The sequence below is a fragment of the Muscardinus avellanarius genome, assembly GCF_963383645.1.
Source record: "Muscardinus avellanarius genome assembly, chromosome: 5".
In the NCBI taxonomy this organism is placed as follows: Eukaryota; Metazoa; Chordata; class Mammalia; order Rodentia; family Gliridae; genus Muscardinus; species Muscardinus avellanarius.
In genome coordinates, this window is record NC_137790.1 from 41345541 (window position 1) to 41417629 (window position 72089).

Sequence of the window (72089 nt, forward strand, 5' to 3'; positions counted from 1 at the left end):
AATTGGGTGGTATTACTTTTCCTAGGAATCTGTTGGAAATCATCTGAGAAAGGATTAATAGTACCTATGCCTAATGCAAGTCATATAGGTTAACATTTTAAAGACATCTATCAAGGATTCACATAGTAGCAAAAAATAGCATATTTATGTTGGTGGAAGCATATTATGATAGTGGAAAAGTAATCTACAACTGAAAACAGCACAAAGAATATTATTCAAGGCCAATGAATTATATTTTATTTCAAAATTTAGTCTCATAAATGATAGACAAAATGATATCCTTAAGCTGGGTTTGGTGGCACAAGCTTGTAATCCCAGTACATGGGAGGCTGAGAAAGGAGGATTGCAAGTTCATGGCCAGCCTTAGATACTTAGTGAGGCCCTCCACAACTTAGTGAGACCCTGTTTCCTAATAAAGAAATAAATAAAATAAGTTTGGGGTGTAGCTTGGAGGTAGAATCCCTCAGGGTTCAATCTCCAGAACTCAAAAAAAAAAAATGATATCCCTCAAAGATATCTACATCTTAATCCCCAGACCTTATGAATATACATTTCATTGCAAGGGAAAATTAAGGCTCCAGATAAAATTAAAGTTGCTAATTGAATATTTATTTTGTGTGTGGGGGGGGTACTGATGATTCTACCTCTGAGCTATACATTTATTTATTTATTTATTTATTTATTTATTTATTTATTTATTTTGGTGGTACTGGGGTTTCTGGAAACCCTTCTACCTCCGGGTTACACTCCCAGACCTATTTTTATATTTTTATTTGGAAACAGCGTCCCTTAAGCCAGTGGGGCTGTCTTCAAACCTGCGCGATCCTCCTGTCTCTGCCTCCCAACCTCAGGGATTACAAGCGTGCGCCACCATAACCGGCACCTATTTTTATATTTAAACAGGGGTCTCACTAGGTTGATGAGAATCTCACTACTTGCTGAGTCTGTTCTTGAACCTTCTATTCTCTTATCTCAACCTCCCACGTTCTGGAATTATAGGCATGCTCCAGTATGCCTGGCTTGGCGGACTTTAAATTAAGAATGTTATCTTGGAATATTTCTGGGGCTTCAGTGTAATCAGGCCGTCCTTAAATATGGAAGAAAGGCAGAAGAGTCAGAGTCAGAGAGAGACATGAAAATGCTACGCTGCTGGCATTGAAGAAAGGCAAGGCAGGAGGAGCCAAAGAATGTAGGTGGGCTCTAGATGTTGGAAAAGGCAAGCAGTAGATCAGCCCCATGACTTTCAGGAGCACAGCCTTAATGAAACCTTGAGTTTTGCTCACTAACACCCATTTTGTACTTTTGGCCTCCATACTTGTAAATATATATCTCTAGATCACTAAATGTGTGATAATTTGGTTTACCAGCTATAAAATTTAATAAAGCATTCTCTCAGTAGAAAACCAGAGGAAATCCAGGTATGGCTGCACACACCTATAATCCTAGTACTTGGGAGTCTGAGACAGGAAGATCTCAGAATCCCATCCAGGTTCAGCAACTTATTGAGGTTCTCCATAACTTAGACCTTGTTTCAAAATTAAAAAAAAAAAAAAATAGGGCTGGGAATGTAGTTCAAAGGCAAAGTGCCCCTTGGTGCAATCCCTAGTACCAAAACCAAAAATCAAACAAGAAAAATAAAGGAAGGAAGGAAGGAAGGAAGGAAGGAAGGAAGGGAAGGAAGAAAGGAGGAAGGGCAAGCAAAACCAGGGATAGATATTCAAGAAAGAGTTAGGAAAAAGAAAAAGAACTTCGGAACAGCTTCTCACATAAATCAATAACCTGTTTCAAATAAACTCAGAATTATACTCGATACCTTCCACATCTCCAAATTCAGGTGCTATTGTCCAGGAAAAAAAATATTTTATTTCATAAAGTCTGTTTTGGCTTGACAATTTAACTTTAACTTACTATTTTTTTAAATTTGTATTGTATTTTTTAATGTGTGGTACCAGGGATTGAACCCAAGACCATTCTACCTCCAAGATACACCCCCAACCTTAATTTTTAATTCTTTATTTTGAAGCAGGGTCTCACTAAGTTGCAGAGTACCTCACTAAATAGCTGAGGTTGGCTACAACCCTGAAATCCTCCTGTTCCATCCTTCCAAGTACTGGGATTATGAGCAAACGTAACCACACCGAGTTTAACTTGCTGTTTTAAACTACATTTTAATCTTTTTTATACTAATTATTTTGTTTGTATAACTATTTGTATAGCTATTTCAAAATAGATTCTTAATTTTGTAGAGACACTATCTTAATATTCTGTATACCTCTTTATGCCATGTATAAACTAGGCTACCACTAAATTTGAGTTTTGACTGTTATTACAAGAACCTCTTAAAAGATAGTCTCAGAGAGAAATACCACAACTGAATATAAATATATGTTATCAACAGTGTTGCAACAAACTAATGCTCAGATCTTTGCTTATTTGATTTCCTTTAAAATTTTCAAATACAGAAATCTTAACCTCAGTCACTTCTCAACTATGGCAAACTTGGATAAACATATAATTTCTTGGACAGTTAACATACAGACACACAAATTTTACTAAGAATCTGGGCCAACTCTTTGCATATTTGCCCCCTGAAATGAAAAATAATTTAGAATTAAAGCAGCATAAAAAGTTTTCTAATAGCCGGGCGTAGTGGCGCACGCTTGTAATCCCCACGCTTGGGAGGCAGAGACAGGAGAATGGCGCAGGTTCGAAGTCAACCGCGCTTGCTGGCTTAGGAGACCCTGTTTCCAAATAAAAATGTAAAAATAGGTCTGGGAGTGTAGCCCGGAGGTAGAAGGGCTTCCAGGAAGCCCAGTACCACCAAAAAAAAAAGTTTTCTAATATAAAAGTTGTATTCACATTTTAATATGTGTTTTGAAAATGATGGTTCACAGCCTAAATTGTAATTCTCACAAATAGAGTGACAATAAGAAATTTTCATGTTAAACTATGAAAATATATGGTATGCTCCCAGAATCTGAACATTAGTATGTTTAGATATTACTCACCATTAGTGTTGTGTCTATTATTAAGTTCAAGCTTTATACGTTTTATTTTTAATTAGTTTTATATATTTTAGGAACTCTTACATCTTTGAATTAAAAATACCTAAAATCATCTTCAAACTGCTTAATTTTTCTTCTGATAGTAGGCATCTTTGAGCTTCTGACTTACTTTCTAGAGCATATAAGAAAAATACAATTAAAAGGAGACATCTTAAAAAATCAAGAAACAAGGTACATTAATTATTGATTATTGTAAAGTTTTCCAAACAAAATTTGCACTCATACATTTGATTAATCTCATACTTCTGTGACCTCAAGTAGCATAGTCATCTATCATGTTCTGTCATGTAATTCCTCCAGTGTCTTTACTGAACTTTTAACTTCTGTGGAACAGAACCTATTACTAGCCATTTTTACATCCTCCATACTGTTTAGCGCTACACAGTTCACATAGCAGGTTCCATATAAGGATTTGTTACACGACTGAATAAAACAATGGAGATGAGGTTACTTAAATGTAGCTTGAAATGGGTATCATTATAAAAGGTCACCTTATTTGTATTTAGAAAATGCAGTGCCTTTGTTTTAGTAAATTATTCATACTTACTAATTTACTAAGATCTAACAGCCAATGCCCCTCTTAATTCCTATTTGTTTAGAATATAAAGTGTAATAGCTATTGCAGATTTATTTTATTGAAGAATGAAACCCATTACCCCCATGTTTAAGTTCATTTCTATTTTGTGTGATAGTAGTTTTGCACTCCAAAGTCTTCATTGAATTGAAGAGCAAATATATACATATGCTCTGTTGTGCCAGGGGGCACAAATTCTGTCTTGATTTACTCATGTGCAACTCCTATTAACTCTGAGAGGAATTCAGGGCAAAGTTTAGTTTATTTTTCAAGAAGGATCATGTTGTTACATACACGAAATAACACATGAAGTCTTTTAGACTATAAAACCAATGATGTGCAGCCACACACATTTAGAGCACTCATTTAGCTTTGCATTGAATAAGTGTCTCAATAGTCTGACTCATTCTTTATGGCATTTACTTTTTAAAAGCAAAATGCAACAAAGAAAGAAATGAAATAAATTACTCGAATTGTTAAAGCATGCAGGCAGAAAGCATGAAAAAAATCCCAAACTTTAAGGGTTGTATATTAAAACATGGAAAAATGTTGTGTATATTATTTCACTAAAGGCATAAAAATCCCATATGTGCGTAGCCTAATGTTGTTTGAGTTCTGTCCTTTGCTCAGGTAGAATAGTGTTGCTTACCTGCTTTAAATCCAGAGAAGCTGACAGAATGGCATCTAAGCACAGGTGTTGAGCTGTGGGAAAGGAATGGGACACAGGAAAGGGAAGTACACAGGGACTTCTTTTAGTTAATCATTCCCTGAAACCAAGCCTTGTTTTCATCTGTGAGTGAATATTGGATACAGCAACCTGATAGGCCCAAAGTCCTCCCGGTCCTGCTCCCTGAGCACATGTAACTAATACCGTTGTTCTATACACACTCCTGTAACAGGTAAACTCCTATTAAAAATGGGATTTTTATGGTTTGACTATAAAATGGCCCTTAGAAAAGTTCATGTGTTAACAATGCAAAAATATTGAGCTGAAATAATTGAATCAATTATCTAACCCATTGGATTAATAAATTGAATGGCAGGCTAGTAGCCTGTGGCTGGAGGAGGTGGGTCATCGGGTTACTTAGCCTTGGAGACTGTATCTGCCTGTCCCTGGCTCCTCCCATCTCTCTCTCTCTCTCTCTCTCTCTCTCTCTCTCTCTCTCTCTCTCTGCCTTAGGCCTCTGTGAGTTAAGCAACTGTTATAGGCCATATCATCTCAGCTTATTGTTTCTGCCTTGGAGGTGGCCAACCTTGGACTGAATCTCTGAAACTGTGAGCTAAATAAACTTTTCCTCCTCTGAGTTGTTTTTGTCAGGTATTTTGGTCCCTGTAACAACAACAACAACAACAACAACAACAACAACAACAACAACAAGCTAACTAAAACAAGGTTCAAGAACAATTAAAAACATTTTTTAAGGGGAAAGAAAAGAGATAATTTGGAGAGGGATCACGAAGAGTGCAGGTAATAGGCTTAGAATCAAAAAGCATAAATATTCAAACTATGTTTTCTCTGATAAAAAGAAGTGAATTTCAGAGTGAGGAGATAATAATGTACATGATATACATTCATAAACATATCAAAGTCAATCAGTAAGCCAAACATGAGAAGGAGGGAGGGGGGAAGGAATGGAATGGGAATTGGGGAAGGGCTAAATGAGTGATGTGTGCATGTATGCCTCTATCATCTTGAGCTCATTAAGATGTATCACTACAGTGCCCAAAAAACCTTAAAAGGCAAGAAAGCTGGGGAAAATAATGCATAAAATGAATATCTCCTTAGTACTTATTAAGTGCAAGTGTATGAATTTGTTGTTCAAAATTCATGTGGCAAAAGCTTTATTACCAATATAGTAATAGTAGAAGGTGGGGCCTTTAGAACACGATGGAGTCATGAGGGCAAAGTTAACAGGAATGGTGTTAGTGTTTTTAAAAGAGGTTTGAAAGAGGTTCCTCATTTTCTTAGTCCTTCTGTCCCTTCTACTATGTGAGGAAACAGCATTCTTTCCTTCTGAACAATGCAGTAACAAGTGGCTCTGGTTATAAGATTTTTTTTCTCATACTGAGTCACACCCTCTCTCTTTCTCATAGACACATGTATGAGAAAAATCAAAATCTGGTTGGAAGGTAGGAAAGAGAGGGAACTGTAATTGTTCCTTCACTGGTATATCCCCAACACATGGCATGGTCTGTATGTGTCAGTAGAAATTTAACAATTTTTGATTGTGGAGTTTGGATGAACAGTATTGGGTCATAAAGATATGACCATAGGTTGTTAATTTGTTATTTCCGAATGAGATTAAAAAGAACAAAATTAAAATGTTTTTTTTTCTATCTTCTATGCTTAGATGCCTGTCTTGTTAATTTGGCAAGTTTGTAGGTGACAATCAAGACTTTAAAGAAATGAGTAATAGTATTCTAGTTCACAGCTTCTTGGTGCCCCAAATCTCAGTTATATTCAAACATATCATGCCCTTCATATAAGAAATGATATACAAAATGTATATTAATTCAGTTTGGCTACCTATTAATCAGAATGAATGACAGCCAGGCTGGAGCATGTTGGCTGAATATCAAGCCTGCTTCAAATTGCAGGAGAATCAAGCTATTAGGATGCTGAGTGTAAAGAGTACGTATTTCTGTTTTATCTTTATTGTAATGAACAAGCCCTCTCTTTAGCTCCCGCTGTGCACTTTTGGAGGGTCTTCCATATGGTTGCTGCTAAGCATTTTGGCATTTTCCCAACTGTTACAATTGGGTCAGTAGGGGGGATCATGTAGAAGTAATAAAACAAGGGTGACTGCAGCAGGGAGGAGTATGATTCCTATGCACATAACAGCTTATTACCTCTCGAGCGTTCAAGCACAGCCCCATGCTATTCATTACGACAGGCAGCCAGGGCAAGCTGCCTTTTGCCACAGAGCTTACTCCAGGAAAAGGCTGGGCCTGGGGTGCAGTTTGTCTCCTGGGTTATATTTTCTCCTAATGTTTCCTTACTTCATCTTCCAACACTATCTTACTAACTTGAAGAGGAACAAGACAATTATACTTTGCATATTCTGGCATTCTGAGAAAGTTTTCTTGAGCAGACTGCTAAATTTTAGTAGCAACAGCAGGATTGTCAGTGACTATGAGGATTTTGATATCTTACAAGGGGGAAAAATTTGAGGAAAGCAAGATGATGGATCCTAAGTAATTAAAATTTCTTGAGATATGATTCACAAATCCAGAAGTGAATAATATTAATGTTACTGTAGTAAAATATGCTATTACTATTATCATTCTTTTGGTGCTGGGGTTGAACCCATTGCTTGGTGCGTCCTAGGCAAGTGCTCTACTAGTGATCTACATCCCCAGCCACAACTACTACTTTTCTACTACTTTTCTCCTGTGAAAGGCAGTGTTCCTAAGCAGTAGATTGGGAATAAATTTAGCTCGGAGCTTAATTTATTAAGATTCTAAATAGCAAACTAGTATATTTTAAAAAGATGTGTGTCCAGCACTGAACTCAGCCCTCCCACTGCCCAGTACTCATTCGCGTAAATAAAATAAATTTTAAAAAGCTGACAGCAATAAGCACGGTCATAAATCAACTCCCCGGGGCAAGGGCTAAAGCGCTGGGCAAGGCTGGTGAGGCCCCGTCAGTCCCACGCCGCGGTCACCCGCGTGTCCCCGCTGACTGCCACCGCCCCCCAAGACCCGGTGAGTGAGGGCAGCCGTGAGATGAGGGTAGCGGCTGCGGCTTCACTGGCACAGTGCGCATGCGCGCACACAACGCGCATGCGCCGTCCCGAAGTGACTTCTCCAAAAAGTGTCTTAGTTCCCGGTCACCTGAGCTCCAGGCGCCGCGGCTGCGTTCCTCCGGCGGACCCGCGCCCTCCGCGATTGCCGCCGGCGACCCTGCCACCTTCCTCCCGCCGACCGCCCCGCCTCCGCGCGCCCTCCCCAGGCCCGTCCTTTCCTTCCCGTCCTTTCCCAGTCTTGGGCCGGACCGGGCCGAGCCGAGCCGGGCCGGGCCGCCGGGGCGCGGTCCCTGACCATGGCGTCCCTCTTCAAGAAGAAAACTGTGGACGGTGAGTTCCCGGCTGGGCGCAGGGCCGGGTCTGCGGCTCCGGGGTCTCGGGGCTTCGGGCTGGCGGAGGCTCGGCCCCACAGGTGACCCAGGCTGCTCCGCTCTGCGACGCTGCCCACCTGGACCTCACCTGGACCTCACCTGGAGCTCACCTGCCAGCCCGAAGGCCCCGCCCCGCCTCAGTTTTTCTTTAGCGCGATTCTGAGCATTTGGGGGGAGGCGGAGGGTGCTGCTGGCCCTCGAGTGCCATTGGACTTGGTGATTTGATGAATTTCGTGTTGGTTTCTTCTGCTTTGTGTATTGCTCCTGGAGTTTGGAGACGACTTCTATGGCATCCAAACAGGAAACCCTGTGTTTATGGAGGAGGAGGGGAGCCAGCTGCGGTTACTACTTGAACTTGGGTCTGAGCCGCGGGTCCCTCTAAGGACACATCCGTAGAGATGTGGTACAGTGTTTCTTGGTTTGACTCTAGTAAGAAAAATAAACTAAACCCAAGAGAAGTGAGTGAGTTTTGTTTTCATAATTGATTTTTCTCCCAAGATTGCCTCTGCTAAAGTAAAGGAAGTGGTGAAGTGGTATTTGTATAAAAGTTTACATTTTAAAGACACTTGTTTCAGACGTTTAGCTCAGTCCTAAGAGGAAAGAATAAATACACTGGAATGTACAAGTTTTGTGTTCCTGTGCAGTGCCTGTAATGTTTATTTATACACCTCTGATTAGTCTTGCTTTTTCACTGACTGCTACCAGGTATTAAATTTATCCAAGCTATTTAAAAATTCTTTACTATTACATGTTGAGTCTAGGTTGTTGTTGGTTCAACCAAAGAATCACTTCTTTGTAAGGCTCTACTCCTGCTACAAAAGAAGCAGTGGTAGCTAGACAGTGATTGGTACAAACACAGTGCTCAGTCCTGACTTGGGGTAACTCCTTCATTCCTTTGTGTTGACTGTTCCAAAGCTAGCAAAATTATTTTGGAGAGGATATTTGAACAAAGACATTATCTTTACCCTACTCCTCTTGTCTTTGCTTTGAACACATAAGGTCACTTCACCCCTAATTTATCACAGCATAATACATTTATGTTTATTTTTGAAGGATTTGAAACATTTTTTTTTTTTAGTTTATTGACTTTTTACCAATTGAAGAGTGCCATTTACAGTACTTGGAATAGAGCTACTCATTTGTTTTATGATGTAATGCAATTTTGTGAAATGGGTTTATGTGTGTTATTTTTGAGAATGCTATTTAATCTTTAGTATGACACTATTTTTTTCAGTTCTTCAATGTTACAAATTGAATTAGTTTTTAATAATAAAACCTAAACATCCTAATTTTAACCTCTTGATATTTATTAAATAATTTCAGAGACATAAATTTTAGTCCAATGCTTTCTGATGCTTTTGGCAATCTAGTAGTGACTATTGTATTTAAAGTGTAGAGGAGAGGGGGAAGAAAACAATGAAATATGACTGCTTAACTGTATATTCATTTCTTAATCATCCTAAGTAATAATACTTTTGCTAAATAGACTTATTTGTGGGGAAAAATCTTAAGGACTTTTACTAAGAATTATACTAATAAAGAGTGATGTGTGAAATTTCTAAATGTAAATTTGGCCATCACATACATTTACCACAACTACCAAGCCACATACTTGACACCATTTACTCACACCTTAATTAGTGATTTGTGCTCTCATTATTTCAATATAGAGCTTTACTGATGTATTTGCTCCTTGTTTTCTTAAAAGGGGTTTTTGTTTTAAATGTGACAGCACTTTTCTTAACAGTAATGAGGCTGTATATTGTGAAATTTAATGTACTTTTATGCATTTCTTTTAAATTCTTGGGCATGTTCATTATTGATCATGAGCTCTACTATGTGCTGACGTTTAATCTATCCGGCAGTAATGAAATTCTGAAATATAAGAGAAATATGTAACTGCTGATAGATCTGGGAAATAATTGAATTTGTTTTAGTCTGTGATTTGGCTGGGAGAGTTATATACTATATCATTAAAGACTACTGCACCTGTAAATTAAAAAGGGAGACAACATTACAGCACTTATTACTATTCAGAGTTACTGAATTACTATTGCCATTGTTCATTTTTGACACAAAGATGAACAAATCACAGCACTATATACTTTGTTACAGAAAATAATGAGAGGTGTTTCTCAGTGCTGTTGAACAGAAGGATTTTTTCCTATATTGAAATTACAATTGAGTATTTGGTTTTACTGACTTGTAATATATATATATATATATATATATATATATATATAGAGAGAGAGAGAGAGAGAGAGAGAGAGATCTGTTTATTCTTTCTCTTCTGGTAGACCTGTTAATTGAAGCTAATTATGAACTGTAAATTAAAGGTGAAGTTCTCCCCACGCCACCCCACGCCACATAATTGTCAAAATGACCAATGTGGAAGCCAAGCAGAGAATCTTAAAGGCAACAAAAGCAAAGGGCCAAGTGACATTCAGAGGCAAACCAATTAGAATCACTCCAGACTTCCCAAACCAAGTCATGAGAGCCAGAAGGGCTTGGAGTAACATATTCCAAACTCTGAAAGAAAACAACTTCCAGCCAAAAATTTCCTACCCAGCAAAACTTTCTATCAAATTAGATGGAGAAATAAGAAGCTTCCATGACAAACAGAAATTGAAGGAATTTATGTCTTCAAAACCAGCACTAGAGAAAATACTCAAAGAGATTAACTACAAAGAAGAAATAGGTAACACACACCAGAACCAGAGAAACAAGATTTTCCATCCAACAGACAACTAAGATTGGTTATCTGTGGAGATTCATTATTTATGTTAGTCTTTTACCTATCTCTAAATGGTATTGTTTGCCTTTATTGTTGTTAATTTTTAGTATTTCTAGTTGGAATATTAATATACCTTCAGATATAGCAATTGGAAATATTTTATCCCATTCTATTAGTAACTGTTAACTCTGTTTACATTGTCTTTGGATATACAATATTTTTTTTTATTTTTTAGGAAGTTTGTATACTCCTCTGTTGCCTGTGCCATTGAAATCATAACCAAGAAATCACTGCCAATTTCAATGTTGTGAGGTTTTATGACCCAGATTTTCTCCTAAAAGTTTATAGTCTTAAGATTTATATTTAGGTCTATTATCTATTTTGAGTTAATATTTGTATATGGGATTAGGTAAGGGTCCAATTTTATTCTTTTCCATGTAATTATTATTTTTAACAATATTTAGTTAAAAGATTAATATTTCCACCACCAAATGTTCGTGGAAACCTTGTCAAAAATAACTTGACAGTATAGGGAAGAATTTAGCTCTAGGCTTGTACTTAACTCCAATGGTTTATATATCTGCCTTTAGAACAGTACTACACTGTTTCAATTATTGTAGCTTTATATGGTTTGAAATCAGAAAATATATATCTTCTAGCTTTGTTCTTTTTCAAGATTGTTTTGGGTATCTAGAATCCATATTCCACATTAGGATAGATTTTTTTCTGAAAAATAAATATATAAATATATAATAGTTTCACCTAAAAAATAGAAAAAAAAATATTCTCTGGTGAGAAAGAAAGCAAAAAGAAATATTGAAATGTTATCTTTAAGTCATCAAAAGCTTGGTATCAGACAAATGAAACTGTTATGTGAGATTATCATTTTTAATTTTAGATAAATTGCCATAATACTAGATGTCAACTACTAAGCCAAGCATGGGAGGGAGGGATAGGGAGAGAATGGGGTGGGGATCGGGTGGGGGCTGACTGGGTGATGTGTGCATGTATGTCTACAAAAGTATGTATCCTACTATGATGTATGAATACAGTGCACCAATTAAAAAAATAAAAAAATAAAAAATAAAAAATAAAAAATAAAATAAATAAATAAATAAAAAAAGGTGAAGTTCTGGGGCTGAGACTGTAGCTCAGGGGTAGAGTACTTGCCCCCTATGTGTGAGCCCCTGGGTTCAATTTCCAATACTGCAAAATTTTTTTAATAATTAAGTTCTTTAATGACTTTATAATTTTTATCTGGTATCCTCAATAAAGACAAACAAAGTCTTACTTTAAGCCATTATTCTGTTAATGTTTTTGCATACAGTATCTTAATTCTCATAAAGCCTCTGCAATAAGCAGGACTATTATCCACATTTTCTTGATGGAAAACCAAAATGAGAAGGACTAAGTGACTTGCCTCAGATCATAAAGCTAGTTAAATGACAAAGATAGGGCCTCATTCATGTACATGTATTTTTATTATTTTCTTATTAGAGATAGATCTCATAGCACCGATTAATTTGGTAGTCTCTGGAAGTTCATAGAATTCTCAACTTATTGTTTACCTTTTGTCTGCAAACCAGACTCTTAGGAACCAGTATTGGAGCTTTAATTTCTGTGGTGGAAAACTGGAAAGAATCACATTTACTCACCCCGCCGTAGACCCCAGCCTGAAAGCATGGTTCCATTTCTTGTTGTTTGCCATCTAAATCTTTTGATATATTCTATCTCCATTTCACTCCTCAGGTGTACCTCCTTCCTCCATTTTTCAGCAGTTTGCTTTGCATGTCATATAATGAGATCTTGTTTAAATCATCAGTGATTTTATAGATCACCAAAACCAATGGCTATTTTAATTTTTTATTGGTGCATTTTAGTCATACATCTTAATGGAGTACAAGATGGTGGAGACATACATGTACACATCACTCATTTAGCCCTTCCCCAGTTCCCCCTCATAGCCTCCCCCTCCCTCCTTCTCATCTTTGGCTCAGTGATTGACTTTGATGTGTTTGGGAATGGACATCATGTACATTAGGGAATTCCCCTCTCCCCTTCCCATCACCTCCAGTCAGGCCTCCTTATTTGCTCATCATTGTTTCTCCTTCATCTAGAGTTCCTCCTATGACCCATTTTCTCCCTTACTTTTGCTTATGAGGGAGAGCATTTGATTTCTTACTTTTTGTGACTAATATCACTTAGCATAATGTTCTCCAGTTCCATCCATTTCCCCGTAAATGATGTAATTTTGCTCTTTTTTGTGACTGAGTAAAATTTCATTTTGTACATATTTCATAGTTTGGAATCTATTCATCTCTTTCTCTCTCTCTCTTTTTTTTTTTTTTTTGCGGTACTGAGGATGGAACCCTGTGTCATTCTACCTCTGAGCAAACCCTCAGCCCTATTTTTTATTCTTTATTTTGAAACAGGATCTCACTGAGTTGCAAAGGGCCTCGCTAAGTAGCCATTCATCTCTTGATGGACATCTTGACTGGTTCCATAGTTTGGCAGTTGTGAACTGTGCAGCTATGAACATAGATATGCATGCATTAGTTTGGCATTTGTCTTTCCATTATTTTGGATAGATACCCCAAAGTGGTATTGATGGATCATATGGTATGTTTGTTCCCATTCTTCTGAGGATCCTCCATACTGTTTTCCAAAGTGGTTGCACCAGTTTGCATTCCCACCAAAAATATATTAGAGTTTTCATTTCTCCTTGCCAGCACTTGTTGTTGTTTGTATTTTTAATGATTGCCATTCTAGTTGGAGTTAGGTGAAATCTCAGGGTAGTTTTGATTTGCATCTCTTTGGTTGCTAATTTTTTCATACATTTATTGGCCATTTGAATTTCTTCTTTTGTGAAGTGTCTATTTACCAATGGCTTTATTTTTTAGTGATTATTTCTTGGGCTTATGCTTTATATTTGATCCTAATCATTATTCCTTCTTTGAAACTCTATCTTTTGACGTAGTGACTAAACACTCCTAATTTTCCTCAAAATCCTTTGGCCACTCTTTTTTTTCATACTTTTTCTTTTTATAGATATCTACATATAAATATCTCAGAGTACCTCAAATAGGAGATCCCAAAGAGAATTCATCATCTTCTTTAAGTCAGTTCCTTCCCAAAGTTTTCATCTTCTACTGTTGACATGTTGACAGCACTTTATTTTGCCCTCTACTTTCAATTACCAAGTCTGCTCTTTTTTTTTTTTTTTTTTGGTACTGGGAATTGAACCCAGGAGGTCATTCTACCCCTGATCTATACCCCCAGTTCTATTTTATTTTTTATGTTGAAACAGAGTCTCACCAAGATGCTGAAGGCCTTGCTGAATTACTGAGGCTAGCCTCAAACCTGTGATCTTCTTGTTTCAGACTCCCAAGTACTGTGATTACAGGTGTGTGCCACCATGCCTTAACTCTTAAATATTTGATACATGTGATCTGTGTGCACCTTACTTATCTTGAACTTTACTGTATCACCTTTCTGCTTTTCTTCCTTTCAGCATCATAGCCATTAAATCCTTCATCCAAAAAGTACATTTGGTATACTGAAACCTAAATCAGACTGCTGTTCCTCTATGTAAAACCTCTGTATTGAGTCTCTGGCACCAGTAGGGTTAAGTGTGAGCTCTTTAATTATGACATGCATGGATCTTGTTGATTTGGGTGCCTTTCTTCCTGGCCATGTCTCTGGACATTTTACTATCTAGCAATAACGTTTTTCAATTAATAAAAAAAAACGTATATTATTCTCTTTCTTACCCAGGCATAGTTTTATGATGCCCTTGTACTTACAATTCTCTTTTCCCCTTCTACTAGCTAATCTGTACTGTCTCTGGGTTTTGCCTTCTCCAGGAAATCATCTCTGATGTTGCCTCAAACTGTGTTAAGTACCACACTCATTGTGTTCTTATTGTTTAATGTCTGCTTTCTCACTTTTATTCACTGGAGCCAGAAGAATAGATTCTCCTGCTTTGGAAGTTGGGTTTTGCTTAGTCCAAATCTTTCATATATTACATTTTAGTTTTAAACTTTCTTCAACAGTATTAAAATATCTCCATAGTACTTTATAATTTAGAGACCATAACCTTAGACTAATAGCATTTATTGACCAAAGTAGTGTTTCTTGTATCTAGAGCTTACTAAAGGCTACATCTACATCATTACCACCCACTGTGAGACTTGGGGAGAGTTAAGGGATAATTTGAGGAATATTACATGCATGAAAGGAACAAATTTTGTTTTTTATCTCATTGGGGTAATAATCATGTATGCTAGTTGTCCAGAATTCTGTTTCTGCAGTTCGGACTAAATTGGAATAAATCTTCTATCAAGAAGTCAGTTGTATCATACTGCTGATAGTATAAGAGGAAATAAAATATACCATGTATGTAAACTGAATCCTCTTTGGTAACACTTTCTCCTTCCATAATAAAATACAGTATTCTCATGGTATTTGTTGTTATCTAGATCTCCCCTAGACATGGCATGTTCCCTTAGTGCTTGCCTTCTAAATATTTTAAAATTCACATTTTGTTTTCTGTCTGCCCCTTTATACCTGGCATACTAAAGGCAAACAATTGAATGTGCAATTTAGGAGCACAATATACTTGTCATAGCATTTTTCTTAGCAAAAGTTCTCCATACTTTTAGAACAGATCCTCTGTATCTCCCATCCCCATTTGACACCCAGGACCAAATGACACCCAAAGCTTTTGCAACATAGGCCAATCCTAAAACCTTTCTTCAGCTCTTGAAACTTTGCCATTTTAATAATATTAATAAATTTGTTGGAATGATATCTTCAGGACTTGAATGACTTTTGAGTTCTACTGGTAGAATAAAACAGCTTTCTTTTCCCTCTTATACTACCATTGGTCCTGACTCACCCATTTGTCTTTAGTATTCTACCTCTTTCTTTCCAGCAAGACCTGCTGTTTTTCACCGTCAGCCTATTTTAGAGTTGATTTGTTCCCTTGACCACATGTTTAGTACAACAGTTGTTGACATGCTCCTTCATTGTCCTGTTTCCCATAGTTCCATTTTGCTTTTGTTTTTTTCTTTATCACGTATTAAAACTTGTTAATTAAGCGGATAATATTTTCTGAACTTGTGTTGCAGTATTTCTAAAGCCTGAGAAACAATGTCATATTGCATAATTTGATATGGCATGCATATAAAATTTCAGTCCCTTCTCATTCACTCTCCCGCTGTCATGTTCCTTTTGTGTCTAAGTAAATCTGTTTTATTGAGCCAAAATTTCTCGGTACTATGCTTTAGTGCTTCTTTCTCATGCATTAGCTGTTGGGTTTACATCATTTCAGCACAGTTTTTATCTCATCAACACAAAAAACCCTTTCCACTTCATGGTTGAGCAGTAAGCTCAGTCCGCCTAGTTTGGCTGAACTCACATTCACTCAGAGCTTTCCTTCTGTCCCTACTTATAATTAGCATTTGCTTAATGCTAATACCAATGCCACCATACCCACCATTCCTACTTATACCAGCTGCTGTAGAGTTTTCAGGGGAAGTCTAAGGTATAAACTCATAAAATATAGGAACATTTTATGTTAGTCTCTCAATTTTATGTGATGGTCAAAATCAAGATGACTGATAGGCAATCAAATTGCAAAGATAAGATTATTTTCCCCCAAAGAGATACATTTAAAAGTAGAAAATGTGGTTTGTTAGATTAAAAAGTCCATCAGGAAACTGTGGTAAGTCACAGAACACAGTGTATGGTAGAGCCAATGATGTCTGTTAGAGCAGATTGAATCCCCTGGATGTGTGTGCTTCCTGAGGTGCTTCAGCACTCCTCGGCGTAATCCTGAACTGTCCTGTAGGCTTGAGGCAAGTCCCCTTCTCTCTCCCCAGAGAAAGGTATTTCAACCTATATTGCCACAAATTAATAAATGTTTATATTTACATTTGATAATTGCTTTTTGTTTTAATCTTCAAATGTGCAAATTGTCTGTAAATGAACAGAATATAAGGAAATACGCCATAATTCAAGTTGGAGCTTGGCCTCAAATCCCAGTAGAGAATTTTGGTGAGCTAGACCTGACAACCTGGGAGGGCCTTTTTGTTTTATATTTTATTTTTTTTTCCACTCTTTTTCTGTAAACAAATAAACCTAATTGACTTAGAACAAAAATGACAGACTCTTTCACCCTACTTTTTTTAAAAATTAAGACTGATTTCATCATTCTGCTATAAGCATGTCTGTTTCATTTATAAGAATAGCCAAAAAGTTTGAGATAGATATTTAATGCCCCACACAGATTTGACCTGAGTTGCCTTCCCTGAGTGTTACCCTGGGCATGGGCCAGGACACTGTGTTGGGGGACGCGGCCTTCAGCCCTTTTGTACTTCATTTAATGAATAGTAACAGAAAGAGCGTGCTTCTCAGACCCATTCACCTTTGACATTTTAACAATTTGAAATTTTTCTGTTACCACCCATTGTGAAGCTCTTCACAATCAGACTGAAAATAGGGGAAAGCATACCACCAGACCCAGCCATATCTAGGCTGCTTGCCACTTGGAAGCTAATACGTAGGAGATGAGAGTTGGTGGGAAGGAGTCTGGTTAATTCTAGGGCTGGCCCTGAGAAGATGTAGGGGCGATGGTCCTCAGACTTTCATCTTGGGGGATTCAAGTACATCAAACAGGTTTTATAAGGAAGGAAAGGTGCTACAGGGAGACAGTGAACAGGAAGACATTATGCACAGCAGTCTTACTCATCCAAGACACACATGCTCTTTTTGTCTCTGGCCTGGCCTGGACATTATAATCAACCTTTGTTTCTTGGGACTTGTTGCTGTATTTTCTTTAAATAGACGTATTCCTTTACCACAATTTATATGCCTGTGTTAGTTGCTGCACAGGATTAAACTAAGAGGGCCTTTGCACATTCTGATGTTATCTGGAAGTGACCAAATACCCTGGGTTCTGTAAACCTAAGGAGAACTTACTGAGCAGTTAATGATATTAATCATTTAGGTATAGCTTCTCTGTAGAATTTACAATGCCAGACAAAAGGGAGGGGAAATAATTTATGCAAAAGTCTTGGGGAGTGACATTAGACTTGCAAAAGTTTAACAAAGGGAAGGGATGTAATCTTCCAAAGGAATACTTGCAAAGAAGCAGTCAACGGTACAAGAGAAATTTTAGGGAACTTAGTTGATTATTTCAGTAACTTATATTTCCCCTGTAAAAAGGTATCTCTCCTAATTAAGATATTACTACTGTTAAAAATTATTAGTATTCATTCTTGATAACCAATAGGTATTATTCATTTTAAAAGTACATTTTAAATAAGCCTTTTAGACAAATTCTTTTACATTTCAGTATATCCATTAGTAGTCTCTTTTATTTGGATTATTTTAAGCATGAAATAAAATATACAGACAAATATATAAATAGATCCTTAAACCAAAATTCTTTAGAATCTCTGAAATAAAAAGGTTTACGGACCTCTTACTAGTGCTAGCCAAGAAAGGACTAGATTCTGGCACATATTCCTACAACTTTCGGCAGCAAGATTAAATAGCAGTTGAAAATGTCCACTGGACCTAGAGCTAAGAGTATTTTATAATGAAACCTTATTGAAGGAAAGCTGATTACATAGATCCTGTGTTGGCTTTACATGAGAGATATGGGATAATGTGAGTAAGAGGAAGTTTTATGATATGAAAACAGTTTATAAGGAGAAGGATTTGTTGGTTTTTTAATTGATTGGGTTGTAAGTAGAATGCAGTAGTGCCTGTGTGTAGTGATGGGTTTCAGATAAGGTTTTAACATGTATTCAGAAATGTAAAGCAGTTTTTTGGCCCTGGTAAGTAAATTTAGGACATCTTGGAATTTTTTTTCTTATATATATTCTCTGATCTTAAAGATCTGTAGTAATGGGACCAAATGAGACCTCCTAAGAAATAAATCTAATGGAAAATAAATATAGCCTTAAAAACATTAAGAGCATCTCAACCTTTCTCAGTGGTCTGTTCTGAACTACATAGAGGACTAAATCATTAAATGTGTATTTAATATATATGGATTGCACAAGAAAATTGAGCAATTTGTTTTATAGGCTATTCCTGTTTTCTCATATGAAGACATTTTACTATCTTTTCCTACTTGCCATAATATGTTTTAAAGTGTTATGATTATGTTTTAGTATGTAACATTAAATCCTCTGACTTTATAGCTTAGAAAGCTTGGATAAAACTGCTTAAATATTAATAGGTCTATTAACAAGTATGAGACTGTGGAACACATAGTAGTTAATTTTCTTTATTTTTTTCTTTTATGGTATACAATGACAGTTAATATACACAGTTGTAGAAAATTAAGAAAAGCAAAATAGAACTATTTTTATTATCATATTTGCTTTTGTCATAATACTTTTTTCCAATAAAGATGGCTATATCTAGTCTGAATTCTGATTCTTGGACACCAAATGAGTATTCCACAATATTTAATTCTCTGCCTAATTATCCAAAGGCAGAACAGACCCTGTAGATTAAGATTCAATCTCTCAGGACTTCCCTACCTCAGTTGCTGCTTGCAAGTCTCAGCTTGCCACTCGTATTTCTTTCTGACCAGTTTCTATAGCTCACTCTTCAGGGTTAATAATTTGCTAGAACAACTCTCAGGACTCAGGAAAGTGTTTTATTTACTATTAATGGCTTATTTTAAAGAGATCACTCAGAAACAGTCAAATGAAGAGAAGGGGCCTAGACTACTTCCATATCCTCAGTGTGTTCACCAGTTAGAAAACTAGATCTCTTTTAAGAGTTTTTGTGAGCCAGGCATGGTGGGTGCATGCTTGTAATCCCAGCATTTGGGAGGCTGAGACAGGAGGATCACAGTTTGCTGACAGCCTCAGATACTATTTCATGAGGCCCTTTGCAACTCAGTGAGATCCTATTTTAAAATAAAGAATAAAAAATAGGGCTGGGGGTGTAGCTTAGAGATAGAACACCCCTGGGTTCCATTCCCAGCACACACACACACACACACAAAAAAAAAAAAAAAAAAAAAAAAGATTTTTTAACCTTATTCCAGAATCCTCTTGCCCTTGAGTTGAAGTACAGGGAAGGGATGAGGCTAAAAGTCAAATGTTTTGTCTTTCTGGTGTCCAGCCCCATCCTTAACCTATTAGGCCCCACACAGGTTAGCAGACACAGGTATGGAGGAAAGGGCTTTTTCTCAAAGACAAGAGGCATTCCTGTCATTCAGGATATTCCAAGGGTTTAAGCCCTTTCTGACAGAAACCCATGCACTGACAAAATTTATATTTTTAATTATACTAGCCTAGTAATGAAAAAATATATACTGACAGAATTCTAGATCTTAGCAATCAAGGTTTTTAACAGTTATTATGCACTTATGCCCGTTATCTAGCCACAATTAATTGTATTAATATACTGGCTTCTGTTTCGAAGCCATATCATTGAAGTTGCAAAAGACCATTATTACTCTTTAATACCGCCACTTGATCTTACTAGTTGAGTTTAGGAGTCTGCAGTTACACAAGGGTTGTACTTCAGAACTTTGCTTGTAATTTTATGGTTTTAAACTTAGACTATGTTTCTTTTCAAAAGACGAGGGTAAGTGATTAGTGGTCATTATCTTCCTACTAATTGTATTAGTCCACTTTTTAATTGATGTGACAAAATACCTAACAAGATCAAAGTAAAGAGGAAAGATTTATTTCGCCCACAGTTTCAGATTCATTCCAAGAAGGCAACATCATGGCTGCAGGGCAGCTGCTCAGCTCATGGAAGCTTGAAAGGATGCAGGGAAGAGGGCAGGTCTAGTCCTCCTGGCAGGCTCCAGGGCATCAACTCCTCTAGCCATGCCATACCTCTGAACCTTGCTGCACTGGCTTCAATACACAAGCTTTTTATTTTATTTTATTTTATTTTTGGCGAGTCTGGGGATGGAACCCAGGGCATTCGACCTCCGAGCTACAACTGCTGCCTTATTTTTTATTCTTTATTTTGGAACAGGGTCTCACTAAGTTGCAGAGGGCCTCACTAAGTAGTAGCTGAGGCTGTCTGTGAACCGCAGTCCTCCGGTCTCAGCCTCCCGAATACACAAGCTTTTGAGAGATATTCTAGAACCATCTACAGACTGACAACCAACAATAAAGTGCCCATTCCTTTTATCTCTGAAAGCAGTCATTGGCTTCTTTGTGGATTTGGTGCCAATCCAGCCACATCCAAAAGCGGTAACTTGGGTGTGTCTGAGTAAAGAAGCCAATGACTGCTTTCAGAGATAAAAGGAATGGGCACTTTATTGTTGGTTGTCAGTCTGTAGATGTCTGATGAAAGATATTTTGTGTTATGGGCTAAAGTGTGTTTTCTACTTTTAAATATATATTATGAATCTCTAACCCCAAGTCTGTGTTTATTTAGAAATAGGGCCTTTAAAGAAGTTAAAAATACAGGAGGATCGTGCAGGTTCGAAGCCAGCCTCAGCTGGCTTAAGAGACCGTTTCCAAATAAAAAATATAAAATAGGTCTGGGATTGTAGCCCAGAGGTAGAAGGCCCCTGGGTTCCAGTACCACCAAATAATATAATAATAATAATAATAATAATAACAACAACAACAATAATAATAAATAAGAGGTCGTAAAGGCAAGACTTTGATCCAATAAGATGGCTCTCCTTTGTAAGAGGATACGGGAGCACCAAGAAAAGGCACACAAAGAGAAAAGACCACATTGGGACAGCAAGGAGGCAGGCAGTCATCCACAAGGCAAGGAGAGAGGCCCCAGGAGAAGCCAACCTGCTGGCACCTTGATTGTGGACTTTGAGCTTTGTGAACTGTGAAAAAATAAATTTCACATGCCTCCAGTTTGTGATATTGTCTTAGCCTTAGTATCAAAGGATACAAACTACAACAAATTTATTTAAAGATCTTATTTCGCTTTATTTGTGACTCTAGAATCAGCTAAAATCCCATTGTATTCCAGTAAGATCAATAAAAGACATTGGTTTTATAGACAGGAAAAGGATGAAGAAAATGGAAAAAAGAACAAGAAGCAGATTGGTCATTTCAAAGTTACTTTTTTGTTAAGGCAGAAACAGAGAGAACAATAGATATTAAGTAGTTGGATAGTGTTGGTTTACTTCAGATTACCTTTTTGGAAGGAATAAAATAGAACTTCATTGAAACTAGCTTGTTTGGGAAATTTAGCTATTACCTTTTCTGGTTTCTTAGAAAGTACATTTAATAACTTGAACCATTAGTATACATGACTCCATTTTGATTTTTAATATGGTATTTTGAGGACCTGGTGTAGGAGCTTAATTCAAAGCAATGACCTCATATAATTTTTAATTATAACTAGCAGGCTATATTTTGTATTAGAATTTATATTTTATATTAGAATTTTAACCAATGTTTCATGAAATACCACTATCTAGGAAATTTTAGTAGATAATTCCTAGTATTCTGGCTTAATAAATTTGGGATATAATCTATAACATATTTTTCTCTTAAAGACTCACAATACATATTTTTGTACTAAACTTTCCTAAGTGCCTTGAACCAAAAACATGAATAACATTGGTGGTGAGATTAAAAAATCTCACATTTTTCATCTTAATTGTAGATATGCTATTGAGGTACTCAAGGTATGGCAACATGAAATGCTGGTTATTTTAAATTTAAGGAATTTAGCAGCAAATACTCGAAAAGGCCATCTCCTTGTCTACTTAATCAGAGCCCTTAAAAAAACAACTGTTACCTCTGGATCCCTTCCTTGAGTTTCTATTATCTGAACTCTTCCTAGATGAAGTTTTCAACACACCTAGACAGCCTTTGTTCCCACACATTGCCTTTTATTTTGGTCATTCACAAATCACTGGGTATTCTTCAGGCCACACACACTTTGTCCAGGCCATTGTAGTTCTCCAAACCCATCAAATTCCCTAAAATCATTCGCTCTTCCCGCAACATTCCCTGTTCTCTTCTACTGTAGCAAAAGGGGTGTGTATAAGTTTCTGAATAGTTTTGAACTAGTGGATAATCACACTCCTAATTTCCCCCCTGCTGTGATCTTCCTCATTTGTATGTTAATACATTTATATGCCTTTTTTTTCCTATTTAATCCTTGTCACTTTATTCCATTGATTCTTTTTGAAGGGCAGAGGGAAAATGTCGCTTTGCCTCTACACTATGGTTTTGTATACCTCTGTATAAGAAATATATACAATAAGTCCAAAGTAAATCTTGAGCATTAAAGGCCCAAGATACAACCTAACTTAGAAATAGGTAAACAAGGAGGGAAAGTAGATGTTATGTGGATTGAGCCCAGGCACATCCTACTGCTGAGCTACACCCTCAGCTCTTTTATTATTATTTATTTTGAAATGGTCTTACTAGGTCACCCCTTTCTAGCTTCCAGCCTGCGATCCTCCTGTCTCAGCTTCCTAAGTAATAGGATTACTGGCATGTGCCTCCTTGCTTTATTTTAACTTCTATTCAGAAAACCCTTATATTCTATTGATTTTCATCAACAATTAAATGATAGTAACTATTAATACAAATATAAGTATTATAATGACATAGTAATTATAATTTACCCTAAAAATTGGATATAATGAGTTTTGACTTCTTTTTAGTTTTAGTTATGGTACAATTCATATAGCATTAACCATTTTGAAATGAATAATTCAATGCTTTTTAGTATATTCACAGTGGTGAGTTAACTATCATCTGTATCTAAATCCAAAATATTGTCATCACCTCATAGAAAAAACCCTGTACACATTAAGCAAGGACCCATCATTCCCTGCTGCCCAAACTCTGGTGCTACAATCTATTTTTTTGTCACTATGAGTTTATCTATTCTGTATTCATATAAATGTAACTGTGAGTTGTTCTCCATTTATTTTGATCTCTGAATGATGTTCTACTGTATGTATATGCCACAATTTGCATATCTGTTGATGGTCATTTAGGGTTTTTTTAGTTTATGTGAACAATGTCATGAACATTCATGTAGAAGTATTTTGAGTTTCTGTTTAAATTCTTAATTGACACATAAAAATATTTGCATATTAATGGAATGCAGTGTGATAGTTCCATATGTGTGTGTGTGTACACACACACACACACACAATGTATAATGTTTAAATCAGAGAAAATATAACTATCCTCATTTATGATTGATTTATGGGAAAACTTTCAAGTCCTTTCTTTTAGCATTTTTGAAATGCATAGCACATTGTTATCTATAGTTATTATATACTAGCACACCAGAACTTCTTGCTCCTATCTAACTGTAGCGTATTACCTACTTATCAACCTTTTCCCATCCTTCCCTGCCCCTCCCTCCACACACACACTCCCCAGCCTTTAGTAACTACCATTCTTCTCTCACTATGAGAACAACTATATTTTAGATTTAACATATGAGTGAGATAATTCTGCACTTTTTTAATCTACCTTATTTTCACTTAACATAATGACCTCCAGTCCCATCCTTATTGTTGCAAATGACAGGATTTTATTCTTTCTTATGGCTGAATAGAATTCCATTGTGTATATGCACCACATTTTCTTCATCAGTTGATGGGTACTTAGGTTATTTCCATTTCTTGCCTGTTGTTAATGGTGAGTACTCCAAGAACATGGGAGTCTCTGACTTACTGATTTACTTTCTTTTTTTTTTTTTTTTTTTGGTGGTACTGGGGTTCCTGGAAGCCCTTCTACCTCCGGGCTCCACTCCCAGACACCTATTTTGTATTTTTTTTTATTTGGAAACAGGGTCTCTTAAGCCAGCGCATGCGCCTGGCTTCGAACCTGCGCGATCCTCCTGTCTCTGCCTCCCAAGCGCGGGGATTACAAGCGTGCGCCACCACGCCCGGCTCTGATTTACTTTCTACTAGATATTTTACCCATTAATGGGCTTGCTGGATCATATGATAGTTGTATTTTTAATTTTATTTACACCCTCACCAACAGCATGCAAGGGTTCCCTTTTCTCTGTATCCTTGCCAGCACTTATCTTTTGTCACTTAATAATTAGCTCTTCTTTCTGTTGTGTCTCGATATCTCATTGTGATTTAAATTTGCATTTCCCTGAAACTTAATGATAGTGAACATTTTTTCATATACCTGTTGACCACTTTTTTTTGATTGGTGCATTGTAATTATACATCTTAAAGGGGTACAAGATGATAGAGACATACATGCTCACACCACAAATTTAGCCTTTCCCCAGTTCTCGCCCCATTCTTTCCTTCCTTCTCATGTTCGGCTTAGTGACTGACTTTGTTATGTTTGTTTGTGTTCTTTTAAGAAATACCTCTTTAGGTCTTGTGCATTCTTAAATTGTGTAATAAATTGTTTTGTTTTTTACTATTGAGGTTTTAGAGTTCCTTATGTATTCTGAATATCAACCCCTTATCAGATAATTAGCTTGCATTTTTTTCTTCCATTTGAAGGTTGTCTTTTCATTCTGTTGACTGTTCTTTTTTCTGTGCACATCTTTTTAGTTTGACATGACCCCATTTTTGTTTTCCTCCCTTTAATTTTGAGGTCTCCTGTTTGAACTTTTTTAGAAAGTAAAAATCTAGGAGTGAAACTATTGGGATATGTAGCTAATTTCATGGTAGCCAAATCATTTTGCTTTCCTACCTGCAACATAAAGGGGTTGCAGTCAACATGTCTTCATCAACAGTTCTATATTTTTAATAATAGCCATCCTAATGGATGAGAAGTGGTATCTTGTTTCTCTAATGGCTAATAATATTTTATATCCTTTCTATATATTTATTGACCTTTTTGTATTTTCTTTTGAGAAATGTCTATCCAAGCTCCTTTTTTTTTTTTTTTTTGTGGTACTGGGGCATTCCCAGCCCTATTTTTTTTCATTTTTATTTTATTTTATTTTTATTTTTTATTGGTACATTGTATTCATATATCATAATGGGGTAAAAAACTTGTGTAGACATACATGCACACATCATCCAGTTAGCCCCTACCCAGTCCCCACCCCATTCCCTCCCCACCCATCCTTCCCATGCTTGCCTTAGTGGTTGACTTGGATATGTTTAAGAACACTGTGTGCTTTAGAGAGTTTCAGGGTCTCACTAAGTAGCTGTGGCTGTCAATGAACCATAATCCTCCTGTCTCAGCTTCCCAAATGCTGGGATTACAAGTGTGCTCCACTGCGCCCACCTCCAAGCTCCTTTTAATATTGAGTTGTTTGTCTTTTGTTCATTTTGCATATATCATATATTTTTTACTCATTTTATAGGTTGTCTTTCCACTTGATAGTGTCCTTTAATACCTGAAGCTTTAATTTTTATGAAGTCCAATTTATGTGTTTTTGCCTATGCTTTTAATGTTTATGTTCTTAATGTTTTAAAACATAAGATGTTTGAAATGTAAAAATGTCTTAATGTTTATATTTTTAATGCTTTTATTTTTAGTCATGTTTAAAAATCCACTGCCAAATCCTAGATCATGATGATTTAATCCTGTGTATTCTTCTAAGAGTTTTATGGCTTTGCCTCTTATATTTTGGCCTTTTTAAAGTCAATTTTTGTATATGGCATGAATCATGAATCATTCTCTTCAATGTGGTTATCCAGTTTTCTTGCACCACTTGATGAGGAGACTGTTCTTTCTCTTATTGTTGTTGTTAATCCATCTCTTTATGAAAAAGTTATGCTAGTGAAATGGTTAGCATTTCTGCTTCAAGAGTCAGAGTACTTTGGTCCAAATCTGGTGTTACTGCTTACCCAACTTAGATAACTTTGGCAAATTATTTAACTTTTCTAACACTCAAATTTATTATATATAAAATAATAGAAAATTCACCTCCAAAAGACTATTATAAACATCAAATTATGTAATATCTGTAAAGCACTTAACATGATTCATGACAAGAGATCAGCATTGGCAAAAATTAACGTTGACACTTTTTATCGCTTTTAGGATATCACTATTTAATAACAACTCCAATTATAGTCCATAAATTCTAGAGTTATACTTCAATTTTACAAAAGAATCCAAATGAATTTATATAAATTACAAAGACATTATGATTAAGTGGACACTTATTTTAGGCATTTTGTATTTGCTCCTTAAAATAAGACCTATTTTATATAATTATATAATAATAAAATGGCAAAGATGTGATCCAAAAGGCAGAATCAAATCCACATCTGCCTTATTGGGATGCCTGCTGGTCAATTCTATTATGACTTCTCGAAAAAAACAAAACACATGACTTGTCTTCCTTTCTAAAGTTCTCATAGTACTGGAGTAAGGAGAGATAAAAATATTTGTGTGTGTGTGTGTGTGTGTGTGTGTGTGTGTGTGTGTATGCGCACGCATGCCTGCTTGTATACACTTGCACATGTATATATGTATGAGCCAATTAAAATTACATACTAATTAATCGTTTAAGCGAATATTGTGACGTAATATGAATTTATAGTTAAACCTCAAAGTAAAGCATATTTGCACTCACTATCCATCACTTATTTATATTATAAATATTATAATTCATGTTTTAATATTTAGCCTATTTTTAATATATTAAACTAAAAAGAATTTTAACATTTAGTAAATAAAGCATTTTAATTATAGTCTTTCTGTCCAGTGTTTTAAGTGGTATAAAAAAAAACCTTACTTTTGTGTTTCTTTTAGATGTAATAAAGGAACAGAATCGAGAATTACGAGGTACACAGAGGGCTATAATCAGAGATCGAGCAGCTTTAGAGAAACAAGAAAAACAGCTGGTAAGTAGAACATTACATTTTAGTTCAAGTTTTCAAACAAATTTGAAAATTGGTTTTTTGAATAATTAGCTAACTAGGAAAAAGGCAAATGGCAGGTGGCAAGTGATTTACTTGATTGAGAAATGACATTTACTGCTTCCCTACATTTTCTGCTAACTTTATTGTGTCATTCTGCTGAGTTGTATCAAAATTTTGTATTCTGCTGACTTGTAGAATCAAATTATACCTGTTTCTGAAAATCATTAATGTCTAGGACAAAATGTCTCCTAAACCAGAACTACTATCTTCTTAGTTAACAGATAAGCTAAAATAGTCATGGAAAACGAGAGGGCACTAAAAAATAAAATTAACCCATAGGTATGATATTTTAAAGATCAATGTGTTTGTGACAAATGTATTTTTTTTTAAAAAGTCTATGTTTTAAATGAATCTTCAAGTCTTTTTTTTAAAAAGCAGCTTTATTGAGATGTAATTGACATACAATAAACTAAATATTTGAATTATACTGTTTGATATGTTTTTACATAAATTTACTATTATCATTATTATTATTATTAATTATTTGGTGGTACTGGGGTTCCTGGAAGCCCTTCTATCCTCGGGCTATACTCCCAAACCAATTTTATATTTTTTTTGGAAACAGGGTCTCTTAAGCCAGCGCAGCTGGCTTCCAACCTGCGAGATCCTCCTGTCTCCGCTTCCCAAGCGCAGGGATTACAAGTGTGCGCCACCACGCCCGGCACTTGACATAAATTTAAATACCTGAAACTATTTTGTGAATATAGCCACCATCCGTAAAAGTTTTTTCTGCTTTTTGAAATCCCTCCTACAAATGCCTCCATTTCTCCTTTTCCTTAATGGAGGAAATACTGATCTGATCTGGCAGTGTAGGTTAGTTTATGTTTTTCAGAATTTTTCTTTTTTTTTTTCTTTTGAAAGAAAAGAATTTTTCTTTTTTTTCTTTTGGTGGTACTGGGGTTCCTGGAAACCCTTCTACCTCTGGGCTACACTCCCAGACCTATTTTTTTTTTAATTTTCGTTTGGAAACAGGGTCTCTTAGGCCAGCGAGGCTGGCTTCGAACCTGCGTGATCCTCCTGTCTCCGCCTCCCAAACACAGGGATTACAAGTGTGCACCACTACGCCTGGCTGTTTCTCAGAATTTTTTTAAAAATGTAATTATATGTGAACTCTTTTATATGCTTTTTTCATCATAATCATTCTGAAGTCTACCAATGTCGATGCATGTAACAGAATTATTTTTATTCATGAGTGTTACTCCATTGTGTGAATATTTCACAGTTGGTTCATCTATTTAGTAGCCAGTGGTCATCTGAAGTTTTTTCCATGAGTTTGGTTATTTGAATATTTCATTTATTTGGATAAATTCCTAAGAGTGAGATTACTGAGTCATAGGATAAGTGTATGTTTAACTGTATAAGAAAGTGCTAAACAATTAGCAAAGTGCCTGTAATATTTTCTCTTCCCACTAGCAATGTATGAGAATTAAATTTGTTCCATGTACTTGGAGTTGACAGCCTTTTATTTCAGCTATTCTGGTGGGTCTGTAGTACATTTTCAGTTTAAATTGAATTTCCCTATTTGATCATGATGATCCGCATCTTTTTATGAACCTATTTGTCATTTACATATATCTTCTTTGCCAAAGTTTCTTTTCAAATATCTTATTCATGTTTTTTCCATAAAGTTTTTTCTTATAATTGTAGTGGTTTTATATATTATAAATATGTGTGTCCTTTGCAATTATTCTAAGATCTTGTCCTTGTTCTTCATTTTCCTAAGTGTTTTTTGAGGAATAGAAGGTTTTTTAAATCTTTTTAAATGAAGTATAACTGTGGCTAGTCTCGTAAGAAATCTGCCTAACCCAAAGTCACTTAAACTTTTTATGTTTTCTTCTAGAATTAACATAGTCTTAGTTCTTAGATTTAAAAATATAAACCGTTTTCAATTAAGTTTTGCTGTGGTATCAGATAAGGGCAGAGGTTTACTTGGTGCATATAAAGTTCACTTCCAACATAATTTGTTGCTGATACCTTCCCTTGTTATCTTTGTGGAAAATCAGCTGACTCAGTGTTGATGAATGCAGTGTTCCCATGTTACTCTTTAACTTCTTCAAGATAGGAAGTGATGTCATCCTTTGCACTTTTAATATGTAAAAATTATGTGTTCTCTCTGTTCATCTTGGTTTTTTCTTCACCATTTAAGCTAGTGGTTTATCAACTTGATTAGTCTTTTATAAGAAAAAAAGCTTTTGCTTTCACTAATTTTCTCTGCTGATTTGTCTTCACTCGTTTATAATATCTGTTTATTCAATTTCTCTTTTTTCCTGCTTTGTGTTTCATTTGCTCATTTGCTGTTTCTTTTTTTCTATTTTATATTGAATTAAATTTTTCAAATATAAACTATAATGCTATGTGTCTTAAAAATTGTTTAACTATAGCTCACAATTTTTTTTTTTTTTGTAGTACTGGGGTTCCTGGAAGCCCTTCTACCTCCGGGCTACACTCCCAGACCCATTTTTTATACTTTTTTATTTGGAAACAGGGTCTCTTAAGCCAGCGCGCGCGGCTGGCTTCGAACCTGCGTGATAACTCCTGTCTCCGCCTCCCAAGCGCGGGGATTACAAGCGTGCGCCACCACGTCCGGCTACAAATTTTGATTGATTGTTATTTTCATCTTATTAAGTTAAAAATTACCTTCTATGATTGTGTGTGTGTGTGTGTGTGTGTGTGTGTGTGTGTGTGTGTGTTACTTAGGATTGAACCCAGGGATACCTCTGATCTACATGCCCAGCCTTTTTTATAGTTTTTCATTTGAAGCAGGGTTTTCCTAAGTTACGAAGTGCTGGCCTCTAGACTGTGTTCCTCCTGCCTCAGCCTCCTCTAAGTATAGAAGGCTGGCTCCTCTCTAGTTTGTTTTTGTTGTTTTACACACAACTTATTAAGAACAATGTTTTTAATTTTTGTTTACTTAGGACTTTTTTTCTTTTCTTTTCTTTTTTTTTTTTTTTTTTTTTTTTTGGTGGTATTGGGGTTCCTGGAAACCCTTCTACTTCCGGGCTACACTCCCAGACCTATTTTTACATTTTTATTTGGAAACAGGGTCTCCTAAGCCAGCGCACGCGGCTAGCTTCGAACCTGCGCGATCCTCCTGTCTCTGCCTCCCAAGCGCGGGGATTACAAGCGTGCGCCACCACGCTGGGCTTCTTTCATATTTTTGTTATTAACTTCCAGTATAATTACATTAGCTTAGAAAATGTACTTGGTATAATTTCAGTCCTTTTGAATTTGAGACCTGTTTTCTGATGAAGAAAGTGGAATATTTTGGTGATTGTATTATATCCTTGTAAAGAATATAATTTTACTGTTGGTAATAAAATCTTACAAATGTCAGGTCAGTTTGGTGATTGTTTTTAAGTCATCTGTATCATTACCAATATTTTGGTTATAGTAGTCTGCCCTCATCCATTGTTGAACTTTCTGTAGTTTCTGTTACCCATGGTCAACTGAGGTTGGAAAATATTAAACAAAAAATTTGAGACATAAACATTCCTAAGTTTTAAATTGTAAACTCTTCTGAATAGTTTAATGAAATTTCCTGGCACCTAGTTCTTTCTTGTGGAGGATGTGAATCATCTGTTTGTCCAGTGTATCAACACTGTATGCACTGCCTGCTTATTAGTCACTTAGTAGCTATCTGGTCATCAGATCTGTTGTCACTGTATTGCAGTACACATATTACTTAATAATGTTCTCAAACTATAAGAATAGTGATGCTGGCGATTCAGGTGTGCCAAAGAGAATCCAAAAAATTCTTCCTTGGGTGGCGGAGACAGGAGGATCGCACAGGTTCAAAGCCAGCCTCACTGACTTAAGAGGCCCTAATTCCAATTTAAAAATATAAAATAGGTCTGGGAGTATAGCCCGGAAGTAGAAGGGTTCCATCCCCAGTACCACCAAAAAAAAAAAAAAAAAAAAAAAGTGAAAAGTCATTTATCATAGCTATATAGAGAGAATAAATACTCAGAAGTCCCAACTTGTCCACCCCACCCTTGTGGATAAGGGGAGACTACTGTGTTTGTAATAATTGAAGTAACATATTTAAAATAAGAGTTGTTGATAACTCTCATGTGTATTATGTGTGTATTCTACCTTTGAGTTCTATCATTTATATTCTTTATAATCTGAAACAGTTTAATTAGGTGAGTACACATATAGGATTGCCCTGATGATTTCATGTATTGACTTTTTTTTTATCATTACAGAAGATTCATTTGTTTCTGATATTTCTTGTTCTTAAGTTTGATTTAATACTAAGATAATCATTCCAGATTTGTAGATTTTGGTAAATATTTGTATAGTACATATTTTTCATATTTTTATCCAGCTTTGCTTTTGTATGTAAGGTTGGCCTATTGAGATAGCATATAATTGGATTTGCTTTTTTATGCAATCTGAGAGTTGGCCTTTTAATTGAGGTATAAGATGGACCAGTGCATTTAATGCAACTATCTCTAATATCAGCTATAAATCTATCCTCTCAATCCTTATTTACTCACTACCACTGATTGTCTTTTCTACCTACTTTTGTGTTTTGCGGGGTTCTGTGTACATACTGTTTTGTGAATTTGCATTATATTCATGGATGAAGGAACTGCCTCTCTCCATGTGAACATTTAGAATAAATAGCCCTTTCAAATGACTTTTTCTGTGATTTTATGTCAACTTTTTTCTTAAGGAGAATGGGTGGCTAGATATATGTATATATATATGTATATACATCTATACATTTGACCTGTTTTTCTAAATAAACCATTGAGGACTACTTCTCAGTAATTTTATTCTCCTCTTTTTATTTTTCCACTTAGGAATTAGAAATTAAGAAAATGGCCAAGATTGGTAATAAAGAAGCTTGCAGGGTATTAGCCAAACAGCTTGTGCATCTGCGAAAACAGAAAACAAGAACTTTTGCTGTCAGTTCAAAAGTCACTTCTATGTCCACACAAACCAAAGTGATGAACTCCCAGATGAAGATGGCTGGAGCGATGTCTACCACAGCAAAGGTAAGTGGGAGCCTTCATATCCATACACTGATCGTTGCATCGAATAGATTAAATACTGATATTCAAATCAGATTTGAAAGTTTCTTCTGGTAATATATGTAGTTTAGAATCTTTAGTAAAATGAATTGTAGTACTAGATAACTCAGTTACTTCTGAATTTTTTATTGCTATAATTAAAATAAAATAAGGACATTTCCATTTACTAAGATCATGTGTAGCTTCTAAGTTTATAAAACTTACCCAAAACAATGTTTGCATTTTTTCCTTAAATGGTCAGACATTTGAGCTCCTCATTTCATTAAGCTTTCATATCTGACTACTTTCTAGTAACAGTTTCCTCTGATTCACTACATACAAATATTGTCAAAGAATTTTCAGACAGCATTTTCTAGGAACTTATATTTTGCTGTGTTTAAAGGACTCTGTGTCTTTCAGTCATTTAATAAATAATGAGCTCCTTGATGTATAAAACTTGCTTTCTTTATATATTTAAAACCAAACAATATTTTATTTCATGTGACAGAAAATGAATTGTACAGTATCTGTACAATTCATATATATATATATGCCAGATTAACCATATAATGCATATATACATGCATATATAATGTATCATATAAATGTGTAAATTTTAATCATACTAGAGCAGTAAATTTTTTTATTTTTATTTTATTTTATTTTGTTTGGTGGTACTTGAGATGGAACCCTTCTACCTCCAGGCTACACTCCCAGACCTATTTTATATTTTTTATTTGGAAACAGTCTCTTAAGCCAGCGAGGCTGGCTTCGAACCTGCGCAATCCTCCTGTCTCCGCCTCCCAAGCGTGGGGATTACAAGTGTGTGCCACCACGCCTGGCAAGAGCAGTAGCTTTTTAATAAAATAATTTACAAATATATAAGAAAAAGTCCGTAGCATTTTTGCAAAACAGTTGTTTATTTCTTTATGATTTAAAATTTATTAATAAAGCCTCTAGTCCTTTTTTATTTATACTTTGAAATTTTTAGTAAAAATTTAAAAATAAATTAATAAGTAATGTAGACATTAAAATAAATAAAAAACAAATTAATACGTAATGTAGACATTACTTACTGGCTAAATATCAGGCAAATTGAGTTTTTCCATTTGAATAGCAATAAATTTTATGTTTTGCCTCCTGTTCAGAAGAAGTTTTACATTGATTTTAATTATATAGATGTTTAGCAGATGGCTCCTAAACCAATATTTAATTTTTTCTAGAATGTTTCAGCACTCTATGTTTTATTATATAGCCATAATATACATATATATACATATATATCTTTTTTAAAGCATCTGTGTATTTGAGATATTCCCCCTGGACTTACTCTGTAGTAAGAATTCCATAATTATGTAGCTAACATTAAGCTTTTTGTATATTTAAAGACAATGCAGGCAGTAAACAAGAAGATGGATCCACAAAAGACATTACAAACAATGCAGAATTTCCAGAAGGAAAACATGAAAATGGAAATGACTGAAGAAATGAGTAAGTTTATGAAGTTGCAATGAAATATATCTTTATGCATAACTTTGTCTGGTTTCTTAAATCTCCTTAGAGAATTGACTAAGCTTGCTAGGCTTCTGGTTTGAACTACCAAATTCTTCTCAGAATGACTACACCAGTATTTTTTCCCCCAGGTAGTAAATGACTGACTCTTCACAACACCATGCCCCATATTGAGCCATTGCTTACATGTCAGAAATTACATCATTGTTTTGAAGAGATTCTTTCTAGTTGTTTTACTGCTGCGTAGGGATATGCCCATTTAGTTCTGCTTATCTGCCAGCATTTGTTAAATAGCATTTAGTATCTAAAACATTATATATTTAAATTTCTAGGATTAGCATATTCACTTTTGTATTATTTTATTTCAGAGGTTTTTTTTCTTCTAGAGTCTAATAGTATGTTTATATCTTTAATAGATCCAAAAATTTTTTTTAGCTTTAATTCAAGCCTTTATTTGGAAAATATATGATTTTTCAAGCTCTTAAAGCTTAAGTAATTCCAGTACTTGGGAGGCTGAGACAGGCAGATCGCAGGTTCAAGGCCAGCCTCAACTACTTAGTGAGGTTTTCTACAACTTAGACCTTGTTCTAAAATAAAGAATAATAAATAGGATTGGGGGTGTAACTCAGAGGTAGAACGTCCCTGGGTTCAATCTCCAGTATCACACATACAATCAATCAATCAATCAATCAATCTTAAGTAAAATTTTAATGACTGAAGAGAATTGTCATTTATATAATGATTACAGTGTCTAACCTGTTTATGATTTCCAGTGATGGCACAGGTGTGAGCAGGTCATAGAGAAATAACCTTTTATAATGAATAGAATGAAGGCTTTAATCATTTATATATTATCCTATCATAGTTGTTCCCATTAGGGTTTATGTTACTTATGTTTTCAGTAACATAATAAATTACATTAACAAAATTTTTACTCAAATGTAAAGCCTAAATGAATATATCTTTTTCTAATCAGGATTTGTATTGTGCCATATTGTTTTAAAATGTGCTCAAGTTTGGGGAACAAGGTCCTTGGTAAATCTTCAGCATAGATTTTTGTCATGGCTTTTCAGGAATTACCGTTTTCTATTAATCCCTGGCTGCATTTCTGTTGTTCTCTATTGGCTTCCTTCATTTTTTTCTGCAACAGTTCTTTATTCAGACCCACACAAGTTGACCTGCTCTTCCCAACACCCTTATTACTTTCTAACATCCAGACAGGACATTGCTGAATTTATTTTTCCATAGCATACCTCTGGAGTATGTTGACATCTTTTTTGTTGACTTTTGCTGACCACAAAGTAGTACCCCAAATCATAAATCAAAACCATTTTCCAATCAAGCTCTTTCATTTTTGCCAGTGAGATACAGAGCCCCAGAGAAGTAAAATGACTTTTCTCCCAAAATTGCATGGGAACTAAATGTAAGAACTGAGATACTAATTCATGTCTTAATATTAACATTTTTCTTCAGAGATGAAATTCTATGTTATTTAGAAGCTTTTTATCCATAAGTTCCTTTTGCCTTTTCCAAATTTATTTCATACTTTGAACTAACACAAAATCAAATTTTTAAATCATGTTTATGCAAGTCAGATATTATAAGCAATATCAGGTTTTATTAATAAAAGGAAACAAACAACTAAAATACACAGACAGTGCAGACTACAAATGGTGCTCTTTTTTCTCTTCCTATCTCAGACAAGAGCTCTGGTCCAGAGTAACAACACATGGAGTATGTGATGAAGTTCCTTATCATCTTATGGTGAAAGGAGCATTTAAGTTTTGAACCAGTGTGCTCATTCCCCAGATGGCCACCTACCTTATGTGACAATTTCCAGGGAGTCATGGTTTATAAGCCCATAGATTATAAATTTGTTACTATATAATCCGAAACCAGGACATCTTGCTAAGGGCACTCCAAAGACAGGGACTGTTTCAGTAGCAGATATTTGATCTGTTACTGTGGGCCCACTTACCAACGGGGTAAAAGGAGATCAGACTAGGTTGCCTTTCTTCTGTAATTTACCCTCAATATTCAGGGAAGATACTTTTCTTTCTTTCTTTTACTTTTTCTTTTCTTTTTCTTTTTTTCCTTCTTTCTTCCTTTCTTTCTTTCTTTCTTTCTTTCTTTTTTTTCTCTGTGTGTGTGTGCTACTGGGGATTAAATTCTGGAGCATTTTACCTCCATGCTACACTCAACCCTATTTTTTTTTTTAAATTAAAAATGAGTCTCACTAAGTTGCTGAGGGCCTTGCTAAGTTGCTACGGCTGGCTATGAACCTTCGATCCTCCTGTCTCAGCCTTCCAAGTACTAGGATTACAGGCATCATATCAACTGTTTTTATTGCTTCCCCTCCTTGCCATTTTCTATTCATGTACTTTAAATACCAATTAAATGGAAGGACTTATTCTACCTTGTGTATATCTTATAGGTTTGTTCTAATATTACCATGCTTCCAGGCTGCCTCACATGTTGCTTTCAGTTAAATAGAACCTCTTCCTCTTAAGCTTTATCTTCATATATTTTTTTCATTTATTATAAATTGTTTCTTTTCTTCTCAAGAATAAAGTACCTGAGATCCTCATTTTTTTTTCATCTGTTCTTCCACTGTATTTATACTGCAGGCCAGGCACTTAGATGCTGAGTGTCAAAGATAAATAATACATAATCCAACCCCTTCAAAAATTTATTTATCCAGTTCAACATGATACCTTCTATACAGAATATCTTCACTAAATATTTTAGGAGTAGCCTTGAGGAAGATGAAGGGTTATAGCAATAATAATTTTATAAGGTTAATTGGGCATCCTTCTTTGGACAAATAGAAAATATTGAATCTTCAAATTTATTTAGAATATTTATTTATTTAATATTTTATTGGTGCATTGTCATATATCTTAATGGGATACAAGATGGTGTAGCATTTACAACGTTCTTCCTTTATTGAGTGTATATGTAAGTATGAAACAAAATTATAGGTATAAAAAGTAAATCTCTTTGCTATATTAAGGATATTTGATTCTTATATATTTATTACTTATGTTTGATAGCTACCAGCTCAATAGAAAGAATTTGTGGAGTCATATTTAAAGACCTGTACTCTACCACTGAGTTATACCCCCAACCCATTTTTTTTTTTTCAGTACTAAGGATTGAACCCAGGGCCATTCTACCTCTGATCTATACCCTAGCTCTATTTTTATTCTTTATTTTAAAACAGGGTCTCACTAAGTTTCAGTGGGCCTTGCTAAGTAGCTGAGGCTGCCATGAACCTACAATCCTCTAGTCTAAGCCTCCCAAATCCTGGGATTTCAAGCATGTGCCACCGCGCCCAGCTCTATAACCCCAACTCTTAAAGTACAATTTTTTTAAAGAAAAATCAAAGTAGGTCTTTTTTTTTTTTTTTAGTAGGTAACTTGTGTTGAAGTAAATGTTACTACAAATTTAGTGGGTTAGAAATGTATTTATCAGTGTACTTCACTAACATTTGAAAATGACTTTTTGTGCTTTCACCTAAATTTGCCTTTTTTAATATAAAAATATATACACATATTTGAACTATCTTTTAAAAATGTAAAACTAATTTAGTCTGTTTAAAAGTAACTGCCTTGTTCTCTTCTCCTCCCCCAAGTCAATGACACACTTGATGACATCTTTGATGGCTCTGATGATGAAGAGGAAAGCCAGGATATTGTGAATCAAGTTCTTGATGAAATTGGAATTGAAATTTCCGGAAAGGTATGAGCATCTTCTTTTCTTAGATTGAAATAGTTTCTACCAATTTCTTTTCTTTTCTTTTCCTTTCTTTTCTTTTCTTTTTTTTTTCTTTCCTTTTCTTTTTGTGCTACTGGCGGTACAACACAGGGACTTTTCTACCTCCAGGCTACACTATCAGACCTATTTTATACTTTATTTTGAAACAGGGTCTCACTAAGTTGCTGAGCACCTCACTAAGTAGCTGAGGCTGGCTTTGAACCTGTGCGATCCTCCTGTCTCAGCCTCCCAAGTACAGGGATTACAAGCGTGCGACATCACGCCCGGCTTCTACCAATTTCATTACTTGTTTTAGGTTGGCCATTAGTGTTAGCTTTTATATTTTTCTCTTTGTTTCAAAAGTGAATTACTTTGCAGCACATCCTTTGTGTCCTAATCCAAATGTTTGCTAATGAACTTTCCCCCCCCCCTCTTTTTCTTTTTTTTTTTAACCACAGATGGCCAAAGCTCCATCGGCTGCCCGAAGTTTGCCTTCTGCCTCTACTTCAAAAGCTACAATCTCCGATGAAGAGATTGAACGGCAGCTCAAAGCCTTAGGAGTAGATTAGTCAAAGAAGTCATAATATTTTTTGCTTACTTATAATTATTTAGCATATAAGGCAAGCATAGTGCAGATTCCTTTTACAAAACAAATTTATTTTGCAAAAAGGAAAAACCACAAGAGTGAACAGTTGTTTCCTAACCCATGGCTATTTTGAGTCTTTTGCCAAAGAATGACAGTGATGCAAAACTGGGAACAGTTTGGATTTTAATTGGAACTACTTAGGAGTGATGATGTGTAAAAAGTTAACTTCTGCATGGCATAGAGAAATTATATCTATTACTAGTGTTGGTTTGTCTCCTAAATCTTTTTACACTGAGTATAAAGTTCTCGTTCAATGCCACTAGGCACCAACTTGAAAAAACTGTAAAAATATTATAAATATATCATTAATTCTGTATCTGTTGTTTGTTTTTTTGTAGACAATTATGCATTTTGACCATAGGTGGCTCAGCTGCCAAATTATTTTTAAATGATCTAAAAGAAGAGTGCTATTTAAACATCTGTCTTAAAGACTGTCACAGTTTTTGTCTTTTTCTTTTTCCTTTTTTATTTTCCTTTGATAGAACATTGTAGTTGGTAAGTTTATTACCTTTCAAAATGTGTTTGGCACCTGCCTTAAACATATTGTGCACATCTTTAAGTTATTTTTAACTAGCAGAAAAGAATTACAATTTAAACTAAAATTGGGTTCTTCCTCTTATAACAATTATCCAAGCTGTCTTGTAAAACTTATGAAAATAAGTGAAATATAACTAGCAAAAAAAGACATAAGTCAATAACATTTTATAGTAAGGAAAAAAGTATATTTTGGTTTTCCAAGAACTGAGGAGATTTTCTTCATATGAATTATGATTTAATGTCTCTTTAATTTTGAATTGTATTAATGTGTATATTGAACCCTCTAAATTGAAGCCATTAATCTTAATTAAGTTCTACTACTATGACAATACTTGACCTACATTTTTTAAGATAAAAACTTAACATTTTTTTTTTGTTTTGGTAAATAAACTACAGCTTTGTCAGAGAATTTTACCTAACGTGTATTAATCTTTATTAGCATTATTCTTTAAAGTAAAATTGTTATAGTATTTTATTTATAGAGAGGATAAGAGAAAATGGAGAATGCCGCATTAATTAGAAATAGAATTTAGAATGAGGTTAGTTTTAAAAATAAAGTTGTAATATAACATTACAACACATCCTACCGCAAAACTCCGGAGGAGGTTGATGTATATAACTTGGTTGACTTGAACTGGTGGACATTTTGGACCGATCTTGACAAAGCGAAATACGTTTCAGAATTAGCATACATGTGATATATGGATTGTTAGGAAGAACAAAAATGCTCAGCCGTCTAGTTCATAGACTATTTTATGTTTACTTCTAGGTTTCATTAGTGAGAGTCTTAACTACACAGTTCACAATTTCTCTGAACAGTTAGGAATCAAAACATTTTACTGGATTCTTGAATGTTGATCTCAGAACATGTTTTGATTCTTGGATGTATATAATACTGCCATCTAACTTTAATTTCTTGTTTACATGTGGGGGCTTTTGATTTTTAAAATTATTTTGTTAAAAAAACAATAAAGATTTATTACAGTTAGCATTTTCCTGTGTTTCCTGTTTTTTCTTCTACTGAAATTATAATTTTATGTTAAATGGTAATTTTCAAAATAATTATATTTACTATTCCTGGAGAGAAAATAGAGAGTCTGCTACTTACAATGAAACAAATTGTCTTTTTAAGAATTAGCAGATGGTACAGGATCAATGTTGGTGAATGGAGTGAGCCTAAGAAGCAATGGCTTCACATTGAGCTACTCTGGTAATTCCATTCCTGGAGTTTCTAAGGATTAGCGCTTTTTAAGTTGTATATTAAAACATGTAAGTATCAGTGATTGCATTCATTTTACTCATATGTGGATACCACAGAATAATTTTGGACCCAAAAGAGTAGATTCAGGCTGATTTGGCTACATTTATAAAATGCTTTAGGTGGAAGAATTAAATTACTCTTTGGAATGTTACTCAATTCTTTACTAAAAGCAAAACATTCTTTAAACCTTTAAAGAATAGGAAAAAAAGATTTTAATAGATTGAGCTTAATGGAATGTTAATTTTTTTAGTGTATGTGTGGCACTGGGGATTGAATCCAGAGGCATTCTACATCTGAGGTGAACCCAAAGCCAATTTTATTTCTTATTTGGAAACAGGGCCTCACTAAGTTGTTGAGGCTGGCTTTGAACCTGCAGTCCTTCTGATTCAGCCTCTCAAGTACTGGAATTACAAGTGTGTGCTACCATACCCAGAGAATGTTGAATTTTTTAAAACCTACTCTTTCTTTTTTTTTTTTATAATAGGATTTCTTTAGCAAGAGGTTTCCAAAACACGGGCAGTAAAATAATATAACAATATCTCTGATACTCAAAAGGGATACAGCCCAATGTTGTTTTGTTACCAGATAGATGTAAAAGTCATAAATGGATATTTCAGGGTACCAGAGAAGTCCAGTGTGGTGATATGAAAACGTTGGTACAAATGATAATACCTGGTACTAGGAAACAAGATGACCATCTGTCAGACGACTGTTGCTCAGACTGTACTTTATGAGTCCCTGGTTATGGCAGGGGCTCTGAAAAGTGACTCAAGGTTGTGACTGTAGCCCAGAAGCAGGAGGCTGGCTGTCTATGAGCTTTATGTTGTTGGACCCACACAGTGATTGTGTATTTTATCATTTGTATTTGGATGTCCAAAGAAACCTATACTCTTTCTCCAAATGCACATTTCCTATTCCAGCTGGCACAATTCTAGCCTGATCTGTGTGGATAAATTGAAATATATACTATTTTAGACATTTCTATATTAAAGAAATTTATCCAGGTCCGAGAAAAGACCTATTATGATTTTCTCCTTTAATGCTATTACTCTACATGAAAAGTCTTCAGCTTTCCAATTTTGTAGCAGCTGAGTCTACAAGAGGCCTTAAAATGATTATTTTAATCCTAGATCCTTTAAGAGTCAATTGGATTGAAATTGCTTTAAAAGTATTAGGATAGTGATGTCTGATTTTAAGTACTAACACATTCCTAATAAGGACTTGAAAATGCACACATCATCCTGTCCCCTGAAACTAAAATTATTTCTTTGACTAGACAAATTCTTTCCACCATTAGAAATACTTTTCACCAATTAGAAGTGAAAGGTAGCCGGGCGTGGTGGCACAGGTTTGTAATCCTCACGCTTGGGAGGCGGAGACAGGGATGGTGCTGGTTCGAAGTCAGCCTTGCTTATTTTATATTTTCCAAATAAAAATATAAAATAGGTCTGGGAGTGTAGCCCGGAGGTAGAAAGGTTTCCAGGAACCCCAGTACCACACACACACACAAAAAAAAAAGAAGTGAAAGGTAAATTATATGAATGTCACTCTAATGTATCAGTATAAATAACACCTTTTCATTTTAATGAATAATCCTACTAAATTCATGAAGATATACCACCAAAGAACTTATAAGGACATAAAATGGAAAGATGGTATGACTAAAGTCAGCTTTTGGAAATGTTTATTCCCAAAAGTAGAAGTATATTGACACTACACAGTAAACTATGATTGTTTGCTTAATTGCAGTTTAGTATTCTAACATTAACCCTTTTCTATTGTTTAAAAAGATTAATATCTACTAAGATGTCTTTATATAGTTAGAAAACAGTCTCAAAATTCATTAATACAGAGTTAGTAAATACCAGTGCATTTACAATTAACTTATGATTAGCTAAATAGGTAGAGAAATATTATTTATACTGAGATATATAAATAAATACCTCCATGGCTGAATAATTTGGAATTACTCCTGAATAAAAATATCAAATTTAACACTTCTTAATGTGTCCTTCAGCTTGGATTATCAGGCCAATGAAAACTCTTTTCTTAGTAACATCTGTTTATTAGTAATATATTAAAGTGATGATGAATATGTGATGGGTATATATGCATTCGTGTTCTATAGATTGTCACCTATCTAATGCCAGGTGTTTAATAATACAAAAGGGAGACTACAATATAAAATTTTAAGGATGTATTCTAATATGACAAAATTTTGTCAAATTTCTACTTTCATTATATAAACTAAGATATGCATTTGCCAGCAGAGTCACAGTTAAAATTAAAAAATCACTGTTGTAGATTTCTATCACATTAGTTTACTTCTACTTGCAAGTCCCAAAACAGCTCATATTTAAAAGTTAAATATCTACTTCAAAATATAGTTCCTAGTATTAAAAACTCAATATTTATCTTAATAATAAATCAGGTTCTTACCAATTATGTTAAGATAACAGTCTTTTTTCTCTTTTTTTTTTTTTTTTTTTTTTTGTACTGGGGTTCCTAGAAACCCTTTTACCTCTGGGCTACACTCCCAGACCTATTTTATACTTTTTTTTTTTAATTTGGAAACAGGGTCTCTTAGGCCAGCGCATCTGGCTTCAAACCTGCTGGATCCTCCTGTCTCTGCCTCCCAAGTACGGGGATTACAAGCGTGCGCCATCATGCCAGGCACACGTGTCCTTTTTTTTTTTTTTTTAATAAGATCCCATATGCTTTTTTGGATTGTGAGATTTCAAAAATAGATTATGTTTTGAAATTAGGTGGCACCCTTCATGTTGTTTTAGCTATTGTTAACAATATACTACTTCATTTAACAAAGAATGCATATCTACTATGAGTAAACACTTTCCCAAATAGTAGAGAAATATCAGCAGACAGACCAAATATCTTCACTGCCCCGTTGGTGCTTACACACACACACACACACACACACACACACACACACACACACACACATACACACACACTTTTCCATTCTGGGGATTGAACTCAAGGCCTGGTGCACACTAGCCAATTGCTCAACCACCAAGTTATGCTCCTATGTATTTTCTGTAGCTAAACATTCAAAAAACTAATATTTAGCCGGGTATGATGGCGCATGTTTGTAATCCCAGTACTTGGGAGGCTGAGATAGAAGGATCCCAGGTTCTTAGCCAGCCTCAGCTACTTAGTGAGGCCCTCGGCAACTTAGTGAGACTTTGTTTTAAAATAGTGAGACCTTGTTTTAAAAAAAAGAATGAAAAATAGGGCTGAGGGTATAGTTCAGAGGTAGAATGTCCCTGGGTCCCATCCCCAAACTGAAAAAAAAAAAAAACCTAATATTTAAGAAGAATAAAAAGATCATACACAAATGTTTTTAAAAATCTCTCCTGAAACTTTTCTTTGGGCTCTATGCTGTAAATATTTAGTATACATTCTGAATGAATTCTACATGCAATAATAAAATTCAAAAATACCTCTGACTCTTTTAAGTTCAAAACTTTTAGTCCAGACAATTAGGGCTGGTGATAAGCAGAACAATACTGTTAATGAATTTTCTAATTGGATTTTCCCTGATTATATTCTTTAAATATGAGACATTACTGATTAAGATATTAAAAGTTAACAAACTGCTTTGGAAATGAAACTTTTAAACTAAAAGACCCACATACACATTTGTGTGCATGTATGCATGAGCATGCATATGTTTGTATGTAGAAAGAGAAAGAGGGAGGGACAATTCAAGGGGAGGCACATTATTTTATTCCTATTTTAATATATTTGGCTTAAAGTGTGGCTTGTGAGTATAGTTATTTTAAAGAAAGTAACCCAGTATAACTTAAGTAATTATTATTTTGTTATAATTTTTTTAAAGAGAAGAGCTCCAGAAGTTATTGTTATAAAATAAATTTTAAGCCAACAAGCACTAATTTCCATTTATGCTTGCGAAAGGGAAAAGAATGAAAAGTAGTTGGGAAATTGCCACTACACAACAGAAAGTCTTATCTGCACTCAGGATGCTCCTTAGAAATAGAAAACAGACTTTGATTCAGACTTGTTTTGACCCGCTTTTCTCTCTGCCTTCGGTTGCAAAACCACACTCTTACTACTTCTTTCTCAAGATTCAGTTCTTCAGCCATCCGCATGATCTCTTGAGAGGAAGGTTTATTCTGTTCTCCAAAGTGTCTCTCCAGAGCATCTTTAGCTGCAATACTGGGGTGGGGTGAGGTAGGTGTGGGGGTGAGATAATGCTGATTTTAGTGAAGTTTTTGACAGAATGAAATCAAATTGAATTTTCTAAATGCCAACATGAGAAAGTAACTTGATTCTCAAAAATACAAAATACATTTGTTTTAGAAATACAAATATACAATTTGGTAAAGATTTGGATGCTTGTCTTATTGCATGGTAGCATTTCCAATAACACAAGGCTTCCTATGGGTATCCCACTTTGGGCCACAAGAGGGCACCAATATCTTGAAAAAGGAAATCCCTTGTGTAGGCATTTCTAAATATCCTTACGTATGTTCCTTTTTCTATATCTGTATGATATGTGTATTATGAATGTATCACCTTGAATATATACTGTATAGTTACAGTGCACCAATAAAAATATAAAAATAAATAAGTGAACATTCTTCTCTCTTTCCCACAGCCTAATTTATTTGGGTTATTTATAATAGATGAAATGTTTAGTGAACCGTTAACCAACCAAAGCAAAACCTATCTCTTAGCATTTCTTAGGTGTACCATCCATAAACTACAAAACGATTAACAGTCTTTTTGGTTTTAGATACAAGAGGTTATATTCAAACTTTAAGAAACTGAAATACTGATGGCTAGTTTTGTTATTCTTAGTAAGGTAGATACCATCCTGCCAGAACAAAATGTTTTTCTAAAAATACAGCAGAGCTAGTCACTCCCTTATAAGTTACTACTTTCTGTTTTTATCCAAAATTTCTGGAACAAAAGTGGTTTTGAACCAAACAGTACATATTTTTCTATGTTGTCAAAAAGTACTAGTTCTCCAATTCCCATTAAGTTTTTAAATTATGGTTTTTCTAAATCTTCCTGTTTATTTAGTTGAGTCTATTCTTACATTGTCGTGTTATTTTGCACTTTAATTACACTCAAATGCTAATTCCTTTTGTAAAATATTTTTCTTGCTCTAAAAAACTTTAAATATCTTAAAAATAATACCTTATGGTTGTTCTCCGTTTCCTTTTCCTCTCATTTGCTCCCACTTTTTCATTATACAAAGCTGTAATGCAGAAAGCAGTGAAAATTAGAGTCAATAATTTATTTATATTTCTTTATTTAATCTTACTGGTAGTAAGGCTTGAACCTAGGAGTGTTCTACCTCTGAGCTATATACCTTCAGCCCTATTTTATTTTTTATTTGAAAACAGGATTTCTCTTAGTTGCTGAGGCTGTCTTCAAACCTGTGATCTTCCTCTTGGCCTCCCAACTACTGGAATTACAGGCTTGTTTCACCACACCCTGCTACAGTCAATTTTAAAAAATTACATTTCAAAATTTTTTATAAAACAATGAAAAATAAAGCTACTATGCATTTTTGTTTTATTTTTTTAATCTATGCCATTTTATATAACATTCCATAAAAACATTAGAATAGAAAAAAAGTATAACCTTGCAAAACCAATTTTTCCCAAGTCTCCCTTCCACTGGTAGTACACTTGCTTTGCTACAAATGCCTCAAACTTGCTCTGTATTAGGCCTTGACATTAGTATTAGTAGATAATGTTACTCTGTTAAAAATTGCTTATGTTAGATATTTGAAAGACTGATGTGTACAAATGTTCGGTAGATACTGATTTTAGGTCACAAAAGTAATTCATTTATGGTTGGTTACTGCAGTATAGCACAGAGGCAAAATATTTGGATGTGTTTAAAAATTTTCTTCCGATCACTTTATGTTGATGCCACATTACATAGAAAGCTTTACTTATTTGGCTTATTCTCCCCTCAGTAAACATGTCTATTCCATTAGCCTTCCCTTTTTTTTTTTTTTTTGTTTCCTTTTTTATCTTGTTTTTCTGGATGTGTGTATGTGCATGTATGTGTGTGCATGTGCGTGCTTGTGATGTAACAAGATATTTATTTTTCATCTCAAAGAGAAGGGCGTAAGCTCAAACTACTTGATTTAACATTAATCCTATCAATTGAAACAATTGTTTTAGGTTAAAACATAGTTCGGCCTTCAAGGACTTAGAATTAATACTACCTCCTACTTGCTCTGCTTCCTCCAGCCATTTGGATAATATTGCTTTTAGTTTGCAGGCGTTTTTAAAGCTGAGCTGTAGGTTTTCAAATCGGCAGATCGTGGTTTGACTGAATTCAGAGCCGTGAACAGCTGCCAGAGCTTCCCCAACATTTGTTTGTGTGTAACCTGTGAAAGAGCAATAGAAAGCGTTAGCTTCTGATTTTTCAAGAACATTAGTTTGGGTTCATTATCACAGAAACTTTATATCTATCTATCTATCTATCTATATCTTTATAGATTATTACTTTTTAAAAATTATATATTATTGGCAATTTAGAATTACTTGTTAAAGATCTGTATAAGATTGTTACATCTAACAATCTATTTAGTAAATTACTTTTTTCTAGAAACCAAAAGAATTCAGAAGGGAATGAGCATCTGCCATTCATAGTATTTAGTCAAGTTGGGTTGCTGCACCAAAAACACTTTAGAAAATGCTTAAAACTGCTTGCTCTTTTTTTTTATCATGATTATTAGATATCTGATAATATATGCTAAAAAATCTTTAACATATCAACTATAACGCATAAAATACATTGTGGCATGTAATAAATTTTTATTTCAAATTTAAAAGTTAAAATTCAACTCTGTTATTGAAAGGTACCCAATAAAACTAGGAGTTATGCTTACTTTCCCTAAAGTCATGTCTGTTATGAGGCTATTCTCATACACTTCATGAATACCTCCGAGCACATTTATTATATTATTTGGTAATGCTTCTATCTCCAGGCAAAATATAATTTTTGATTGTTCCAAATAAGCTGAAACAAACCATTAACATATAATTGGAAACACTCACATCAATATAAATAGAAAACTGAAAATGAATGTTATAAATATGCCTACTGCTGTGTTTATTATATATAGTAACTATGTATTATTTCAGGGCTTAAGGCTATATACCTATATGTATAAAATAATTTCATGTGATGCCCATCAGTAAATATAATTATAAAAATTACCTATGGTTCAGGGTTCAAACTATCATTTTAATGCATTTAAAAATACTACTTTATGAATTTTAATCAAATTTAATTGTTTTCATTAATATATGTTACAAAAGTTTTAACAGAACATGAGCAACAGCTCTGAATAGACAGTTCACAAGAAGGAAATACAAATGAGTATCAAATGCATGAAAGAATACTGCTTGCTCATAATTAGAGAAATGTACAATGAAACCATAATGAGAGAACCTGGGGATGTGTCTCAGTGGTAAAGCACTTGCCTAGCCTGTGCAAAGCCCTGGGTTCCATTCCCATCAGTGGAGTGGGGGTAGGGGGCAAAAACAAAAGAGTATAAAACCACAATGAAGCCGGGCATGGTGGTATAAGCTTGTAATCTCAGTAATTGGGAAGCTGAGTCAGGAGGATTGCAGGCTTAAGGCTAGCCTCAGCAATTTTTCAAGGCCCTCTGCAACACAGTGAGACCCTGATACAAAATATATATGTATATATGGCTGAGGTGTAGCTCAGATTTAGAATGCCCCTGGGTTCAATTCTCAATAGCATTAAAAAGAAAAAACCCGAACTACAACGAGATGCCACTTTGCTTTGTCTGATTTGAAAAATACAAAAGATTAATAGAATATTATCAGCATATTTTTTCTTCAACCACTTATTTGATATGCAAGTCACTGTTCTAGATGCTGAGAATAAATCATTAAGGAGAAAATGAGAAATGAATAAGTAAAATAAAAATCTAAGCCCTAAAACTTGTTCCTTTGAAACACAAAGAAATCATTTAAGAACTAGGCATTTAATTAAGGAATTTAAGAATCAGGTTGGAGCCGGGCTTGATGGCACATGCCTGTAATCCCAGTATTTTGAAGTCTGAGCAGGGGGCATCTCAAGTTCGTCAATATCCTGAGAAAGTAGTGAGACTCATTAACCTAGTAAGAGTCCATTTCAAAATTAAAACAAAATGTAGGGCTGGGAATGTAGCTCAGAGGTAGCATGCCCCTGAATTCAGCCCCTAGTATCACACACACACACACACACACACAGACTAACCCCCCCAACACAAACACAACATAGTTTTTGCCCATCAATCTTCCTTCTTGCTTTATACATATTAGAAACCACCTAAACTCTAACAGTAAATAACTGCTTAAATAAATTGAGGTTTATTCATAAAATGGAACTTGACAGTTCCATACAAGGCAAAAGCAATAGAAAAGCTAAAAGCTCTCCCAAATAAATATGCATAGAAAAATATGTGTTTGCTTATATTTGCAAAAACTATCTCTGGAAAGACACATAAGAAATGAATTGGTAAACAGAAATTTTGAGTCATATGACTGTAATATCTATTCAAAAGTTCAAATAAAGTACAGATTAAGAGGCCACTCCAAAACTAATCTTGGGGTAGGTCCATTTTAAAAGAGTACTATTACTTTGAAAATCCAGGTTCCTCGGCTATTAAGAATTTACAAGGATTTGTAAATTTTCATAATTTGACTAACTTGAATCCATGACAGATCTGTAGAATGAAAAAGGCCAACCTTCAACAGTGTAAGAGATTTCACAGTAATTAAGTATGGATTTGAAAACTAAGCTGCTTGAAGCACTGCTCTTAGCAAACGCATACCTAACTTAATTCTTCTCACTTTAAATTCGTTGGCAAACTTCTCGAGTTCTCGGATTTCTGGAGAATCCAAGTCTATTGGCTCTTCAACCAATTTACTTTTCCGCCTGAGTTCCTGCTTGAATTCAGGGGCTGTGGGATCCTCTGCCAGGAGTGGCTGGTGTAGGGGAGGAAATCCATGGCTCAGAGCGTGATCAGGAAATTTGTAAAGACAAGGGGTTAAACTGCCTGTCAGTAAACAAAGAGAAAAAGAAAGTGCCATTTATAATTAAGCAGTTTATACATAAGAGTTTTTCCTGTTAGAGACCCCTCATTTTGCGCTAGCCAGTCTCATCTCTTTAAGGTCACCATCTCTTTAAGGTCACCTTACTTTCCATCAGCCAGAGTAGATCAGTAGTTAGTAGAAATCAGTTTTATCTTCCACTTTCTCCAGAGCAGCAAAATCGAAGATAATGTCAAAGGAAAAAAGCCACATATTGCAAATAATTAAAACAGAAAATATTTTACAATTCTCAAAAGTGTAAGATTTCCGTATTTTGTACTTTTATGGGCACAATATATTTATTGATGTAATTATACATCATAGTGAGATTCAAAGTGATAGGAACATACATGCACAACATCTTCCTTGCTGTACTTCTTCTGCATCCCGCCTGCCCCTTCTCTGCTCTCCCTCCTCGTACATGTGGGTGAGATTGATAGCAATGCCCATTTCTCCTTTCTACCCCTTCCACCTCCCACCCCCAATCCTCACCCACTCTTCTACTGGTCTCTCATTGATCTGAAGTCTTTTTTGTTTTTTTTTAACTATTTTCTCTCTAGCTTTCTAGTTGATCTCACTTAGCATAATACTCTCTCATTCCATTCATTTTCCTGCAAATAACATAATTTTGCTCTTCTTTATGGCTGAGTAAAGCTCCGTTGTGTGTATATAACACATTTTTTTGGCCATTCATCTCTTGATGGACATTAGGTTGGTTCCATCATTTGACTATTGTGAATCATGGTGAAATAAACATGAATATGCATTATCACTATAGTGTTTTGGCTTTATTTATTTATTTATCTGCATATGGTACTGGGGATTGAACCCAGGTGCATTTTACCTCTGAGCTATACCCCCAGCCCCTTTGGTATTTTTGAAACATGGTCTCCCTAGGTTGTTGGAAGTCTCATTGTGTTGCTGAGGCTGTCTTAGAACTTGGAATCCTCCTATCTCAGACTCCCAAGTACTGGATTTACAGGCCTACACCACTAAGTCCAGTTCCTGACTTTAATTCTTTTGGAAAGATCCTGATGTATGGTACAGCTGGATCATATGATGGCTGTATATTTCATCTTTTGAGCAACTTTCATACTTAATCTCCACAGTGATTGTATGTTGGGGTGTGTGCATACAGTGCCTAAAGAGATGCAGCCTCCCTTGGCCTGAGTGGCCTGCAGGCTAAGGCAAAGCTTTAGGTAAAGTTTAAGAACTTCCACAGTAAAATGATTCAGCAGAAAAGGGGCTAAGATGGCGCCTGGAGAAAGCTACGAAGGCGTAGTTTCCCCATTCATTATGGGTGGGGAGACTGAGCAATTTTTCCCTTTTTAACTTTAAAGGAGCTTCTGCACACATGAATGGCTTGTGTACTGGCCTGGGATTGGCTGCGAGCTACATGCTGGGTCCGTGAAGAGGTGACCTTTAACTCGATAGGCTAGGCTATTTCCTCATTGGAAATTCCCCTTGTGGTTTTGTGCTATATATATATGTTGCTTGAAGAAGAATAAATGAGCTCCTGCTTGATACGTCTCCTGGCTCCATGTGTTGTTGTTGTCTGGGGCCATCAGCACTCAACCTTCTTCCTCAGCCCCACCGCTGACGAGCTGGACCCGTCAACTGTAGTGATATTTTATTCTCATAAAAGACATATATTAGCCCGGCATGGTGGTACATGCTTGTAATCCCAGCGCTTGGGAGGCTGAGACAGGAGGATTGCACAAGTTCGAAGCTAGTCTCAGCTACTTAGTGAGGCTCTCAGCATCTTAGTGAGAACCTGTTTGCAAATAAAGTATAAAATAGGTTTGGGAGTATAGCCTGGAGGTAGAAAAGCTCCTGGGTTCCAACCCCAGTACCACCAAAAAATTAATTAATTAATTAATTAATTAAAAGACATTTTTTCCTGGAAATCTGAGGTTCAATTCCTGTTTTCTTAATTCACTGGACAAGTGGTGTTCTCTAAAATTAAGGCACTGAACATTTTGGACTGCGTGTTTTGCCAGAAATTTTTTGTGACTTGGAAATTGATCTTACTGTATTATCAGTATTTTATTTCAATTGGGAAATAATCTCCACCCCTCTTTTTTGTGGCATAGTACTGATGATTAAACCCAGGGGCATTCTACTTCTGAGTTACACTTTTAGTCCTATTTAATTTTTATTTTTGAAACAGGGTCTTTCTAGGTTGTAAGTCTCACTATTTGCTGAGGCTATCCTGTCTCAGCCTCCTAAGTACTAGGATTACAGGTATATACCACCATACTTAGCTGGAAATAACTATTTTAAAAGTAAAAGTAAGTAAGAAATTCGAGGAACTTAAGGTACATTAATAAGCCAGGTGTGGTGGCATACGCTTGTAATCCCAGCATTTGGGAGGCTGAGATTGGAGAATTCCGATTCGCGGACAACCTCAGCTACTTAGGCCCTCCGCAACTTAGTGAGACACTGTTTCAAAATAAAGAATAAAAAATAGGGTAGGGGGTGTAGCTCTGTGGTAGAATGCCCTTTAGTTCCATAGCCAGAACCCCCCCCCACAAAAAAAAATTTCATTAATAAGAATAAATAGATTTTAGGAGTGAATAGACTAATAGACCGGGTAACATTAATTAAAATATCAGTAACAAGCCTTCTGACCCTTTTTAAAGGAAAATCTAAATTAAATGGCAAGGGAGGATATAATTCTAGATCTAAAAGATTATTGCCTATAAATGATGAAGTATTGATTCTAATTTGTTAAATGATAAATCACAGAAAGGTAAAATAATCTAAAATTTTTAGAAAAATGCTTTCAAATTTCATTCATTAGAAGACTATCTCAGTTCATGAGCATATGTGGGAGAACAGTATGAGGAAAATTTTTAACATATTTTGTTTTCTTTTTCTTCATTAATACACTAATTATTACTTTTACTGGAAAAATTCATTCCAATTTATATTAAATAATATGAATAGCCAAGACATTTTGGTAGAGAAATATTAAATAATCAGTCATATTCATGAGTATAAATACTTAAAAACCAAATCATTATAGAATATACATAATAATTTTTCTTGTAAACTTACAGCAAAGATATATAGCAAGTTCATGCTACTTATAAATACATAAATAAATGCATAAATACATTCATAAAGAAAAGACATGAGTAATAACATAATATATAAGCCTTTCATTAATATATCAGTACTTAATGAACTAAAATAGCTTATGTCAGCAAATTGTTGGCTTATATTATTTACATGAAAATATGTAATTATCAAGTACACACCTAATTAATAGAATATATTATTTTCCTTAAGAAAAGCAAACATGCAAGTGAGAAATTAAATTAAATAGCATGAAGTCAATTTGGCTGCTTCACAAGTATGGAAAGGATTTTTAAAAAACTTTTTGTCTTAAAAATGTATGCTACTGGAGCTAGAGAGATTAAAAAGAAAGGTTGTTCAGGAAGGTTTAGGAGTAAGACCAGTGGAAGAGTGGAAGGGAAACAGGGAAAGGAGAAGGGACGTAGAGGAGAGGTATGGGGAAGGAAGTAGACCAAGAAATGTACTGTGCACCAATGAATGTGTCACTGTACCACTGTCATGTGCAGTTACAATGCACCAATAAAAACTAATAAAAAAGAAAAGCGTAAGCTGCTTTTACAAACCAAAACTATCTAGTTAAATAGTTGCATCTCTTACACAAACATAAATAAGGTCTGAATCTGCTAGCAAACTTGATTGTTATTTTCAGTTTCTCTTGCTGAACATAATCATTTACTGGAATAAATCCTCTTTACAGCACTCTGTACTCATTTCACATGTGCCATGTTCCTTGTCTTGACAAAATCAAAGAAGTTAGAATATCTATTTTTCTCCACAATTTATACCTCAAGAAATTTAGGTAGGAAGAAATTAAATAAAATTTCTCCAGTGTCCAATGAATTAACTATATAGTAGTAACTAAATCCCACAAAGTGCTAAAATAATCCACATCAAACCAATTTATATAGTTTTCCAAACACTTTGTACTCAGGTAAGTTAAATTATTTTCCTTTATAGCTTTTCTTTTTTCCTGTGCTTTATACATACTTGAGCTCATGAAACAAATGCTTTTAAACAAAAATATTAATATTATTTAAAAAATATTAGAAGTATGTTATCCTTTCCAGGAAAATTTGAGAGTAGCTTAAACATTATAAATACTCAGGGAAAATGGACATTTAGAAAATAAATTTGAGCAGAGTCTGTGAAAAGTTTAAAAGAAATGCATACAGTCAACTGAGGCTGGCTGAGAACTTGGGATCCTCCTATCTCAGCCTCCCAAGTAATGGGATTATAAGCATGCACCAGCAAGCATGGCTTGTAATACATTTTTTACTAATTTTTTTTTGTACTGGGGATGGAATTGATATTCTACATCTGAGTTATATTCCCAGCCCTATTTTTTTTTTTAACAGAGTTTTACTAAGTTGCAGAAGGTCTCAGTTAGTAGCTGAAGCTGGCCGCAGGATCTTCCTGTCTCAGCCTCCAAGTAGGCATGTGCTACTGTGCCTGGCTCATAATAATCTTTTATTAGATGCTTGTCATAAAAAAGAATGGGCTTTCATCATGTTGATTAATTCTCAAACATAAGCTTGTTTTTTCTCTCCTCTCTTGGTTTGATCATTATGTCAAATATCCGTGCCGTGTTTAACATTCATTGCCATGAGGCTGATTTTTGCCTAGTGCAGTGAGTGGGAAGAACAGCCCCATACGCTGACTTTCTAAACTTTAACCTGCTTTAGAACCTGGGGCACAAAACCAAGTCTTAGATACCCAAGAGTCGCCGGGCGTGGTGGCACACGCTTGTAATCCCCGCGCTTGGGAGGCAGAGACAGGAGGATCGCGCAGGTTCGAAGCCAGCCGCGCGCGCTGGCTTAGGAGACCCTGTTTCCAAATAAAAATGTAAAAATAGGTCTGGGAGTGTAGCCCGGAGGTAGAAGGGCTTCCAGGAACCCCAGTACCACAAAAAAAAAAAAAAAGATACCCAAGAGTAATAGTGTTGAGTATTTTATGCTAATAATATTTTTGTGCTTATCTAGAAGAGACTTTAAATAGTATTTATAGTTATCTATTTCCCGTTATTGGTACTACAGACTGTTGAATTATCTAAATGCTCAGGAGTTAAAGGACAGAAGAAGGAATTTAGCCGAAAGTCTATCTGAAGAGGAAGTCATAAAAAACAAGTTGAGCTGGTACAAATTTGCTATAACTGGAGCCTGGTAGATTTGTCGTATCTACTTAAATATGAAAAGACTGAAGCGACTTGAATTAGACTGGTGATCAGCTCAAGGTGAGGCAAAGCCATTGCTCCTTACTTTGCCTGTATCTAGACTATGTCGTACAGAAGAATCATCTGATGATTAAATTTCTCCTGACCAATTTGACAAAATATTTGCTGTATTTCTTTCCTTCCTGTGAGTAAATTTAATGTGATGTTCAAATGAAAGCATCAGCCTATTTGTAACATAACACACACACACATACACACACACACACACACACACACACACGCACGCACAGTGAAATAGTAATTTTGCATCCTTTCAAATGTCTTTCTTTGTGGAGCTTCGGCTTCCTATACAGGATGCGAGGCCGAACCTGTCTTTGTTGTTGATAAGCTGATAAGCTGTTTCTGTGGATGGGGTGGAAGTGGGTGATTTGATTAACACCCTGAGACTCCTCAGGAAATTCAAATGATATAAACAGGCTTCTAATGCATATTTTATACCTTTCCTGCTTATTCTGAATTCCTATATTTTATAACTCAATTTGTACAGCTTTCCTGAGGATGGAAACAGAAAAATTCAGATTTAATCTGCCATGAAGAAAATGCTAATGCTGAATATATGTCAAAATAGAGATATTCTGGAAAATTATAAAGCATATCACATTCTAATGATAGCTCTCTGAAAAAGATTCAAATACAATCTCTATGCTTGCCATGATGAGTTTTTCTTTCAGTGACAAAATATATTTAATTTTAAGAGTGCAAATGATACCTCTAAATCTGGGTAGAGTGATTTTGATCTTGCTGTCACTAACCCAGGCTTGGAATCCTGTTAGAAGGCTTTCCCAGGGAACTTTCCTTTTTAATTGTGATGACAAAGGGATGAATGAAAGAAGATTTGTTGAGTGACTTCTTGAGGAAATGTATATCAGCCAAACCTGAGCTGCCTGTTGAACTCTCAGTGTGAACAAGATCTGCTGGTTTCAGTGATGAAAGGTCAGATGCTAGGATTCTGAGGCTAGCTGCCAGCTCATCTGCTCAGCAGTGATCCTCTTAGTGGGAAGGGAGGTGGTAGCAAAATACATCTAGACATATTAGGAGAAGTGGTTGTTGGACACTGGGTATATGACTGGTTTTATCTTTCTACTAACCTCTATCAATGTGAAGAGATTGCCTTTGTGCCAGGTTAAGAGAGAAACTAAGGTCTTTACTTGGTTCCCGGAAGCTGCTGCCAATGAATGTTCCTTCAGGAGACAACAGGACCAGTCACATGCTAGTCATTTCCTGTCTATATAATTGAAATATTGTAAAGGCAGAAGAAAGCATCCCACCTGCATCCCCATGACTATCTAGATGCACATGTATTACTATTTTATAATGGATGTAGTTCACCATTGAAGAGGAACCTTCTCATCTGTGAATAATGATTAACTAAGTAGATGGATGTAAGTTATCAGTTATAAAGAGGTAGAATATCTTTGTCTTTCCTTGTTTCTTAGTTATTTAAAAGAGAAATAATGATTTCCAGACAATAGTTAAGAATACTAGTCTTATTTTACTATAAAAGTGAGGATGCTAGTTTTCTGATATGCTGTTTAACGGAATGTAAGTAAAGCTAATTTTTTCATAAATATTTTAAAATTTTAATGTTTTATTGAGTCAAGCTGAGAAATCTTGAGAAATAAACATTAATAAATTATTCCACTTTAAAAATTATAGACATATTTTATTTATCAATATGATAAAAAACACAAAAACTTAAAAATTATTTCCAGAGTACAGTAATTTATAAATTTATAGAAGATTAAAACTTGTCTTTAAGCTGGGTGAGGTGACATATGTCTGCAATCTCATTACTTGGGAGTATGAGACTTGAGGATTGCAGGTTTACAACCAGCCTCAGCAATTTTGTAAGGCCATCATTAACTTAGTGTTAGATTGTCTCAAAATAAAAACTAAAAGAGGGTTGAGGGTATCGCTGGGAGGTAGAATATCCCTGGTATCAATCCCTAGCATCACAACAAACAAACAAACAAATAAGAAATGTGTGCATAAAAAAACTATCCACTTGCCGGTGGCGCACGCTTGTAATCCCCGCGCTTGGGAGGCGGCCGCGCTGGCTTAAGAGACCCTGTTTCCAAATAATAAAGTATAAAAATAGGTCTGGGAGTGTAGCCTGAGGTAGAAGGGTTTCCAGGAACCCCAGCACCACCACCACCACCACTAATACTAATACTAATACTAATACTAATACTAATACTAATACTACTAATACTAATACTAATATCCACTTTATTAAACCATTAAATTTTTAATCTGGTGATTCCTTAAAACGACACAATCACTTTTTCATGAGCGTATATCATAGGCCATATTCTACCATTCCTTAAAAACTATGCTATCAATGTCTTCATATAAGCATCAGTATATTGGCAGATCTCTTTGAAATAGTGACACCTTACGTACCCCAGGAGAAAAACATCTATAACTTCATTTATTTCAATCTCAGTTAAGACTCAGTTATCAATTCACAAAAGGCTGCCAAAGTGATGAGGGAGATCTTCTATATATTTGTTTCACCTGATATGACAAACATTAGCTATAGAAGGTCACTGAGTGCTTGAAATATAGCTAGTGCAATTGAAGAACTAAATTTAAAATTTTCTTATTAGTTAAATTCAACTTAAATTTACAAAGTCATATGAGGCTAGTGGCTACTGTATTATTACTGAAGGCAAGCCTTCCACATGTCCATTGGCAGTTTAACAGTAGTGAATTCAAGGAAAAATAGTCTAAGGCCAAGAGCTAAGCACAACAGGTCAGAGCTGTGTAAGTAAGGGAACAGGGTATAGGTCTGTGACCTCTGAGGGCAGCATAAATCAGAGAACATCTCAGGTTAAGAAACCAGAATTTCATGTTATATTTCAGTCACTATAATCTCAGTCCTAGGAAATCCATCAAGGTTTCCCCAAATCCAATAGTATGGACAAAGATAATTCTTACCTGCCATCACTCCATAGGTTGACGCTTGGTTTCCATAGTGGCAGGAGGGGACAGAATAATGAAGCCCCGTTGCTGTATTTTCCAATGTCATCACGAAGAAATGAATTTGCAAACATTTAAGAGTTTGGATCAAAGACAAAACATATGGGACTGGTAAGAAAATGTAGGCATTCAAGACAGACTCATTTTAAAGATGCATATTTATGTTATTCTTAAAGTTTTATGCTAATGCTTTATTTTTTCCTCATTTGGAAGAAGTTTTCTACTAGGTAGGCAAAACTAAGGGTTGAAATTTGTCTTGGGTAATGAGATCATAAGTCATCAGAGTACTCTATAACCCTCATTAATTATCCCATGGTCTGTGCTATTTCTACAAATGCCCCATAAATGAGTGACTGACCATTTCGGATCTTGGCTCTTAAACAGTTGCAAAATTCTCATAGGTTCCACCTGATAAGGACTTTAAACAAATTGACTGGAAAATAATCTCAAAATATCTTATATAGAATGGTATCCTAAAGGGGTTTTTCTATGGAAGACTGAATACTGAAATTGACTCTTGAATAATCTATATTTTTCCTTAATTCTCTAACAGAATTCCTTTCTCAGAAGAGAAAATGACAGTATGACTATGCTCTTAGTAAATATGATCAGGACAATACCACGGCGCTAAGCTTGTTCTGAAAAACCTGTGACAATGTCTGATGTATTTATGATGATGGTGAAAAAATGAAATTGTAGGCTTTCTGCTTGTACATAATTTCTGCATGTTTCAATGACTAATGATAAAGTCCATTTGAAAGATAAGTTCATTGTTGAATCATGATACAACTAAGAGTAAGCACTATTGACAATAAAAGTTCTGGTCAATATTTCCTTTTGTGTTTTATTTTCTCACTTTTTTTCTCAAGCACTGAATATGTCAGATTTTCCTAAACATAAATATATCATCTTGGATAAATGAAATATTATATAGTAAAGAGCTTGGATTCCATGAGAATATTGTGATATATTCTAACAATTAAAGACATAAGGCCTTTTCAGAAAGTAAAATGTAATTTCCCTAAATATAATTCAAACTTTAATTTTTAAGTATCTGTAAGACATTAAGATTTAGTGTCTGAATAAATCTTAATCTTTTAACTCACATGAAAAAGACTGAAGTTGTTTTGCAACATGATTACAAATAAGAATCTTACTATGCATTCAAAAATTAAGTAAATAAGAACATATTTAATATCCAAATGTTCCAATTAAAATCAGTATTTCTAGTTCTTTACTTATATAACTTGGAATACATATATTATAATTTACAGAAAAATATAAATCAATTTAAAATATTTTAATGTCATTTTGCTTTATAAGTTTTTACTTCCAATTTTAAATCATTTTACCACTGAGTTTAAGAAGTTGGATAAAAAATAGACTAAAAGAGTAAATATAGTGTTTTATTTTTTTAAATGAGTTGGCTTCTACTCTTGAGATAGCTCACACTCTTCTCTGCAAGTGTGTAATCCTTGTTTTCCCAAGTAAATATCTTGTGCCTCTAAATTAATAAATAAATAGGGTTTTGATCTTAAAATAAGATTATTTCAGTATATCACTCAATTCTAAAGTTCATTTTCATGCTGGCAAAGTTTTCTTCATATACAGCAGCTTCAAGAAACAATATATTATTATTATTATTATTCCCAACCTATAAAAAGATTTATTATTTGAAACATATGATTAGCCATATTGTAATTGTTTAAAATCATTTATACTATACATTTTTATTAAAACACTTTGTATATTTTAAAAAATTTGTTGAGGACACTTTCAATATTTCCCTTTTAATTAAATTATAGAAATCTTTGGTAGGTGAAAAAGGTCAATATTGAATAATGTTATTAAAGTCTGAATATCTAATCTCTAGATTCTTTAAAATTCTTCTGAAGACTACTATTAAACTTAGATATAGTCTTGAAACTAAATATAATGGAAGGTAAAACTTAAATATCCTCAATTAGAATATAAATGTATTAACAAGTTTTGATTTCCGGGTCTAAAATTTTTATTTTATTTTTCAATTTGAGGCGATTACATTTAAAGTAAATGGAAAGTGAATCGCATATTACTGTTTAGTGAAGAAAACTCAATTCAAGGCTTTGTTCATTTATAAAACAACTTTGAAGCAGTTTATTTATTACTGTATAGTTAAATAATACATGCATTAGCAAAACAGATGTTTGGTTGATTATTTTTAGACAATATTTTTTAAATCCCAGGCTTAATTTTTATTTGAGAAAGTTAAATGTTTTTTATGTTAGTCTCCTCAGAACTAATCATGATTGTTGGTATTAAGATTTGTTCAATTATTTACTATAACATTTATGACTATAGCAAATGTAATCTAACAGCAAGGAAATCTCTAATATGAGAAAATCATTACCTATTAAACTATTCAGAATACTCATTTCATTTTGTTGCTCCTTATCCATAAATATTTCCGCTCAAATATTTTTCTGATTAAAAATACTCACTGTTTTCTTATGTAGAAAAAAATTTATTGTACTAAAACTAACACCAACCTAAATGACTTCCCTTACTTTTTTTTTTTAAAAAAAGTTCTAAGGCTTCTTAATATCCTTAATTTCTAACTTAAATTAAATTGAACGTGAAAGAATCAAAGAGATTATTCACTAACATGATTCTCAAAGACCCACTCTGAAATCTTTAGGGCTCCCCTATGGAAACAGCTGTAGGACTCAGTACCTGTAGACATCACGTTGGTGGCATGATTGGAGACGGGTAGACATTCAGCCGCGCTGTGGTGCATTATCAGAGGCAGAGTTGCAGAAGTGTCAGAATTCAGAGGTATAAAAGTATCAGCCGAAGTAAAAGATTGGCAACTCATTCCCACAAGAGAGTAGAAAAATAAGAAGCGCTGCTCCCCAAATCAGTTTTATTATATTACTATATCAAAGGGCTGATTCAATTCTCCCTACCTGCATATATACATCAAGAAGACTCTGAGGCACCAGGAGGGCGCGTGCTAGTATTTATACTGCAAGGAAATCCCTTTATACATGTTAATAGTCGTTTCCCAGGAGTATTGCTTTATCAATCTGAACTGTCTTCCTTTCTTACCCAAACATATCCATGCCTAAGAAGGAAGCTGGTTCTGGGGTATATCATGATGGGAAGGGAGGTACCTGAATTTCTATTTGAAAATGTCACTAGAACTTTTAGAAAAGAATCAAGAACTTTGAAAAAAGTGTCTCTCAAAGAAATAATTCTACAATTAATTGAAAAATTGTAGGCTACCAACATAATTGCAATTTTACAAATTGGAGATATTTTTCTTTTTGGCTAACTTATCATTAAATCTGCAAAATAACATGAAGCTGTTTAAGTGCATACGACATGACTTTACAAATTTTAATATTTAAGCAATATTGAGAAAGCATACGAGACTAAATGTGAGAAAGACTATGTTGCCAGTTACTTTTAAACTCAGCAATAAACATTAAAAACTGACAGTAAAAGTTTTATATTTTTATATTTATTTATTTATTTATAATTTATTATTATTATTATTATTATTATTATTATTATTATTATTATTATTTGGTGATACTGGGGTTCCTGGAAGCCCTTCTACCTCCAGGCTACACTCCCAGACCTATTTTATACTTTTTATTTGGAAACAGGGTCTCTTAAGCCAGCGCAGCTGGCTTCGAACCTGCGTGATCCTCCTGTTTCTGCCTCCCAAGTGTGGGGATTACAAGCGTGTGCCACCACACCCGGCTATATTTTTATATTTAAATAGGAAATATTTAATAAAATAAAGTAATAATGTAGAGGAGAGAAACAGGAATGATTATCTCTGTCCCTTGATTTAATTTTACTCATGAAGAACTAACATGTAGTAAGCTCTTACTCATTGTTAACAGAATTCAAGGGCCCTGTCTATATTTAAGTAACACACCCCTCACAATACCTCTGGATGTGATGTACCATGCCATCCTCATGCCAGAGGCTGGAATCTTGGCAAATCTCTGTGGTAACCATGGTCACTCTGGATATATATATATATATATATATATATATATATATATATACTTTCCACACTGAATACATTGACACTATATGAGAATAAAAAAGTTCATGGACTACAAGCCGTTGATTCAAAGATAAATATCAGCTTCAACATTTTTAATGATCATGACTTCTATACATAGTTGAGTGAAGGCAATAACCATCATGTAGTGTATACCAAGGTAACATAGCAAACAGAAAGTTACCTGATGAGCATTAGACATTGCTGATGTAAGAGAGGACCTCACTTCATCGGACTCTAGTTATAATAATTATAGAATATTTCCAGATAATTTGAAATGTGTCGCTTTGTGCTAAATTTATTACTGATGTAGACAAAAATACATCTCAAAATAACTTGAACACTTCAGTAACAACCTGCTGATATTTCATAGGAAATTTTGTTAAAGATTTTCTAAATCATTAGATATTGCCTAAAAAATACTTATTCTAAAAATGGCAGATTTTTTTCCATTTTGAATGTGAAGCCTTATTAATCTTCTATAATAATGGAAAGATTTAAGTAATCAAAAACATTTATTACACTCCAGCAGAATTCTAGTAATTATCAGACTTTACATATGATAAAAAATGTTTTATCAGTGTGTTTATGGACTATTCTAAAAAAGTTAAATAAAAATAATTTTATTGGGGATGATTTATTTATAAGATTAAACCACATGATATAGTAAACAGAATTTGAAAACCACACTTAATAAATTTGCCATCATTATAAACAGTCTTTGCAGTGTTTTTGTAAAGTATATCAAGCAAATAATAGTAGAGTATCATAGAATCTACGTAGCAAATAATATAAAACATTCCAAGTGATTTTCCATGATACTTAAAATTATAAAATTGTAATCTTAGAATTTAATAAAATAAGGTTTTACATTTAAGTTGGGCAGAGAGGTGGATAATCCCAGTTACTTTGGGAGGCTGAAGCAGGTTCAAGTTCAAGGCTAGCATGGAAAATAGAGCAAAACCTGGTCTCAAAATAAAAAGTGCTAGTGATGTGGCTCATTGTTAGAGAGCATGCATAGCTTTTGCAAGGTCCTAGGTTTAATTCCCAGTACAAATAAATAAATAAATAATATTAAATACCTGTTGATGAAATGAAAATCAAAATGATAGAGTTAAAATGCAATAAAGAAAGAAAATAAATGTTTCTATTATAATATTCTCAAAACTATAAGCTATTAATTTACCAACTTTATTAACAGTTTTTACAAACAATTTTAATGTTTATATAATATTGAATTGCATTTAATAACAATTAAAATTTAAACTATTCATTATTGGGTTTTTTTGCTTTCTATTTTTACTTTTATAAACAAAAATTAATATTTCTGTCCAACTTATCTTTGAATGGTGTATTTTGTATATGTAGGATTGTTTTGAATGTCCTCCTTTAAGATAGAGTCTGAAAAGTGGGATTACAGAGATTTGATTTTAGGGATTTTTTAATATCTTAAAAATTTCAGACAATTTTGGTTTCAAATATTAGAACAACTTGAGCAAAAAGATTGCTTATTGGCAGGAGACAGGCATTTTTTTAAACTTACAGTAAAAGGAAGTCAGGCCATTGGGAAATAGAAAGCCACTTGGCATACTTGCTTTATTCTGATTTTTTAATATATAATATGTAATTATTTCATATTTATATATTTATAGTTATTTCATTTTATAATGTACTGATTCTATATTTTGCCCATTTCTTTAAAACATTCAGTTTTATTATTCCTTTATATGTTTTTAAAATAACACTAAAAATGTCCATTTTTACTGTTTATTATTTTATGATTAAAGTCTTCCTAATTTCTTGTTTGTCTTATAAAGTTATGCTAGACCTTGATATGTACAATAGTGTATATAAGAGCTTACCAATATTATTCTTTTATTTTGTGCATTTTTAATAACTTAAATTTTAAAAATTCTACTTTATCCATATAGTTAAGAAATAATATTCTCTGTTAGGAAATAATATTTTCATTTTAATCCCAGTACTTGGGAGGCTGAGACAGCAGGGGGTTGCAGGTTCAAGACCAGCCTCAGCAACTTAACAAGTTCCTTGGCAACTTAGTAAGACTCTCTTTCAAAATAAAAATTAAAAAGGGCTGGCAGTGTGGTTCAGACAAAGAATGGCCCTGAGTTTATTCCCCAGTACCCAAATAAGTAAGTAAGTAAGTAAGTAAGTAAGTAAGTAGGTAGGTAAGTAAATAAATAAATAATTCTTATCTATTCATCTCTAGGTTATTTATTTATTTATTTATTTATTTATTTTGATACTAGGGATTGAATCCTGGGGCATTCTACCTCAGAACTACATTTCCAGCCCTATTTTTTTTATTCTTTATTTTAAAATGATCTCATTAAGTTGTGGAGGGTCTCACTAAGTAGCTGAGGCTGGCCACGAACCTGTCATCCTCCTGTCTCAGCCTCCCAAGTACTGGGATTTACAAGTGTGTGCCACTATGCCCAGCTATCTCTAGGTAATTTAAAAGTCCTGTCTTGCATTTATATTTTCTAATTGTTCCACATCTTTACTTGAGTTCAGAGCAGTCTGCTATGTTCAGCATATAGGTAGACTCTGAAGCCAAACTTTCTGCATTTAAAACCAATAATAATATCTTTATAGTCACATAAGTATGGGCAAATAATTTTACCTTTCAGTGTTTCAGGTTACCTTATCTGGTAAATAGAGTCAATAATTAATACTCTACACACTTGGAACATAGCCTGGTATAGAATAAATATTAAGTAAATGTTAAGCACTACTACTATGCAAATTTAAAAAATTATGCTTACTTAATGTGCTTTATATGTATTGAGACCTCATTTGATTTTCATATTAACTTGATGAGTTAGGCATAATTTTACAGACTGAAAAACCAAGGTACAGATTAAATTCTTACCAAAGGCCATTCAGTAAATGGAAGTCCTAAAACCTGAGCAAGCTATACAATATCGGCTTTTACTATATATAAAAATATATTGATACTGATATTGACCTAAGTCTAATTCTTTTTTTTTTTTTGGTACTGCAACTAGAGCCCAGAGGCATACTACCTCCAAGCTATACTCCAAGCCCTTATTTATTATTTTGAAAAAGAGTTTCACTAAATTGCTGAGGGTCTTGTTAAGTTGCTGAGGCTGGCCTCATACCAGTTATCTTCAGCACCCCAAGTACTGGGATTATATACATATGCCACTATATCTTGCTTCTAAACCTAGTTCTGTATCTCTGTCTATACTTGTACACAAATTTTGTCATTATTTAAATGAAAAAACAAATCTGTAAAACATGTTTTTATATCTTTTTATCCCCTGAATCTCTATACATTCCTGTGTTAGTATACAGGTATATTGCATAGGTACAATATTTATTGTGTGGCAATGGAGAGACACTGCTGAATAACTAAATATAATAAGCTATAGTATTATATATTGAATTAATGTCAGAAATTCTTTCTCTAACTTGCAATTTAAATCACTGAATTGATTGCAAGTTGTAGATATTTCATATATTAAAAAATTGATGAAGAGGAAGGAAGCAATTAAGATGAAGGATTCCCCTTTGGATAAGAAAGTGAAGATGAGTCTAAATTAATTTATTCAGTTAGCTTAAGTGGTAATAAAATGCAGTATTCCCACAACTCATAACTTTTGGGAAGATGATGAATTTTACTCAAAGCGGTTTTTCGAGGAAAAATTACACAGTCATATGGCTTGACAGGGGAGTTTGTCACATCGGATGCTCACATTATTTAAAGCACAGATGAGTCGTGCGGGCCGTGTTTGGCTGTGTATTGATGAGAAAAGCAGGAATGAATGCACGCATTATGCAATTCACTCTTGTTCAGACTCTTTCATATCCAGAAATTAAGGTACTTTATTGCCCAAGAAGGAGAAAACGTCAAAGGCTTGCAACCATGCTGAAGATGGATGCTCTCATAATGCTGTCGAAAGGGTAAGCTTGTAACTTACGGAAAATAAATGTCAAGGTGAGACACTGACTTTGGAATGATGTTCACCCACAAGAGCCATATCCCTGTTGCGTTGTAGCTGCTGGGGACATTTGTCATTTACCTCAGTCACTTAAACAGATCCAGGCTTGTCCAAACAATAGGCTGCTGCGCCTGAGTTAATTTAATTGGAAAACCTCTTTGCTCTGAGTTTCATTACACAGCATTAATAGATGATGCATAGAAGTACGTTTCAGAGTGTATAAATCTTACACAAAGTATGTTTACTATCGAGATTGAATTGAAAAGTTAAGACTTTCATTCCTTAAACTCATGATGTAGGAGGGGAAAACATGAAAAAGTGATTAGCTCCTTAGTAGTCTTACTGGGTGACACAAGGATATCATATGGTGTAACAAGAAATGACCACAGAACACGGCAAATTAATTGGTTTTGTGCTAGTGAGTCCGCCTGCTTTTTCTTTTAGGCATCTCTAAAGATGAAAGAAGCAGAATGTTTTCTTAGTTACTGCAGAGATTATTTAATTATAATCATCTGGCTGTGGCTTAGCTCATGACACAGAATCATCTAATGTAGGGGTTTTAGAAGGGAGACAAAGTACACCGGGGAGGGGTACAAAATGGGAGGGAAAAGGGTGTTTCGTTTCCTCTGATGGAGATCAAAGGATATATTTGATTATTTGGGATTGCCTCACTGTTTCATTTTGTTTTTGAGGGTGCCTGGACTATGTTAAGAAAATTGATCCACCTAAGAGTATGTTTTAGGTGGAAGAGAAACTCAGAAACTTCTGTATAATTCAGTGTTTGACAAAATAAAAATTCATGGAAAGCAAGAAAAATATTACAATACAAATTATGATGAAGAATTAGAAGACTTTTATAGGATAGACTTACACCATGTTCTGCATTAGGATGATCTGTCCTAAAATGATTTACCTCACTTCTAGTTTTTTATGTGTGTATGTGTGCGTGTGTTTACTATCATGTTTAAATGTATATTTTCTGCTGTTTTGTTTTTTGCTACTCCCATACAGAAATGTCATGAGTAGATTACGCATTTACAAATTTCTGTTTCTACTGAATAGATGCAGTGATTTAAGGCGTGGTGTTGCACACCGGTAATCCCAGTATTGGAGGCTGAGACAGGAGTATCACAGGTTCATAGCCAGCCTCAGTAACTTAGTGAGACTCTGTTTCAAAACAGAAGTAATAAAAGGCTGGGGGTATAGATCAGAGGAAGAATGCTCTTGAGTTCAATTCCCAGCACCACAATAAATAAGTAGATAAATAATAAGTAAATACATTAAAAAAAAGCCAGGGTGGGGAATTATTTAAAAATATCGCTAAGGGATGTTCCTGGTATATAAATGTGCAATACTCCTCAGTGACTTGTTATTAAAAATAGAAATATTTTCCATAATAAGATATTTTACTGGATTTGATTAGTGTTTATTGAATATTTTGTGACTCAATTCTCTGAAGTATCTTAAAACATAGTATTCAATCATATATTATTTAAATTACTGTAATTTTAGTGGTTTCGAAGTGCTATGCTAATCTCTACCAAATATTTCCACAATATCGTTAGATGTACTGATTACTAAAATGTAAATCCATTATTTTCTTTTTCTTGGTTAAAAATCAATATTCTCAGGCTGGGCGTGGTGGCGCATGCTTGTAATCCCCTCACTTGGGAGGTGGAGACAGAAGGATGGCGCAGGTTCTAAGCCAGACGCTCTGGCTTAAGTGACCCTGTTTCCAAGTAAAAATATAAAATAGGTCTGGGAGTGTAGCCCAGAGGTGGAAGGGCTTCCAGAAACCCCATACCACCCCCAAAAAAATCAATATTCTCCTTTCATATTTTATATTATTACTATTACAGAAAAATCCATATATTTCTACTTATACTTGATTTGGACATCTAAATTTCTCATTTCAATGCAATAACTGATCGAGTTGATAGAGATAAATTAAGTTTAATTCTTTAAATGTCATGCTAAGTAGACATTTAGATATAGAAGTAGAAGATGATTGTTTACACAGGGGAAAATGAAGAAATATAATTAAGATAATTCATAAGAAAATACTTCCACATGCCACAAACATATGTGTGTCTGGATATGTATGTGTGCATGTGCATGTGTGTGCATGGGTGCATACATGTGTATGTATGTCTATATGTAGATGAGAGTAATTGCTGTCTATATCTTAGAGTTCTGAATCAAACAAGTATAAATACTTTATCCTTGACTGGAGTCTGGACATTTAATTAAGAAAAATTGAAGGATTCATTAAAGGGTAAATAAAACTAGAATCTCTCCCCTTGAGACACCTGCCTATCTGAAATTGATTCGGCAAATTAAAGCCACTCTGCTGTATACTGCAAGAAAGAACTATTTCGAGGGCTAAAGCTATTCTTCCCACGGTTCTCAGAGAACATGTAATGTGTAAGAAAGTTCCTTGACAGAAACTTTTTAGAACTAAGTTATGTAAGTTCTGAAATTTAAATTATGATAGTCAGTTGGTTTACCTGGAAAGATTTGTAGACAATAAAATGAAATGCATGAAATAAATGGAGCCTATGGTATTCAGAGGCTTAGAATAGTACAGATAAGTAAACATTACAAAGTAGGTTTTATGGAGTCAGATAATGAATATATAAGATTAAGTCTTATCAGAATCATCTAATTACTTCACTCTCTGGAGTAAGATCATTTCAAAACACATTAATGTTACACTGTTCATTGCAGTTATTTTTCTAATGAAAACTTGAATCAGTGACCTAGACATTGCAAATGATGAGTGATTAAAAGTAATGCGACCTAGCTGGGAGATGGGAGGCAGAAAGAGTTAAATTCTCTAAATGTACATGACATACATTCACAAACATATCAAAGTCAACCACTAAGCCAAACATGTGAAAGAGGGAGGGGGAAGGGAATGGGGTAGGAGTTGGGTGAGGGGTAATTGGGTGATGTGTGCATGTATGCCTCTACTATATTGTGTTCCATTTTGATGTGGGACTACAATGTGCCAATAAAAAAATAAATTAAAAATAAAAGCACTAATACTATTTATAGGATATAAAACATATGACATTTATTTTGTCAAACTCATTCCCCCTTAATAAACACATGTGACTAACAACCCACAGTGAAATCATAGGTACCTGTGTTTCTTACTTGGAATCCACATACTTTTAATTGTGTGGATTGGAGATATTAGGAAGAAAGAGGAAGAAAAGGGAGAGGGATCTATGAAAAGGAAATTGGGGAGACTGTAGAGGACTGATCATATATCATGAGCTTAAAAGACCCCTTGGGAATTCAGTGGCATGGTATATAGAAACAGAAACACAGGACACGTGCATGGGAAGTTCTGTTCATGCTTCATGTGCAACACAATAAAAGAAAAACATATAAAAGAGTAAAGTAAAATATTATTAAAATTTTGTTTCTGTATCCTTAGATTAATCTTCCTAGCGTCTGTATTGTTTGTACTTGATATCCATAACCTAGAAAAAAATTCATAGCTAAGAACGAAGAAATAGAAGACCAAGTTCCTAGAATTAATCCGTTATGCAAGTTTGTAAAGCCAGCTACAGAATTCTAGCTTAAAAATGACTAATAATGAGAACAAAAGTTCTTTAGAGTTCATGGGGATTTTGTAATATTTTAATTGCTTCTCTTATACTGAAGAACAGAGTGCAAATTATAATAGTGTTGAGAAACGATGACCAAATGGAGATTAACATGTGAGCACTCAGAAAAGCCATTTCATTTTTATTCATACCTGAACTTTGGACACATACTTCTTTTTAATAAATATTCATGCATTAGGGAGAAAAACATCATCTGTTCAAACACAGTTGGTAGTTTAAGGTTTCATTTTTCTATCAAATATCTTGCAAGCCAAGTGATTTCATCAACATATTTAAATCAATGCCCAGCACCATTTAAAGGTCACTTGTAATAATGTGAAATACAAGATAGGGTAGGTAAGATTTTAACCTAAAAAACATTACAGTGGGTTTTTCAAATAAAGTAGTTGTTTGTATTTAATATTTACAAAGATTTCAAATTCTAATAATTTCAAAATTGTTTATACAAATCTCTGAGTATTTATTCTCTGATAAAGGTGTTTTTAAATTGAGGAGAAAATATTGTTTAGTAAATGGTACTGTGATACTTGGGTTGTCTTAAAAAATAGATTGGTATACAAACCTAGAGAACTGTATTAAATAAAACAAGTAGAAAAAATAAAACAAGAAACAAAAACAAAAAAGTACAAAGGAAGTACTTAAATTGAAAAAATGCTTTTGGATTGTCATGAGAAAGTTATATTTTCAAAATTCGGAGAAAAAAATAAAGTAGGTTCAGTGACTATATTAATGTCAGAAAGCATATCCTTTAAATTAAGAAGTCTTAGCAAAATAAAAATGGATATTTCATAATACTAAAAATACCATTTTGGATTTCTGATTACAGAACAAGACCGAGTAGGCATGGTTCTCTCTATTCCTACCAGTAAGTAGGAATAAGTACCACTAAATCCTGTGGACATTGATTATAAAGCAAACAGAACAAGACAATGAAAGCAAGGGATGGGCAAGGAAGGTTGACTGTTTAAGAACCATAGGAGCCAAGGAAAAATAGTGCAGTGAGTTCCCTACTTGTCTGTTGAACAAAAAACAGTCTCCTGCTTACTCCAGTGAGATTTCTGCTTGTTCATTTTTGTCCTTATACATCTGAGGCTTAGTGCTGAAAAAGCTGGCAATCCATAAACACCAATGGGTGCAGACAAAACAAACTCAAGAGAAATCTGCTTTCTCAAACAGAAGGACCAGATAAAAAAGCAGCCTGGCAAGCAGAAGTAGACAATAACCACTTTTCCTACCCCAGAGGGTCGTAACAAGTCCTTCCCTTTACTCCAATGAGTGGAAGCTACATGGAAAACAAAAATGAGTCATCTTTTTTCCACCCCCACAAAAAAATAATGTGTCAGGGATGTCCAGTGGGAGCCTGAACTCACCTCATGCACCTGCAACTGGGCGCCTTACTGGAGTTTCAAAAGTGGCCAGTTGGAAACCCTGGACTTTTCTATCCACACTTGACATCAGTTAGGCAATCTCTCCCACTCCCCATTAGCCCCAGATCAGCAGAAGAAGTCTGAAAAACAAAACAGTTTTAAAAAGATTCAGAATCTCATAGAACATCTCCCTCAATTATTTAGGATATAATTAAAAAATAATTATACTGAGAGTCAAGAAAATTTCAACATGAATAATAAAGATAGGTATCAGCACAGAGGTGACAGAGATGCGGGGCTGTCTGACAATTTTAAAGCAACCCTAAAAACACTTCAGGGAACAATTACAAACACTAGACAGAAGTGAAAAATAGGGAGCATATAAAAGATAAAAAGAAGAACTAAATTAGTATTTTAGAAATGGAAGGCAACTCAGAAAGCCTGAAATTAAAAATAAAACTTAATAAATCTCTTCAGCAGTAGAATTGAGAGTACCAAAGAAAGAATTATGAACTTGAAAGCAGAGTGATAAAGTTATACAACATAGACAACAGACACTAGACTAAAATCCAAAACAAGCAAATAAATAAAAAGAGAATCCAACCGTAGCACCTTGTGGGACCACAACAAAAGCTCTAACATTTGAGCCACTGGTATGCCCAAAAGAAGATGAAAGATGGAATTATAAAGTATTTGAAGATATACTGTCTGAAAATGTTTAATTAAATAAAAAAAATAAACCCATGGATACAAGGAGCTAAATACATACAAGCAGGGTAAACCCAAATAAAACTATACCAGGACAAACCCTATTTAAACTTCTGAAAATTAAGAAAAAAAAATGTCTTGAAGATGACAAGAGAGAAGCAACAACTTTATCTTTAAGGAAGAAACAACTCAAATGGTAGCAGAAATGTTATTAAAACCATAGAGATCATAAAGAAGTGAGCCACCAGTTTTAAAGTGCTGAAGGAAACAACCATAAACCCAGAATCCTGTATCTAGTGAAAATATCTTCTAGGAGCAACGAAGCAATCAAAACATTCTCAGAGAAAGGAAATTGGAAGGAGTTTGCTACCAGCAGGCCTACCCTAAAAGAACAGAAAAAGGAAGTTTCTAAATAAAAATAAAAGATAAAAGAAGCTATGGTTGAACACTAAGAAGGAAGAAAGTACAATGGAAAAAGTGAAAGTCATTGGGGAAATCAAGCCCCAGTGGGTCACTTAACTGCATAGGCCTCCAGGAACTGAGAGAGAATGGCTTCAATGCACCTTTCAGAGGAGATCCCCCTCTAGGCCATGACCACTAAGGGGCTGCTGGATGTCCACCCTAATTGTCTCACACACAGGACAAAAGAACTTCAAAAGGTGGATCAAAGCGAAGGCCATGACAGATGGATCTGAGTGTCCAGGCTGTCTCATTATTTCTTTCCTTCTTCCTCCAGTCTTTGTTACACCAGCCATCTTTGTGGTTGCTTGAAATTTTCTTTGACATTGTTTAAACAAAAAGAAAGTTGGTTTTAAAGAGCCAGAAAGCAATAAAATCAGAGATATC

At 34.6% G+C, this 72089-nt stretch overlaps 2 protein-coding genes across 3 annotated transcripts; one reads left to right on the forward strand and one right to left on the reverse strand.

The window, feature by feature from the left end:
- Positions 1–7681: 7681 nt before the first annotated feature.
- On the forward strand, positions 7682–38250 carry CHMP2B (charged multivesicular body protein 2B; the record flags this gene model as incomplete). Its single annotated transcript, XM_080695460.1, has 6 exons — positions 7682–7715; positions 27176–27267; positions 32154–32348; positions 33752–33854; positions 37510–37616; positions 38090–38250. 6 exons carry the CDS (start codon positions 7682–7684, stop codon positions 38198–38200), a joined length of 642 nt encoding a protein of 213 aa, XP_080551586.1. The 3' UTR covers positions 38201–38250.
- A 5811-nt stretch (positions 38251–44061) lies between these two features.
- On the reverse strand, positions 44062–60338 carry POU1F1 (POU class 1 homeobox 1; the record flags this gene model as incomplete). Of its 2 annotated transcripts, none has more annotated exons than XM_080696216.1 (6): positions 44062–44272; positions 45260–45320; positions 46305–46469; positions 48933–49157; positions 57443–57514; positions 60197–60338. In XM_080696216.1, the coding sequence occupies 6 exons, from the start codon at positions 60336–60338 to the stop codon at positions 44062–44064; spliced, it is 876 nt and encodes a 291-aa protein (XP_080552342.1). The 2 variants fall into 2 exon arrangements, with proteins under 2 accessions (XP_080552342.1, XP_080552341.1); XM_080696215.1 differs by having other exon boundaries at positions 57443–57592.
- Positions 60339–72089: the final 11751 nt, after the last annotated feature.